The following is a 72,089-nucleotide window of genomic DNA, read 5'->3' on the forward strand; positions in this document are numbered from 1 at the left end:
CTGAATATTTTTACATTTCATCATAATACAATTGTCATGTCCACAAACTAACTATTACATACATATGACTTTTTCTCTTCTTGTCTTCTCTATCTATCCCGTACCTGCAAACCTGGGGGTTAGGGGAGAGGGGTGAGCTAGATGCCCAGTGAGTAGAACTATAAAAAGAATATTTAAAACATGCTATCATGAAATGCGCCACTGCACAAACAAATCACACCACGGATGGACTGATTCAAAAATCCCTCAACTCCATGCCCGGCCCTATTATGGGCACCACAGGACTTCGTATTGCCCGGCCCTATTATGGGCACCACAGGACTTCGTACTCGGAGTTATTGCCTGGCCCTATTATGGGCACCACAGGACTTCGTATTGCCCGGCCCTATTATGGGCACCACAGGACTTCGTATACAGAAGGCTAATGAATCATCCTAATGTCCATCCACTATCATCTATCACAACAATACAATGCGGCATAGTCGTGAATTCTAATGCAAACAACCTATAATATGATCATGATGCATGAAGCATGATAAAAGCATTTCATTTCTTAATTTAAAAAGGTTAAGTTTAGTTCCACTCACCTCTGGCTGACTCTGACAAACTCTGTAGCAGCTGGCTCACTGCTGGGGTCCTTGGTTCCTCGGGTCCGAACCTACACAGGTGGACTCCAATGAGGGACCAAACACACATAAACATAACTCTAATATATACCCCAAAAACCCCCTAAAACATCCTGAAAATATCACATAGAGATATGCATGAAGTGGCTGAACAGGGCACTTTCGGCGGCACCTTCGGCGGCCGAAAGTCTCGGACAGAGACGAAACTCAGGTAGGTTCGGCGGCACCTTCGGCGGCCGAAAGTGCCAAACAGAGACGAAAGTCTCTTTTCGGGGGCAACTTCGGCAGCCGAAAGGCCTGCCTCCCCAGCCATGTTCGGCGGCCGAAAGTGCCTTCGGCTGCCGAACCTGGTTTCTGCCAAAGGGCAGAAACTTGGCTCCTTTGTGCATTTTCGCCTCCAAACTCACCAATCATGCATATACCTCAGCTAAATCATGCATACAAGTTCCTAGGGGCCTCAAAACATCAAATACCCCAACTACAACACTTCAAGCATACTCAAACAAGCCACATTGTTCAAGAATCACATAAAACCTAACATTTGCTTAAAAACTCATACAACCCTATACATGCCATTCTACCCCATAAAATCACTTAAAACTTACTTAAAACACATAAGGAGCTTAAGATCGGCCCTTACCTCTTGAAGATCGAGAGGGAGACGACCTAAACTTGGAGATCCACGAAAATGAGCTCCTGAGTTCCCAAAGCTCCAAAACTTGGTTTAAAAGCTCAAAACTTACAATGTGAGTTTAAAACTCAAGAAAAAATGGAAGAGATTTGGAAGAAGAACACTAGATTTGCAAAGGGAAGGTCGGAAGCTTGCTGTGGTCGAAAATGGGAGAAAGCTCGCCCATTTCGGCTAAGTGCCCCTTTTATAGGTGGCTGGCCAGGCCACGTTCGGGGGCCGAATGTGCCTCCGCATCCATGCAATGTTCGGCGGCCGAACTTGACTTTCGGCGGCCGAACCTGGACTGCCCTCACTCATGCTTTCGGGGGCCTAACGTGCCTCCAAAACGCATGCATGTTCGGCGGCCGAACTTGACTTTCGGCGGCCGAACCTGGGTTTTCCTCCAAAGCTATTTTCATGCAAAAACTCATTTAGTTCATACTTTAAAACCATTAAAAGCATGAAAACATTTTTATAAAACATGATTCTACCCTTCTAGAGGTCTCCGACATCCGAGATTCCACCGGACGGTAGGAATTCCGATACCGGAGTCTAGCCGGGTATTACAGGTTCTTCTTGGTCAATCTGGTCATAGGAGCGGCAATTTTGGAGAAGTCCTGAACGAACCTCCTGTAGTAACCTGCCAAACCCAGAAAGCTCTTAATCTCTGTAACTGTAGTGGGTCTAGGCCAGTTGGCTACAGCTTCCACCTTCTTGGGGACCACTTCAATTTCCTTTTCTAACACAACATGCCCCAAGAATGAGATGCTCCTTAACCAGAACTCACACTCGGAGAACTTGGCATACAAGCCATGCTTCCTCAGGGTCTGCAAAACTATCCTCAGGTGATGGGCATGCTCCTCTGCTTTTCTGGAATACACTAAGATATCGTTAATGAAAATGATAACAAAGTGATCCAGATACTGACTGAAAACTCTGTTCATGAGATCCATGAATGCTGCAGGGGTATTGGTTAGCCCAAACGGCATGAGCTACTAGAGCCCAGTGAGCAGAATAGTGGAACATTATAATTAAAACACATGATAACATGGAATGCATCACATCACAGCTAATCACACCAAGGATGAATTTGTCACCAATAGTCCTCCACACATTCCAATAGTGCCAGGGGCGTAGAATGGGCCTCGACCTGGTCTTTCTCTTATCATAACATACATAACATACATAACATAACATTCCAATAATGCCAGGGGCGTAGAATGGGCCTCGACCTGGTCTTTCTCTTACTATAGTGCCAGGGGCGTAGAATGGGCCTCGACCTGGACTTCCATACCATGCCATATCACATCATGTCATACCATACGAGGACTAAAGGATCATTCAACATTCATCCACATCATTAACATAATATGCAATGCAACATATTCGTGAATTCTAATGCAAACATCCTATTATATCTCATGGCATTCATGATGCGTGAATCATGCTAAAACTGATTTATTTATTTTAAAGCATAAGGAGTTATTCCACTCACCTCTGGCTGAAGCTCTAATGACTCTGAAGCAGCTATCTCACTGCTGAGGTCCTCGGTTCCTCGAGTCCGAACCTACACAGGTGGACTCAAATGAGGGACCTAACATACATGAACATGACTCTAAAATACTCCCCAAAAACCCCCTAAAACACCTTAAAACAATCATGAAAATCATGCAAAGGAGGGCTGAACAGGGCACTTTCGGCGGCAGGTTCGGCGGCTGAAAGGCCCTCCAGAGACGAAACTCATGCATGTTCGGCGGCACCTTCGGCGGCCGAAACTCCCTTCCAGAGCCGAAAGTCCACTTTCGGGGGCAGGGTTCGGCAGCCGATACATGCTACCACAGGCAGGTTCGGCGGCCGAAAGAGCCTTCGGCTGCCGAACCTGATTTCTCCCAAAGGGCAGAAACTCGGTTTCAACATGCACAAACGCCTCCCAACTCATTCAAACATGCATTTTCCTATTCTACAACATGCATACTCAAGCATACAAGCTCCTAGGGGCTTCAAACTATCTTAAACCCCATCTACAACATACCAAACATGCATAACCAACATACATTGTTCATAAACGCACAGTAAACCTATAAACTTCACATAAACCTACACATGCATTTCTTCCCCATAAAACCTCATAAAACTTACTTAAAACATGTAAGAAACTATGGATCTACTCTTACCTCTTGTAGAACGAGAGGAGAGACAATCCAACTCGGAGATGGGAGAGATCCGCTCTTTGGTCTCCAAGTTTCCAAAACTTGCTCTTTTTACTCAAATCTCTTCAAATCAACATAAAGCTTGTTAAAAAATGAAAGATCGGAGGAAAAACATCAAAAACGAACCATAGGAGAGCATGAACTCACCGTGGCCGAAAATGGGGAGAAAACTCGCCCGTTTCGGCCATGGAGCTCTTATATAGGGCTGGCATACCACCTTTCGGCAGCCGAACGTGCCCCCACATCTCATGCAAGTTCGGCAGCCGAACATGAGGTTCGGCGGCCGAACCTTTGAGACTTGCGGAAGCCTAACTTGCCCCCCTAAACCATCCAATGTTCGGCGGCCGAACTTGAGGTTCGGCGACCGAACCTGGAAATGCCTCCTAGGTCCTTTTTCATTCAAAACTCAGTTCCTTTCTTACTTAAAATCATTAAATACATAAAAACATTTTATGAAAACATGGTTTTTCCCTTCTAGAGGTCTCCGACATCCGAGATTCCACCGGACGGTAGGAATTTCGATACTGGAGTCTAGCCGGGTATTACACTATTAGCCCACTTTTTACTGCCTGAAGCTGCTGCACTCAAGGAAGAAGGGTCTAACTTTCCCCCACCTGGGGTCTTGGAACCAAAAGGCTGTGCCACTGACTGCTTAACTTTTCCTTCGATTATTGCACTAGCCTCCATCCTCCGGGCCATATCCACTATGGCATGGAAGCTCTCCCTTTCTGCTGATTGGATCAAGGAGGAATACCTGGAATGAAGCCTCATGATATACCTCCTAGCCTTCTTCTGGTTTATGTCAAGAGTTTGCCCTGCAAATGGCAACAGCTCCAAGAACTTATCTGTGTACTCATCTACACTCATCTCCTCTGACTGCCTCAACTATTCAAACTCGATCATCTTCAACTCCCTTGAGCTATCAGGGAAAGCCCATCCTGCAAACTCATTAGCAAATTCCTCCCAGGATAGACTATCCAACCTTGGGTTTACATAGTTTTTAAACCACTCTCGGGCCTTCTTGCACTTCAGTGTGAACCCAGCCATCTGAATGGTTCTACTGTCATCTGCCCCTAACTCATCAGTTATCATCTTGACTTTCCTGAGATACTCAAACGGATCATCACTTGTTTCATACTTAGGAGCATCCAGCTTCAAGTAATCAGTCATCTTGACCTTACTCCCTCCAGATGAGCTAGGTTTAGGTGCTTGGACTTCTGGGATTACAGGTTCAGCTGGTGGTGGAGGAGGTGCAACATCCCCTGGGTTAGGGTTTGCTGTACCTGGATAGAAAGATGGGGGTGGGTACATAGGGTACTGTGGGTATGGTGGGTAGAAAGGTGGGTATGGCATGTAAGAAGGGTAAGGGTTAAAATTGGGGTAATCCGATGTACCTCCCATCGAATACCCGGGATTCTGTGAAAAGGGTGGGTATTGGGGTGGTTGAACAAACCCTGAGACCTGAGTGCCCCCTTAAGACTCTCCCATGCCCTCTTCAGACATGCTCACATCAAGACTGCCATCCTCTGATCCACATCTATATCATCCCCCACATCTTCTGACACTCCTCCCTGAATTGTTCCTCTTCTGCTCATATCAAAATACCTTCTAGGGTCTCTTGACACTCTCTCCCTACTAGACCTGCATGACATTGCCCTAGGCAATGCAGGAGGACGGGCATCCGTGCCCTCATCTTGAGGTGGTACTCCAGTCAATCGTGCAGATCGACGAGTTCCTCTTATCCTGTTTTCTGAAAAACAGCACACATCACATAAACATCAGCATCAAATAGTTCATGTGGAAACACATGAACCCGCATCACATACATCACATACATAACATATCATCAATGCTCATGCATAAAATCATGACATTTCACATCATTATTCAAGACAGGACTCTACATCCTATCCTAGTGGACATGATTTTTTCTATTGTGCTTGCCCTTCTATAACATCTATAAGCCTGACACTCTCTAAGTCCGACCATATGAACCTAGGGCTCTGATACCAATCTGTAACGATTTGAAAACCAGACTGCTACTAGCGCTAGGATCCAGATCGGCGTAAAGCCGCCGGGACCCGTAGCAAGCCTAACATACCTCCTGTATACCTGTTAAATCCCATACATGATCATACATATACATAAAAACTGTAAACTTTTTCTTTCATTCACCAAGCTTAATCTGTACATGCACAAACTCATAATCATAAAACCTCACACTGGAGCCCTCATCAAATGCTCCAATGGGGTAACATATCGTACATTAAGCTTAGTTTACATAAACATCATAAAACATTACATAGATCATGTACAAAAGGGATTAACCATACATACTAGGGTCAAACACAACTCTAAACCTCAATATACATCATTACATTACATGGCTGCTCAAAGCTTCACATTACATTATTGTCATGTCCACATCTAGTTATTACATAAAACATGACTTTACTCTGGCGGACCTCCTGGTCTATCCCGTACCTGCAAACCTGGGGGGTTAAGGGAATGGGGTGAGCTACTAGAGCCCAGTGAGCAGAATAGTAAAACATTATATTAAAATTTATGCTTTCATGAAATGCATCACATCACAAACAAATCACATTAAGGATGAACTTGTCACCAATAGCCCTCTACATATCCAATAATGCCAGAACGTAGAATGGGTCCTGGTCTTTCCCTTACATAACATATCATAACATTCCAATGTGCCAGGGACGTAGAATGGGTCTTCCTAGACTTTCTCTTACATAGTGCCAGGGACGTAAAATGGGTCTTCCTGGACTTCCGTACCGTATCATCATCATATCATATCATACCATTTCATACGTGGACTAATGGATTATTCAATGTTCATCCACATCAACAACATAATATGCAATACAACATATTCGTGAATTCTAATGCAAACAACCTAATATATCTCATGGCATTCATGATGCGTGAATCATGCTAAAACTTTCATTATTTGCTTTGAAACATAAAGAGTCATTCTACTCACCTCAGGCTAGCTCTGAAAAAACACTGAAGCAGCTATCTCATTGCTGGGGTCCCCGGTTCCTCGGGTCCGAACCTACACGGGTGGACTCAAATGAGGGACCAAACATACATGAACATGACTCTAAACTACTGCCCAAAAACCCCCTAAAACACTTTAAAACAATCATAGAAATCATGCAAAGGAAGGCTGAACAGGGCACTTTCGGCGGCAGGTTCAGCGGCCAAAAGTCCCTCCAGAGCCGAAACTCAGCCACTTTCGACGGCCGAAAGTTCCTTCCAGAGATGAAACTCATGTATGTTCGGCGGCACCTTCGGCGGCCGAAACTCCCCTTCAGAGCCGAAAGTCCAACTTTCGAGAGCAGGGTTCGGCAGCCAAAGCATGCCACCACAGGCAGGTTCGGCGGCCGAAAGTCCTTCGGCTGCCGAACTTGACCTCTTCCAAAGTGGCAGAACTCAGCCTCCTCATGCACATTTTGTCTCCCAAACCTTTCAAACATGCATTTAGCTATTCTACAACATACAAACAAACTATCCTAAACCCCAACAACAACACAAAGCATAATCACATTACACATATTTTCAACAAAACTCACATTAACCCTAACATTATGCATTTACTCTAAAACATGCATCAACCCTCTTAAAACCCCTCAAAACTTTTATAAAACATACAAGGAAAGTAGGATCTAAGCTTACCTCTTGAACATCGAGAGGAGATGCGATCCTTAACTTAGAGATGGGAGAAATCTAGCTCTTTGGGTCTCCAAACTCCAAAACTTGATCTTTAGCTCAAAAACTTCAAAAACCAAGTTAAAACTTGTTAAAACTTGAAAGATTTGAAGAAAATCATCAAAACTAACCATAGGAGGGCATGGACTCAGGACCGAAAATAGAAAAGAAAACTCGCCCATTTTTGGACATGGGGTCTTTTATAAGTGGCTGACCAGACCACCTTCGGAAGCCAAAGGTGACTCCAAAACTCTACCATATTCGGCGGCCGAACCTGGATTTCTTCCCTTGGTCTTTTTCATTCAAAACTCATTTTCTTTCTTACTTAAAACCATAAAATACATGAAAACATTTTATAAAAACATGGTTTTACCCTTCTAGAGGTTTCCGACATCCGAGATTCTACCGGACGGTAGGAATTCCGATACCGGAGTCTAGTCGGGTATTATAGGTGAGCTACTAAAGCCCAATGAGCAAAACAATAAAATAATTTACTAAACAAATGCTTTTATGAAATGCATCACAACACAAACAATTCACATCACGGATGGATTTGTCACCAATAATCCCCTTTCCTCTTAATCATAACAAAATGCCAGGACGCGTGGTATGGGCAGCCCTAGACTTTCTTACATGGTGCCAGGACGCGTGGCATGGGCAGCCCTGGACTTTCTTAACATACCATACCGAGGGCTAATGGGTCATCCAATATCCATCCACATCAACAATCATATTATACAATACATCATATTCGTGGATTCTAATGCAAAACAACTTAATACATATCATGGTATTCGTGATGCATGGATCATGCTAAAAAAAATTTCATTGCTTTGAAAATAAAAGAAGTTATGTTCTACTCACCTCTGGCAGATACTGGACTGACTCTGAAGCAGCTATCTCACTGCTGGCCTCCTCGGTTCCTCGGGTCCGATCCTACACAGGTGGACTTAAATGAGGGACCAAACAAACTCTAACATGACTCTTAGCAACTCCCTAAAAACCCCCTAAAACATCATAAAACATTCATAGAAAACATGCAAAGGAAGGCTGGACAGGGCACTTTCGGCGGTAGGTTCGGCGGTCGAAAGTCCCTCCAGAGCCGAAAGTCAGGCACTTTCGGGGGCAGGGTTCGGTAGCCGAAAGTCCTTCCAGAGCCGAAAGTCACCCACTTTCGGGGGCAGGTTCGGCGGCCAAAACTCCCCTCCAGAGCCGAAAGTCCAAACTTTCGGAGGCGAGTTTAGGCGGCCTAAACTCCCTTCCCTGGCAGGTTCGGCTGCCGAACCTTGCTTCGGCGGTCGAACCTGGATCCTTCTGAGTGGCAGAATCCAATTCTGCCATCCCACATTCAGCCATCCCAACTTCTCAACATGCATTCAACTATTCTAAAACATGCATAAACACTTATTCAAGCATATAGGGGCATAAAACTAGCCTATACCCCAACAAACATCACATTTAGCATACATTTCACATTAACTCTAACATTTAACCCCTAGCCTAAACATGCACCAAAACCCTTAACCCCTTCTTAAAACTTACTTAAAACATCATAAAAGGCATGGATCGACACATACCTCTTGAAGATCGAAAGGAGAGTGATCCAAACTTGGAGGTTGGGAGAAATCGAGCTCCGGGGGGTCTCCAAGCTTCAAAAACTTGATCTTAGCTTAAAAAATCTTCAAAACAAAGTAAAAACTCATCAAAACTTGAAGGGATTGAAGAAAAACAACAAATCGACCATGGAAGGGCAAAATCTCACCTATGCCCGAAAATAGAGAGAGAAAACTCGCCCATTTTCGGACAAAAGGCCTTTTATAGGTGGCTGGCCAGACCACCTTCAGGGGCCAAAGGTGCCTCCGCAAGAGGCCAATGTTCGGCGGCCGAACATGAGGTTCGGCTGCCGAACCTGGCTTTTTCCTTCCTTAGTCTTTTCTTTCAAAACTCAATTTCTTTCTTTATTAAAACTATAAAAACACCTAAAAACACTTTAGAAAAATATATTTTACCCTTCTAGAGGGTTCCGACATCCGAGATTCCACCGGAAAGTGAGAATTCTGATGTATGAGTTTAGCCGGGTATTACACTGCCTTTCTTACTAAACTAGGTTGGCATCTCCTTTATAATGATAATAGTCTATGGAGTCTCATTTTATACGGTAAGTATGGTGTAACCCGTTGGTGCCTTGATACATTCTCCCCAAAGACCAATTTCTCTATTGTTTGGCAAAGTCTTGTTCAAAGTGTTCCCTTACTACGTAAGAGGTTGTCCTCTTCTACTTATGATGGTGTATTGACTAATCTTTGAAATGATTATTGGTTAGTACTTATCTTTTAATATCTTTGACCGTTAATACTATCCCTGCAATTCGATCTTACATGATTGCTCAAATATGGACAATGGAGAGATGAAATTTGGATTTAATAAGATCTTTTATTAATGAGGATGTTTGCCTGTTATTAAAATCTGTCACTCTTATGTAGGATATAGATGATTGTGATGTGGTTGCTTGGAGATACCCACTTTCTAGTTTGTTTTCTGTTAAATTTGCCTATTTGGAATATTAAAGTACCACAATAATATTGTATGTTTTACTGGCTAGTTGTCCATGGTAAGATAATGACTAATGTGGAAAGGTTTAGATGTAATTTTACTGATAATCCAGTCTGTAGTATTTGTGGGTCCTGTGAGGAATCTGTTAGCCATGTGTTGCGAGATTGTCCTGTTGCCCGTCATATTTGGAAGCAAGTTTGGTACCCTAGTACGTGCATTTCCTTTCTCGCTCTTCATGTGTCTGATTGGTTGCGCTTTGGTGCTAGTTTTGATTCTTGTTTGTCAATTAGTTGCCACCCTAGAGATATTATGTATTACCGTGAGGTGGATTTGGCATTGGCGAAATGTCATAGTTTTTTAACAAGCTCTTGAGAGTGTTTGGCTTATTGAAAAATTACGTTCTCTGGTATATTATCTTCAGTGTAATAAGGATGCTTGGCTGAAGGGGTCAAATACAATTTGTAAGCATGGACAGATTGTTATCTTTATTTTTTGGCAGACTCTAGCTGGTGATCGAGTCAAACTTAACATGATGGTGCGAGTAAAGGGAATCCTTGGCATAGCGATGGTGGTGGCGGTGTGATTCATAATCACTTCGGGAGCTAGTTTGTTGGCTTTTATGTTTATTTGAGAGTATGTAGTGTAATAGTAGCTAAATTATAGGGGCTAATTCATAGGTTGACATATGCATGGAAGCATGGTTTTTGATAGATAAAGGTGAATTGAGACTCTCGCTTGGTATTATATCTGCTGGATCAAGGGATGACATCGAATTATCAATTATGGGATTTAATTTTGCAGTATCAAGCCTTAATGAGGAGGGCTTGGAGTTTTAGGCTGGTTCATTGTTTTCAAAAAGCCAATAGTGCTATCTTATTAATTTTGCTATTTATGTGTTTGATAGTTGTCATTTACTTGACTCTCCGCCTAGAGAGGTTCTTTAACTTCTTTCTTAACTTCTTATACCGGGACGGAGAAGGCGTAGGATGATGGTCCCTTTATTTAGTTAATTTGATTGTTACTTCTGAAAATTTTCACCCTCCACTATAAAAAAAATTTATTGGCAACATGTGAATTAAAAAAATTAATTGAAACTTATGGATAAAGTTGAGGCGAGGGAAAGAATTGACTTTTGTTTTTTCAAGACCATAATCAAACCCTTGGATGCTTTTATGAGAAAAGCATTTCTCTCTCAACACAGCTCGTCCCTCCCACCCTTGGCCCTCTCCGCCTCTCCTTGGTACAGCCGCGCGCCTCCCGCCTATTGTTCCTCTGCTCTTCACGCTGTCAACGTCGTTGCTGCGTCTTGTGCTCGTTGCTGTGTCCGCTCGTCCTGGTTGCTACTTCGCTCTCCTCCGCCGCTTCCTCTAGTCCTCGTTGCTGTGTCCACTGGTCCAGTCCTTCTGCCGTCCGGTGCTGCTCCTCGCCGCTGGTCCTCGTCCTCAATCACTCCGCCGCTGGTCCTCGTCCTCAATCACTCCGCCTCTGTTCCTCGCCGCGTCCTCAGTCACTGCAGGTTTGAATGGGTTTTGAGAGTGTGGTTTGAGACGTGTGCTTTCTAAGATTTTTGATATTTTGATGCGGGTTTCTGAAATTTGTGGAAATGTTAAGATTTATTGAATGTGCTTGGGGCTGTAATTGTGAGATTTATTGAAACTTCTTTGAAATAAAGACTATTGTGAATGGATTGAGAGTTTTTTTAGTGAGATTATTGAAATGGATTTCTGAACTTTATTGAAATGGATTTCTGAATTTTATTGAAATGTTAATATGAGATTTCTGAAATTATTGTGAATGCCAAGACTTATGTAAATGTGCTGAGGGTTATAATTGTGAGATTTACTGAAATTTGTTGAAATAAACACTATTGTGAATGAATTCAAAGTTATTTTTGTGAGATTATAATGGATTTCTGAATTTTATTGAAATGCTAATGTGAGATTTTGTGTCGTTTCTTTTTTTTTTTTTTTTTTTTTTGGATTATGAGTTAATCGGGTTCGTATAGTTTCGGGTAGTAAATGGGTAATTGGTAAAAGGGTTTGGGACAGATAGGAGTAGAGAAATCCAATTTTTAAACGGGTTTGGATAGTGTATCTGTAATCAGGTATACCCTACCTGGTACCATCCCTAAATAATGATTGAACCCTTAAGAGTTTCAAGATAATTTCAATTCATTGAGCTATTTGTTGTAGTTTGTGATAATATTGCTTTAAAATGTCTTTGTGATTCTCTTTAATGGAACTTTTTTCTATGTTCTGTACTTATTATTGTGTTGATGAATTTAGATGGAATAGATTGATAAATGCGGATGAATTGTGTTGATGAACTTGGATGGCTTATGTAATGAATTTAGGTGGATTGTGCTGGTGAATAATTTAAATAGCTTGTGTTTCATTTATGATTTATTAATGTTAATTGTTTTGATTTTATCAAAATTTGTATTTTTATAATTCATTTTCTACATATTTGTAGTCATATTTATTGCTCTGTGGGTTCAGGTCAGATATTTGACCCAAGTGGGCTATTTTTTGTGTTAGCATATCAGCAAAATCACTTACATTTAGTCGGGTTCGGTTGGGTTTGGGTATTATGTGGATAATTTTAAATGGGTTTGGGATCAACATGGGTAGTGAATCCTTTAAACGAGTTTGGGTATTATAATTATAAGTGGGTTTGGATTTGGGTACCCATAATTTTGCAGTACCCTACCCGGATTCCAATTCTTAGTATTTCTTCTCCTTACATCTATTTCCCCCCTTTGATTTTATGTTGACTGTTGGGTGAATGAGTTCTCCCAATTTGGTGATTCTGATAGGTTCCTGCAGTGTTTTGGGACGCATGATCTGAGTCGCCGAATACAGGGGAGTTGGACGAAATGTGAGCTAAATTCTTATGTTTAGCTCCTATGAAAAATCACCTGGGAAAATGGAGAATTCTAATGGGAATCCCTCTAACTGTCTACAAATTGTTAGTGTAGAAGCTATATAAAAACGCTTGCTTCCTTGTAGAATGATCTATATGTACCTATACAGTTGAATGGTCAGGAAACATATATCTTGTTTATTTTAAAATTTTAATTTACTTTGGAATGAAATCAAATTGAATGATGAAATTAATGGAGAATGTTGTGTTTCTGGTTAAGCTATTTTTGTGTTTAACTTTGATATTAGGAAGTGGGGGAAGCTTTTGATTCTAACTATGGCGGCTCAAGCTTCAGGATCTAAGTCCTTGAAAGAGTATTTGAAACGCTATGAAACTAACACTGAAGAAGAGCAGAAGAAGAAAAGGAAGAAGAAGAAAGTTAAACCTGATGGACCAGGTGTTTTGGTTCTGGATGAAGATCCTGTCTGGCAGAAGCCAGTAAAACTTGAGGAAGAAGAAGAAAATGATTCTGCTGGTAAAATAAGTCACTACCCAAAATTTGATGCATTTTTTCTTGGATAAAGCTCTCTTTTTGTTTTTGTAACAGGTTTATGTTGTCGTGTCCTGCAGATGAAAAACCTCAGGTTGATGAAGACATAGAAGTTAAGCGGATGAGGAGGCTGGAGCAACTTAGATCCAGGCGCCCTTATAATACAATTGCTGAGGATGGAAGTGGATGGGTTTCACTCACTTCTAAAGCCAATGCCACTGAACAAAATTCTGATATGTCTCCACCCCGTAGAAAGAGGTACAACACACCCTCACCTGAGCCTTTAGATAGGCCATCGGATGCTGGTAGAGCAGGAGCAGATTTCTCACCTCCACGGCGGCAGACCCACCACCATTCTCCATTGCCTGAACCTCATACAAGGTCTCAACACTTTACTGACCTGAATTCTGATTTGTCCCCTTCTCGGAAGCATAGAGCTCGAAATGATACTCCTTCACCAGACCCATCCTTGAAGCCGCACTTGAGAGAATCTGACTTGTCACCTGTGCGGCGGCGAAAGCATCATTATTCCCCTTCTCCTGGACCTGATACAAAACTCAAGTATTCTGGCATTGCACATGCTGATTTATCACCACCCAGAAGGCAAAGAGAAACGAACTACACATCTTCACTACCTGCTGGAAGGAAAGAAGATGATGATTTTTCTCCTCCACGACAACAGCGTAGGCGTCATTATACTCCATCTCCTGAACCTCTTCAAAATTCTGATATGTCTCCTCCTCGCCGATCTCATGCTCGGACTTCTGAAAGGAGGAAATCTGAAGTGCCCGAGTCAAGAGTATCTCATCCAAGGCGAGCTGATCATAGGTCTTCTCATGGTGATGCACGTACTTCCCTGGGGTCAGATCTTTCACCCCCAAGGAAAAGAAGAATGAGTGTTGAGAAATCAGGATCACCAGATTTTTCTTATCAGCATTTGTCTAGGCATTCAAGCACGCCTGTGAATGGTGGTTCACATGCACCTCTGGACCAAGACGTTTCACTAAGAAGGAAAAACCAGGAGTCATCTGATCCTGTTTCCTCAAAGGGGCGGGCAAAAACTGGTTTGATTACTGGCCATGATATTATGGAAGAGATATCTAAAACTAAGAAGGATGATTTATTGAGGTAAAACACTCATAATCATATGCATTACATGGTTTCTACACTAGTTTATTCTGTTGATTTGGTCACATTGCCGATAAGTGAAGCATTTTATGTTCTTAACCATTACCCAATTTGCTTAGATGCTTATGTCAACGATGCGTTCATCAAAATGCGCACCAAATTGGCATTTGTTTAGCAAATATTTTGTTTCTTTTTGTCCTTATATGATTTTATTCATCTGCAATAGTATGAAATTTGTTGGTTAAATGTGAAGGAAAGAGAACTGGCTTTATGCCTTGCTTTAGCGGAAGTTTCATTTTTTTTTTTTTGTAATTTAGCATTTATGTATTTTTGCAGGTTTGAACAGATGGATCCTTCTTTGAGCGGTCGGGGTGCTGAACCTGTATTTCGTGATAAGAAAGGTTAGTTGATTGCAAAACAAATCCATACTCTTTAAGTGATGTTGATGCCAAAGTAAAACAGAGAACAGCAATTTGGAATGCAAAATAAAAGAAAAATATGACTATGAAAGAAAAAGCTGCTAGTATTCCAATTCATGGAACACGACAACCTAATTTCTATTTGAAAAGGAGCTTTTTAGCTTTTCAGAGTCACCATGATGTGAAATAGTAAAGTTGATTAAATAAAATCCCAATGATCTGGAAAGTAAAATAAACCTGGAGGATAATTTACCAAAGTAACTGCAACTTTGAATATGATGTCCTAATGACTTCTTTCATAATCCTCTGATGTTCTTCCATCAATACAAGCTTAACAGGAACGTCTAATTTGGAAATCTAGTATGTCCAATCTACATGAGATGTCTAAGTTTTAATGTATGCTTATATATGCTTTGGAAATTTTTTTACTTATCAAAACTGCAGGCCAAAGAATATCAAAGGAGGAGTATATGAAATCAAAACAAAAAGTTGAGGAAAAGCCTAAGGTACTTCCTGAATGGAGCTAGTGTCAGATCACTAAAATTTGTCTTGTTTTTGTTATTATGATGGTTTACAAACTTATGGATGTGGTTATTTTCTTGTGTTATATTTTATATATATGATGCTTTGAGATAAGTGAGTTCCTATGATGGTTAGATAGAGGTACTGTTGAGGGTTGTAGACTGTTGTTCAGGCATTGAATTTCTGCAGTAGTTGAAGATTTAGGCTTTGGAATTGTAAAATTTCAAATTTGAAAGAAGCAAAAAGAATGCTACAAGTTTCTATTTTTATAAATAATTATTATAGAAAACACATGCCATTGTAGCTCAGGCCATTGGGCGCCTCAAGAAATTTTTTTAAAAAAAAGGAGGAAAGAAAGATGTGCAGAAACTAAGTCAATAATGTTAGTAAGAGGTGCTAGATAGTTCTTATTTCTTTATCAATCAATGGAAAGAAACCTTTCTACATAAGTCATACTAATGGTGAGAACTCATCGTTATTTGTAGAGATATTAGATTCTGGTTCCAGTACATTTCTAGCCAATAGAGGTGTGCTGTTTCTGTTCGTGGTCTATTTATGATCTGGAACAGAAACAATTTTGTCATAGTTCCGGTTTGATTTTTTGTTATTTTGATTCCAGTTCAGTTTGGTTCTTGGTTCTTTGGTTTCTGTCTGGTTCGGTACAGTTCTGGTTTGCTTCTTGGTTCTTGAAACAAATTTATGCAATTTTTTTTTTTTAAATAAAGTCATACATGAATTACTATTTAAGTTTTAAAGTTGGGTATTAATACAAATTAAGCATAAAAATAGTAATAGAAGTATATCATTTGATATACATTTCAAGTACCTTTTTTTTATTTTATAATCGTCAATTATAAGGTACATATATAACAAATGATTATATATAGTAAATATAGTAATACGCTTTTAATTAAAAATGATAAAGTGATTTACTATCTTTATTTACCAAGTTATTAAAAAAAGTATATGAATAAAGGTTAATAATAAAATATAAATTATCCATACTTAATATATAATATAACAAATATGATATGCACATATTATAATATTAGTTCATATAAATATTTGTAGTTATATTCAAAGTATATAATATACCTAAAATTTTGGAAAAATATGTATAAAATCAGTTCATGGTTTGGCTCCAATTCATAATGGGTCCAGTATGGTTCCAATTCTCTTCCTAGTGAAGAGCATAATCAGACCAAGGCCGTAAAATAAGTTCAGTTTGGACGATACTTAACAATTCAGTACAGTTTGGTTCCTTTCCATTCCACCAGTAACCATGCACACCCCTATTAGCCAATAACCTAAACAAGGACTGGGGCAAACCTTTGGTGTTTTGACTTTTAGGAACTAGACTTGGAACCATGTTTAGGTTCTAGTTCCAGTTTAGTTCTAGACAACTTTGATATAGTTTTACTTCTTGTTTCGGTTATATTTTGACTTCAAATTTAGTTCCAATTTAAATTTAAATCATGATTTTACTCATAATTACAATATTCTTTTGTTCATTTTAAAATAATAAACAATTTTAAATTTCTAACATCAAAACAGTAATAAAAAAAATACTAACAGTAAATAATATTTCTGATATCAAGAATATATTATGTATGATGCTTAGTAATAATATTATATTATCTTTTGTAAATTTCTTATAGTTTTTAATGAAAAGATACATGTGTAATTAATTTCTAATAGTATAGTATATAACTAATTCATGATCCAGTCATAAATGCATTAAGTTACCTTATAGTTGCATTTATGACTGGAATTATTTTAAAATGTGTGAAAATATAAGATAATATTAATTTGTACATATGATTAATAATGTTTTATAAAATATATCTAAAACATATGTATAAACCTAGTTTTTTGGCTGAAACTGATGGACATGACTTCAATTTTGCAAGCAATCACTACTTAGCTTAGCAAAGTTTAGTATGCAAAATGACTATATCAATATTATGTTTTTTTTATGGTATTTATTCGTTAAATTTCAGAAGCTCCCAAGGATGCTTGGTGTAGGAATAAAAATTCTATCATAGAGCTTCTCAGAATTTCTGAACCAGGAAGGTTTTAACAAAAAATGGAATATGAGAAGTTGCTAAGACCAGGGAAGTGATTAGCCTTCTTAGGACAAGAAGTTAGCATCTGGTTTGATAGAGCCAGAGAGTTCATGGCAATTTATGTTCATCGTAGTCTGAGCTACAAGTTATTTTGTATGGTTTGGCAACTGTTTTGTTCTTTTCCCTCAATTCATTTGAATGCTTGTTATTTATTTTATTCTTCAAGCTTGTGGGGCATTTTATTTTTATTACTGTTTTGGTTATTTAAGCATGTAACTTATGCTCGTTTATTGTTTTAATTCATCAGGAGAAGAAGTTAGAGTGGGGTAAGGGATTGGCTCAAAAGCGGGAAGCTGAGACAAGGCTGTTGGAATTAGAACAGGAGAAGGACAAACCATTTGCAAGAACCAGGTAGGACCAAAGATGCTAAACAATGCATGAGTTGTAGTCATTGCTTGGAATGTTATGATGGTTGGATAGCTTGAAAGTTTTTTTTTCCAATGATGCTACCATTTGATGCACCAGAATCTTTATGTGATTTCTTTGTTATACTATTTTGTTACCCCATATATCAAACTGCTTAGTTTTTTTATTATTATTCCATGGTGATTTGATCAATCAAAAATTGAAATTTCATTGCAAACTAAATTACCTGTGAAGTTAACAAGCAAGTCATTTGTTATTGCCTTTGATGGACTTCCAGGCATTGGATGAAAATGTATAAACAGGGAGGATTGGTTATTTATCAGCTCTATTGGCTTCTTTGTTGCAGACTGGGCGTTCGTTTTGGGACTGAAAAGTCATTTAATTATCTCTAAATTTTCCTGTTCAATAAATGAAATACTTGATGTAAATGTATAGTTGTTTCTTCACTTTCCCTTTTCTAAATCTTGAAAAACATATCGCTTTATATGTATGTGTTAAAACTGACCAGAATTTTCCTTGATGCGTATGATGTTGTCTCAATTGAAGAATCTCATGATTATGGAAAATCATGATATTGATTGGCAAATTCCTTAGGAGAGTTTGATGATTTATTGATAGTGTTCCTGTTAAGCACCAATCTTCCATTATAAATGTGGACTTCTATGTATTATGCGGAAGACAGAAGTGAATAAAATTTTACCCTCTCGAGGCTTTGTGTCTCTTGGGGTAAGCTCTCTATAGTCAAACCATGTAAATCCTTATAAAATTATTTTTCCTCTAATGTTTTTTCGTCTGCTACTATAATTCTAAATTTTTAGCATGGTTTCTTAGCCTAGGATAAAGTTGCTATTGTTCTCCATTTGAGCCAAGGGTTAAAGTCCTTGCTCTTTTCTTTTCTTCCTCTCAGCCTAGGGTTTGAGTCCCAAGCTCTCTGCCCCTTTCTTCTCTGTTTGTCAAATATGTTCCAACTGTCATTGCTTAAACTAGATAGGAGCGCCAGCCGCCAGATGCTCCACTTCCAGAAGCTTGTGGAGAAGGCGTGTGGGTTATTTCTTCGCGCTGCCTCCACTCACACACAGATGGCATATTCTCCAGCCAGATTTGCAAAGAACCACTACACCTCAGTTGCCTGAGTTCAGGGATTCCTCCCAGCTGGTCACTTCCACTAAAACCCTGAGAGTAGGGAATCCCTTTCTTTGAATTCACGACAAGTTTATTAAAAAAAGGATAGAGAACGAAAAAAAAGATCACATTGAAAAAAGGAAAGAGGATAGGTAAAAGAGAGCTTGATGATGAATCCCTGACTTCAGCAAAAAATCTGATGAAGGGGAGTGTCGATATTGATAGATTTTTCCGCAATGCATGGGATGTGTCTCAATCGAAGGATCTCATGAGTATGAGACAATCATGAGATTGACCAGCAAAATCTTAGGAATCGTTTGTGATTTGTTAATAGATTCCATGTATATCACCTAGGTTTATTATAAATGTGGGATTCTATGTATGATGTAAAAGACATGAAAATGAGTAAAATGTAGCCCTTTTGAGGTTCTATGTTTATGTATATAGGCAAAAGTAACCTCTTTTGTTCTTTTTTCCTATCTTTTCTGCTTCTATTATTCTAAATTTAAACAGTATGCATTGTGTTATTTTTCTTCTAAATATTGTTTTTTCATGAGAAATAATACTAAAAGAAAAGTGGTTGGAAGAAGAAAGCGATGAAGTTGTGAGCTGCTTTGTGTGTGTGTGTGTGTGTGTGTGTGTTTGTGTATCTACCTTCTTAATACCATAAAAATAAGGGAGAGAAATTATGTCATCTGATTAAGAGAACCACAATGTAGCATGTTCATGCATGTGAAAATTGATTGCCTTGTGCTCTACTTTGCAGAGATGATCCTGAACTCGACAAAATGATGAAGGAGAGAGTAAGATGGGGTGATCCTATGGCACATTTGGTGAAGGTAATTGACTTGCTTGTTAATTTACTTGAGAAGTTGACATAATAGATGACATGGTGTTGAGTATGATGTGGTTTACAATCATTGTGCATTGAGTTTGGACACATGGAACTCAAATTGTAGTTGCCTTTATGATACCACATGCAACATTCTTTTAACTTTTCTAAAATATCGCAGAAAAAGCATTCTGGACCTGTTCTTGCGGATCTAGGAGATAGTGAGAAGATGAAGGAATCAGGGTTTATAGTTCCTCAGGAGATTCCCAGTCATAGCTGGATAAAAAGAGGATTAGATGCTGCACCGAATCGATATGGTATAAAGCCAGGAAGACACTGGGATGGGGTTGATCGAAGTAATGGTATGTTCATTCCTCGGTATACTTTATTTGCTTACTTTTCTCCTGTTGTTTTTTATCAAGAAAGACATCGGGGATGGACCTGGGCACCTGGCTATAGGGTATCATCCCAGTTTGATATGGTAATCACAGTCCTGGTTGCTGATCAAATGAGGGTTCTTCTTCCTGGGAGCATTGAAGAATTCCAATATATGATGATAAAAGTGTGTAGTTATTTAAACTGATATTTTTTGTTGTTTGTCTTGTAGGATTTGAGAAAAAAATGTTCCAAAGGCTAAATGAAAAACGAGCTACAGAAAGGGAAGCTTATCTGTGGTCTGTCTCAGATATGTGACTTGAAAGAGTTGTGGACTTGAAAGGATATCTACCATGTTGTCTTTTGAGGAAGGTAAAGAAGATGTTACTCTAGCTAGCTGGCAAAATATTCTTCCAGACCAGCCATGTTAGCCTGGGGACAGTGTGCTTGATTGAGCTTCATTGCTTGGTGACTTTTTGGCTTTCATTTGGTGGGCTGAAATGGATTCATGAAAATTGATCGTAAACTTGAAACTGAAACTGCAGAATTCGTCCAATAACTATCCAGGTAACTGCAGCTTCATTAACGAGTTCCTCTGCCATTTGCATCAGCTGTGAATATATGAACTATCTTTTTTCTTCAAAAAAAAAAAAAAAGGTTTTCTGACACCAAATTTGACAATTTTAACCTTATATTCTCTACAACTCACCACCCCCTCCTTCCCTCGCTCATGATGCTCATTTGGAGTTTCAGACGCAAGTTACATGACTAGTTTGATAATTTTACTCGGGGAAAGTTCTTTTCATTGCTTTTATTTATTTGTTTCAGTTCATTACATAGAACAATCTAAAACATTTCTCATATTAACAATCTACTATATAGTCAGGCTAATGGTTGTGGAACCATATAGATGAAAGAAAGTTTTGTTGTTTTATCACTGTGTAGAGATTCATCTTTAATGCTACCACTTCTGCAAATTTAGGCTGTCTGGAAAATCTCTCTAGAAAAATATTCTTTGTCAAAAGATAAAGACTCGGTCATCTTTCGAGTTCTGATTGTCTCATTATCACTTTAAATTATCTGCGTATAAATTTATTAACTTTTAGTTTTCATCAATAATTTAAAAAAAAAAAAAAACCTTTTATGTAGAAGATATTTTTTTACATTATAGGCTATACGCTGCAAGATAAATGGAAAGGATTTGTGTTGTGAACGAAATGAATAATTTCTCCATTACTTGGTGAATTATGCTAATAGTCATTGGATAAACTTATTATTTTGTCCATTTTTTTGTCTTAAAATTTTTGTCCATTTTTTTATACTATAATAATATATAAATTGACTATTATAATTTTATTTCATTGTTAAGAAACTTTTTAAAATATTTTTTGATATTTAATAAAATTTAATATTTTTAAAATGTTTATTAGCACTCTAACATCAAGCATCATTTTATAGCATAAAGATGTTAAAATTTAAGTTATTGGCTATGCTTTTTTCTTTGGATTCTTTTAGGTTTTCTTGGGTATTTATAGCTTGATGGAGAAGATCCCTTCTAGTTCATCGCCTCTATGGCTCGATAAATGGCTGTTGTTGGGTTTGGGTTTGGATTTTGATTTGTTAGAAGATAAGGCGCTTTTTTTTTTTAATTCTCTGCTGGTCTGCGAGTCTCGAAAGCCATGGATGCGATTGTGAGATTTTCTCTTTGTTCCCTCTCCTCGAAGAAGCATATATTGCCTGATTGATGGTTTGTGTGAACTTATTGTCCATGATTAATTTTTATATTTTCAAAATTTTATTAAGTTTTAATTTCGTTAAACACTTTATTTTAAAAAGGTATCAAAATTATAAAAGAAGAATGCTTTAATATATTTTTTAAATATAAATGAATGAAAATGTTAATAACGTTATTCACTAATGACTTGCTATGTGCATGAGGTTATGTCGTTTTATTTTTTTTTAAAAAAATCAAATACAAATTTGGACCAGCCAAACTGAGTAAATCGATTTTTACCAGTTTAAACGACTGAGTCGGTTTGGTTTAGATTTCATAACTATTATACTACTAGAATAGTTCATCCTAAACTATTAATGACATTTTCATTTAAAATTATATTAATAATTAATGTCTTTGAAAATTGAATAAAAAAAGTTGTAATTATATACTAAAACTTTCACACCACAAACCTTGCATGAGTTGCTAAAAAATTCTTTTATGTTAATATTTAAAATAATATGTTTGAATATAAGATCATATGAAAACTTGTTGATTATCTTTAAAAATGCAAAATAAAACACTATATATTGTGAAAAATAAGATTATTTGGAATAAAAAAATAACTTTAAATACAATATTTTATACCTTATTTTACATCATCTTCCCCTTCGAGTTGATGGGGTTGATTATATCAGCATTAATGCACCGAATTCCATCATAATTTTGAAGTTAAATGTTCTTAATGGAGAATAGTATTATTGATGAGATAAAATAAAAAAAAAAAAAAAGAGAGAAGTATTGGTAAGTATGGAGGGTGATATTTTAATGAAAGATATAAATCTGTATTCTTTATTTGGCATAATTTATTTTGCTAAAATTACGTAAATTTTTAATTTTTTAAATAATTTTTTTTAAGTTAAAAGAATTAAAATCTTTCGGTGAATAGTTAAAAAATAAATCGATTAAATTAAATTTTTATGAAGTTTTGATTTCAAAGGGAAGATATACGTTGGATAAAGAGATCATCATAATGTTTATAACATAATTTTTTTCAATTAAAGAATAATTTACTAAATATTTTAAAGTTAATTAAAAGCACTCACGGGTTTGTCCGGCAATAAGTGCTAATATTAATATTAGGAGGTTTTAGGTTTAATTTCCAAACTTCATCCCCTTGTTAAAAAAAAAAAAAATTAATTAGAGAAATTCAATAGATTTTTTAAAAAATAATTTGATAATATAGGTTTATATTTTTTGAAAAGTATTACTTTCTTATTTTATTTTATAAAAAATATTTTTTATGAAAATAATTTTTATATTTTTTAATATTTGAAATATTTAATAAAATTAATTAAAAGTAGGAAAATTAAAGGTTTTAAAAAAATAACTTTCATTTTTTAAAAAATATAAATTCATTTTCTAAACTTTTTAGAATTCTGTTAACACCATTATATATAAATTTTTTTATTTTGTAATGTATAAATAAATTATAGAAAATAAATTATTTTCTTAAAAAATATTTGCCATCAAAATATTTTCAACAGAAAATATTTTTTAAAATCACAAATACAAATTATTTTTTAATTTTCTAAAATTACAAATACATTATTTTAGGTAAGAATGGAGTTTCAATGTTTATTAAAGAAAAATAACTTATATATAAAAAGAATTGTCTGTAATTATAGAAAATGTTTTTTAAATAAAAATTTTTTTAGAAAATAATTTATTTTTACATTCCTTGATTATACTTAAAAAATAAAACAAATTTTATATAATAGTGTTATAAGTTTATCAAAGTAAAAAAAAATAACTTGCTATTTTAAAAAAATTATTTTTTAAAATAACTCAATTTTCTCTTTAATTAAAAAATTATTTTTAATTGATATTTTTTCTAAATATTCTAAATATTAAAAACTAATATATATTTTTTGTAAAATAAATAAAATATAAAAATTTAATTATTATATATTAAAATTATAATTAATTGATGGGATAGTAATGGGATAAGAATACAAATAATCTTTAAATACTTAACTAGGTTCGATGTATAAACACACCAAACCTTTTATTTCCAATTAGGCTCATAGTCATACCCTAAATTTCCTTGAAAATTCAAAAAGTATAGCAGCCAACGCCATCCAGTTTGCACCTTTTTCTTTTCTCTTTTTTTTTTTTTCATTTAATTAAAGAATCAACATTTCTTAAAAAAAAAAAAATCAATATTCTAATTCCGTCCAATAATAATCTTTTATTTCCAATTATATCCCAATATTTTTGTTTATTTTATTAGTGATCTTTAGTTTATCTAATACAATAATTAACCACTTGTTTATTTAATGCATTCATTAGTTGGAAAATTCTTTTTTTATTATCAAACTCTTTTTTTTTATTTTATGAATAGAATCCTATTTAATTTAATTTAATTTTTTAAAAAATCTCTTAAAATATTTATTAATATTTAATAAAATTTAATATATTTAAAATAAAAAATTAATAAAAAAATTATATTTATTAATATACATAAAAAAATTAAAATAAACAAAAGTTATGAGACAGAGTATTCATCGAGAAGATTTTCAATTCAGTTATACCATTCAATTTTAAAAATAAAGACTTATCTGTCAATTTTGATATATATTAAGGACTAGAAAGTAATTTTTTTCTTCCGGAAAAGTTGGGCTCTTTTTCGTCCTTTTGCCACGTGCAAGAACGATACACACGATGATGCAAGTATTTGGCAAGCGAGCAACTCGCATTTTACTCCTCTGGTTTTTGATTCTGTGTGAGATTCTCTCTGGCTCTTTTCCTTTCCTATATCAACCATCCGTTTATTTCTGGATCTCTCCTTCAGTACCCGTCTCAAGAACAATATCACATTTCAGAAAAAAAAAAAAAGAAAGAAGAAGAAAGGAATCATTCTGGTTTTGCACTAGAAATCGCAAGATGACAGTTTCTTCTGCCGATAATTCTGTTGATAGGTGAGTTTATTATCTCTTTTTTTTTTATATAATTTTATATGATCTTTGTTCCATTCAAGAGCATCTATGATAGGGTTTTCTTTATTTCTTCAGTATATTCAATTATCAATAAACATCTTATGAGCTTTCTTGCAATGTGACCTCTGTTCAATGACTACGGAATTTTGCAGTTTATTCTGTTATTTCGTGTTATTTTGGGATGTTATGGATGCCCATTATTAGATTTTCTTTGATAATTTCTTGTGCATGCATTTTTCTTTCTTTCTCTTTTTCTGGAAGGTGTTGAGCTTCCCTCCCTTGTTATTTTATTTTTTTTACATGGTATTTTTCTGATTCATGTTCCCAGTTTCGTAGGCTGTGAATTGGGTGAAGAATACATTAAAATTTCCTTTATAGCGTTGTAGTTGTGCCATCTATCTGATAATCTCGTTTGAGATGGGCATTGTGTTTTCTGAAAGTGGGGCTTGGCAGGTCATCTAACCACTACCAATATTCTTGATAACAATTGCAGCAATGGAGAGCAAGGGAAGAAGGTGAAAAATATGAAAAAAATTGAGGAAGAAGACTTCTCCATTGATCTGATATTGTCCTACCTTTTTTACAAGGCTTTTACAAGTCAAAAAAGTGTCTATTAAGACATCTAACCATTTTAATATTAAAAAGACATAATCCCACAAAATCTAGAATTCTTATTTCAGGAACATACAGCAGGTACAACATCAAAAACCAAAGTATAATAATCAAAGGTTAAAGGCTTAACTAAAATACAAAATATTTCTAACTAGTTTCCGACTACAATCTCAACTAGACTAACAATTCTAATTAGGGGATTTTTTTTTAAGCTTCTTCTAGGGTTCATTCCACTAGCTGCAAGTATAAATTTACTGATCTTCCTCATGATAGAAATATATTAGTCCTACTGCCAATCTAGAATAATTGTATGGGGTTTTCTTTTTCTTGTGAAAATCAGAAGTTTTTCCACTATAACCTTTTGAGAAATGAGTATTAGCAATCTTACATGCAGGCGTTTTGATTTTTCTTTTTTTTTTTTTGGATGTGTGGGTTGGGGAGGGTGGGAAATAGAGAAAATGGGTTTCTACAACAATTATCCTCTCATCATGTCAAAGCAAATCTCAAATTATCACTACCTTCAGACAAAGTTAAATTCATTTTTGCTTTAGTGTAGAGTTTAATCTCTTTGGAGGCTGGATTGGATTCTCTAATTAGCATAAATTATGATATGGAAAAACCACTTGACCCGCACAAATTTAGTCATCTAGTGTATAAAGAAAATTCTGGAACATGAAATGTTGCCAAAATTCTCATGATAACACAAATTTGTTTGTTTTGTTTTTGTATTCCTGATCATGCTGAACACACTTCTATGTTATTGTCTTCAATTCCTGGGTGCAGTAAAAGTGATCTTTCTGAACTTGCTCCATTAGAAGCGGTATTATTTGATGTTGATGGAACTCTATGTGATACAGACCCCCTTCACCATTATGCGTTTCGTGAGATGCTTCAAGAGGTGATGCACTCTTGCTTTCTTCTTGTATTTTCACTCTGTCTTTACTTCTATCTATGATCATTCCTCATGAGAAACTTTAACTCTCTGTTTGGTGTGTTTATTTTACAAGAAAAGAATTCAAATGAATTTTTGTAAAATCATGCATGATTTCATTTTCTTTTAAGAATGAAAATGTTGTAAATTAAAGAAATGTATTTTTCCATTTCAAATAAGAAAATTGATAAAAAAGGATAGAATTGAATTTTGGTGAAGTCTTTGATTCCAAATAGGGGGTAAGGGCATATTCATTCTTTTAACAAAGTAAAGACTTTTCTATAACCAAAGGTTGCATTTATTGTTGATCGATATCTATAGCTCCTTAGCCTGATTATGACCTTAGTGAGCTATGAGTTTTTAACAATTTATTTGGGGTTAACTGCATCATGTGATCCAACAGATAAATTTCAACGGTGGAGTCCCGATAACAGAGGAATTCTTTATCCAAAATATAGCTGGCAAGCATAACGAGGACATTGCTAGGGTCCTCTTTCCCGATGATATTCCTCGAGGCTTAAAATTCACGGATGACAAGGAAGCCATGTTTCGGAAGTAAAATTCCAACTCAACTTCTCTGCAAATCATGTTTTTTTTTTTTTTTTTTGTCTTAGTTTCAACCATATAACTTGTTTTGTGGGAAAAACAGGTTGGCCTCTGAACAACTGAAAGCCATAAACGGACTATATAAATTGAAAAAGTGGATTGAAGATCGTGGATTGAAACGGGCTGCAGTTACTAATGCTCCAAGGGCTAATGCTGAACTCATGATTTCACTTCTTGGGCTATCTGAGTTCTTTGATGCTGTAATCTTAGGAGATGACTGTGAACACGCCAAGCCACATCCAGAACCCTACTTGAAGGCCCTTGAAGTACTCAAGGTCTCGAAGGATCACACCTTTATATGCGAGGTCTGCTTGTCCCAGGCTTTCTTGAATTCACATTTGCTTAACCAGCTCTGAGTTTCTGATATTCACGATCTGTTTTTTGCCTTCTTTTGTTTATCTTGGATAGGATTCTGTTTCTGGGATAAAAGCTGGCGTAGCTGCCGGGATGCCTGTTGTTGGTTTAACTACTAGAAACCCAGAACATTTACTGATGGAAGCTAAGCCAGCATTTCTAATAAAGGATTACGAGGATCCGAAATTATGGGCAGCTCTGGAAGAGCTTGATAAAAAGAAAAGTGCAGAAAATCCTACTGCTTGAATAAATTCATTCACAACTTAAGCAATCTCAATAATTCTGTTGCAGAAGAGCATCTGCTTCTCTTTAAGGCTACTGGTGTTCCAGACTAGAGTTGGTATCATATGAATTGACAGGTCAAGGATGTTATCAAGCCTGTTTTGGCCTTTGATGCGTGACTTTAGATTTTATTGAAACTTGAATATGTATTAGTGAAATATTTTTGCTAAGTACTTCAAAATTAGGGGTGTAGTCCTTTTATATAGGATAATCACATGTTCCCACTGGATGGTCGTTAAATTGCTGTGAATTCTGATATCTTTGCAAAAGCATACCTCAATTTGAGCTTCTGAGAGAAAATGGAGCTAGTTATTGTTATGGCAATATTGATGGTGAAAGCAGGCTCATGTGAAAACAAAAATGTATAATTTAAAAAGACAATGAAAGGATTTTGTAAACTTTTAAAAAAAAAATTATTAAATGTGAGTAAAAGAGTTTCTATTTTTTTTAGAAGCTTATTCTCCATGTTTCTATCATGTAGATTGTTAATTGCAAGCCATGCACAAGGAGTAATCACTTCACGATGGACTGAATAATTAATGGTTACACAATTAGAAGTAGCTCTCTCTCTCTTTCTCTCACATAAAAGTAAATAATCTCAGTATGGAAGGAAATGCTAAAACTTGAGAGTGGGGATAGAAATGCTCGAACTTGAGTTTCCCCGTTATCTTTGATTAATCCTATTGAATGATTATTATATTACAAATTAAATGGCCATATCGTAATTTATATAAGAAAGGATAAAATAAAGCCTTGATAATATAATATCAGTCTACAAATATGGAAACAAAGTTTATATGGCAAAAAGTCCTTTCTTTTCTTAAGAATCAATGTCCATATACATGTTTCCATGCTGTCGTCACAATTGAGACTACAGAAAATGATCCAGCATGCAACATATATATTATGCATTACACATGAGATGATGACTTATCTTGGTCATTTTCAGCATCAGAGCTCCCATAAACAACATCAAAATAGTAGCTTAAAGTTCTCAATGTCAGGCCTGGAAACCTGTGACCACTGCCAGGACATGGATCAATCTTAATAAAAGGCCATTGCATGGCCTGTGCTGCTTCACACTCTTCCCATCCATCCCCAATCACACAAAAATGGACATTTGGACTGTTAAAACGTTCGTTGATCCACTGAAAACATTGAAGTTTCCCCACTTCCCATGAGCTGTAGACTGAGGAAACAACAGCGTCGTCAGGCTTATTTAACTAATACGCAAGGCCAAAAATGGGATGTGCAATTTCAAGCCCAATAATGTAAGGTCAAAAGAAGTACTAAAATGTGATTGTATTCCTGATATCAATTATTTTTTAAGTCTTCTACTACATGAATGCATCAAATAGCAGAGATCTTATATGATTACACTATTGCATGCTGATTCGTCAGTGCGCACTGGATTTTATTATCTTACACAAACCTAATAAGAGATTTCCGCAATAAAGAGCATTACTATTGCATTAAGTCAATTACAAGTCAAAAATTATGGCATCAACTTTATATTAGTCTAGTCCTAGTAGAATATAAAAGGAATCCAACTTAGTATGCCATGGTGGCAAATTCCATTTTTTTGCTGAAAGAAGTATTCAAATGATGCATATGGTCATCAATTTCAGTCCTAAAACATTAAATTGCAAGATAAACATTAAATTGCAAGATACCCACATATCAGTTTTATGTTCTAGAACATTTAACATTAGCGAGTTATGGCAGGAAACATTCATCAGTGACATGTTTATTTGGTTTTAGAAAAAGCAAAGTGTAGTTGGGTGTTATTGCTACTGGGCCTTGGGCCCCAATTTCAACTCTAGGCAAAGAGCAGTCCAAATAACCATGATGCATGTCCTATTTCTAACTTAATAGTACAAGAAGAATGTTTGGGTGCTTTAGTAAAATCAATTAAGGTTGCATTTCTATCATAGGATTCAAATTATAAATAGAAAAGAAGAGAAAGGAAGGAGCACGGGTAATATTCATACCCTTAATATCACATGATACCCCAACATTATCAGTGTAATGGATATTTCTAGAAATAATTGGAAGAAATGATAAAAGTTTATTATTCTCATTAGTTAGGATGTTCATCACCTTGTTCCTAATGTGAGGTTACAAAGTAAAATTCAAGAAATACAACATTAACATTAAATTACTATATTGAAATAAAAAAATGCTGCAACTATGTTCAAGTGATAACTTTGGCATCATCTAAGATAGGAAGTACAATTCTTATGGAAAAAAGAAACTAATTCTGAGCATTCAAATGCAGTACAATTGGACAATAATGCAATGCAAGCAAAGACAGACAGATCACCGAAATAAAGCTCGCTAAATTGGACTTCAGTAAATATAGATGAGATAAAAGGCGACGACTGACCATTTCCATGCGTTATCAAATTGTCAAGTCGAAAGAGTAAACACTTTACAAGGCTAGGTATCAATGATCCAGAAGTCACCAACACATTTACGTGTTCAAATTTGTTGTCAGTGTGGCTGACCATTCCACCACCAGAGGCAAGACAGGGCACTGGATCTTCCTTCCTTCCAGAACATAGCTCCAAGAACTCCCGTGCTGAACTTGTGACAGAGATAAAACTGTGAGCAAAACTAGGGGGGAAAGAGAGAGAGAAGAAGACCACAATACACTTCATATTAAAAATCAAAACATGAGAAAGACCAGTTGGGAACCATTGAAGTACATATTCAAGTTTCTGTCAGAAAGGAGAAGTGATGCATAAAGAAATTTGTCGATAATTGGGGGGGGGGGGGAGCATCAAGGGGAAAATAAAGAACACAAATAAACTGCTCACCATACAATTAAAATGTTGGTAGGATTTAGATAATAAATTATTAGATAAAAGTGAAAATAAGAATAATGAAATAATATCCATGTCCACATGCAATAGATGAGAAATTAAAGTAAAAAAATTTGAATTTGACATTATGTTGGTATTCTATGATTTTTCAGCCAAAACATAAATACAAATCCACCTTCAATGCATGTCTACCCAAATTTGACTCATAATAATTTGTGAGACAACAAAATTCAAATATCCTTAAGATATAAGTTTCATGAGTAGAGCAAACACAACACCTCCTCCTTGTTTTGCCTTTCATTTTCTGACCAACTTATGCTCTTTTCATGTTTATTCTTTCTACATTTTATTATTTTCAGTTTAGTCTACCTTGCCATCAAAGATGAGAATAATTATGCCGAAGTTTAAACAATGAATTTGACCTTTTCTTTACTTATTTGTAAAATAATTAGTTCATAACAATCAGAATTATATTGGGACACACAACAAAATTTTTAATAGCTTTGACAAACTTAATAAATTAAAAACAAAATTTAGTGATAGCATTATATCAAACATATTGCCATATTCTATAAAATTACTGAACCTTTTTTTTTTATCTGAATATAAAATTACTGAACTGACTTGAAAGAGCTATAACTTTTTAAGATTTCATTGGAGGCACATGGCCCACCCTCATGCCCCACTGAGCTATACTCTCCCTTTGGGAGGCAAATAGCCTACCAATAAGCAGAAGTTCATGCAAACCCTATCAAAACCTCTGACATGGGAATCTGTTGGTAATAGAAACAAATTAATGATCTCCGTTAAACTAGCATCAGTCCAAATTAGTAGGTCCAAGAAATACATATTTGTTTGCTGTGCTTTTCTTGAGGCAAAACTTGCAGCACCACAAAACGAAAGTTTGGTGCTGGGCACCAACAACCTACTACAACAGGTTTAATACCATATTAGAGTATTCAACTCACGAGCTCAAGACATAGATAGTCAGGTGTCCTGAACACAATATATGACTTGACCAAGCATCATAAGTCATGACCCATGGGGAATTCTTCTACAATATAGTTGGACACATTTCTTTCTCCAATATCTAGATGTTAAGTAGTTAATAAGCAATCACTAAATTCCCTGCTTCTCAGGCTTGAAAAAGTAATGCTTTTAAAATTCTTGCACCAAAAGAGTCTCCATCAAGTAAGTTCTACTGATATTCTTAGAGTGGACAATTTAAAAGGTCTAATCAGAAAGGGATCAGGATCTTCAAATTCAGACAAACACCTCCAACCTAACTTGGAGCAGACTAAATAAATATCTGGAAGACAGTTTTCTTGATGAAAGATAGAATTAATTTTGAAAAAATCATAGAGTTTTCTTATGTTTCCATGACAGGAACATTTGCCATTATAATTTTAATTTACAGAAGCATGTCTTCAGAAAGCTATGGCATTAATTACTTAAGTTAATCAGATATGATTAATTCCTTTATTTATTTCTTCATATATCAGAAAGTAATTCGACATCCAAGTCTAATCGCAAATGAGCTCTCTTGATAATGTTGACAATCCTAAGTACAGAAAGGAGCCTTCTCTAGCTATACCTTTAGTTGGCAAAAAATAGGGAGTTTCTTAAGAGGGTCTGTAGTTTCTGTTACAAGTGCATATCTAATGTATAACGGGCTGAGAATGCATGCTTCAGCTCAACATGAAAAAACCACATCAATTGTCATGGAAAATTGCTGACCTAATCTCGCCTCATGTTCCTTGCATCATTTATGTTCCCAGACTAAAGATTTTTGTATCAGATTCTTGTATTGGAATTTGAAATATGACTTTAACTTGTCTGCTCCCTCTCTTAAATTATTTCCTTTTACCCTCAAGCTTTCACCTTAGACATCACGGTCACATACAATTACGAATTATCTTTAATGACTTGACCTCAGAAAACACTCAAGACACTGAAGGTGTTGATTGATCATCAGTCAATTGTTAATGCATCCCTACAGATTAAAGGCTTCTCAAAGGCCTTGCTCTTTTTATTTTCTTTTTGAATTGTGCTGCATCAACCCTATTTTTAAATAAGATTAGCATCATCACCTTCTTACTCTAGTTCACACCAGAATTGTATTTGCTAAGGAGATTAATTTGTTGATATTACCACTGAGACAAATACAAGGTGAATTCCTCTTAACTTCCACGTGGATAGATTAATGATAATATCAACCACCATGTTCTTTTGTGTAGAAGGTTGATCTTCCAACTTTGACAATACAAAAGTTTTTTCTCTTGTTGGAAATTTTTCTCTTTTTTTTTTTGCCCATTGGCTTCAATTTTCAACTTTCTATGTATATATATATGAAGTTGGGGTACTCCTAAACCGAGCTTGACACATAATAAGGATTTGAACCATGTTCCCAGTATTTTAACTTTTTACAGAATGCATCTTCTTTCTTTTAAAGAAAAAAAAATCACAAATTCATTTTGCAAATGAATTCTGCACTTTGAATTCAGTGGCTCCAAACACAGAGTCAGAGTAAGATAGTAAGTGCGTGTTCATGGCATCAAAGTAGGAAAACCTCATATTATACGAGAACATGGGGAAAAAACTATTTACTGACTTAAAATACTTTGTACAAAGGGAAGGAAAAACAGCCTGACTCACACAAATAGAAGTCATAAATGTACTGCACATACAGCATATGTGAAAGAGGCCACAAATGAGGGCAGTGACAGAGACAATAAAGCATACATTTGTCCATCAGCTTTAACTTATAGGACCAACTATAGCTTCACAACGCTCATGACATTCTAGATCTCAATAAAACAATAACCCTCAGAATATAGTTAGCATGTTTATATCTTGACATCCCAAAAGCATCAGTAAGCAGCTAAGCCCAACTCTTAATCAAAAAATTGACACACTATAAGCAAATGATTAAATTGGTATGCAGGTGCATTAAGAGGACATTCAGCCTACCTGAAGAGAGCCATCTATCTGTGTAATCATCAGTCAAGTCATACAATTCATCCCATACTTTCATCATCTCTTGATCAAAAACATCAGGCAAACCCTGGATTTTAAGAGAAAGTGGAGCATACATTGTCATCCCGTAATGTTTCAATTTCTAAAGCACATAGAACAGCTTGCTTATCATAGACAGATCTTCTTAGAAAGAATAGAAAAGAAGCAAATCTACAGAAAAGGTCAAATGAGGTTGCAAATCACTAAACAGAGCAATATATTCAAGGGTCATATATGAACTCCCAATGATGTTACTAGATCTTGTTAACGAGTGCACGATATGTATAATTACCTTGGGGCAGGTAACACTGGTTTAAATGAGAAAAGACCATAGACATTCAATCATTCATTTCAAGCCATTCTTGAGTACTGGATGAGAGGGAGACAAAATCTCCCTCTTTTAACTAAAAAGCCTAAAATTTTGTCTTTGAAAGGTCCTTTTTTAAACATTAACGATAACATCCTCTCCCTCCATCTCATTTTACTGTTCAGTAAACATATCATGCTTGTGTTCTTTAGTTTTTAATAAAAGTAGCATTCAGGTTGATAATATATTATAGTGATGATACAATACCATGCAATTATGACCCACCAGCATGAACAACCACCTACATTTCCATGTTATGATTCCACTCATTAATCATGCAAACGACATGTGCTGCCAATTATCTCCTACAAAAACCAAGTAGATAAGTCTACAAGTAAATCAATCTTAAGTCCTAGAATAAGAGAATTTCAATAAGGATTCCTAGAATAACAGGATTTGATATCAATTATTGCTAATTTATAAATATATCTGGTTAATTTAGTATAATTAAATAATATGGCGGATGTCAGACTAGCCTCAAGACATTGAAGAAAACAATCTCATATGACAGAAGCAAAAGATAAAGTTTCAAGGGTTTTTGAACAATATTTGAGAACTTTTTTAGTGCTTTTGAAGTTAAAATAATAACTTCATTTGCATTTCTTTAAACTTTTAAAAAGAACTATTAGTAAACTTTCACATTCAGCTTACTAACATAGACAAAAACTTAATTAAGTCATTCATGTATCACATCCATGCTCCATCATTCCCTTAGATTCAAAGCTATTTGCATAAAAATATATCCAAATTTGTCTTGTTGTCTCTAGTGATCAATAAACTATTGTAACCCCATTCTCAGGCATCTTTACATGAAATTGTGAGACCATCACTCATGGCATAGAAGAATAAACTGGCAGAATGATAACATTCTTGATAGTTTATCTTTCAGCAATACCTGTTTGTACTTATTGGCTATGACTCTGTGTCTGTATGCTAGTTTTCTTTTGTTCGCTTCGTCAGAAGGAGAACTAAACCCGTCTTGGTTGAAATCGTAGTCAGAAAGATCTCGCCCATCATCATATCGGCTCAAGGCATCAAGAAATGGCATATTGTAGTTTTCAATCTGCATTTCCAAACTTCAAAAATAGTTAGCAGACATAAAAAAAAAAATTCATCCAGACTTATAACAGGAACCCAAATATAGTTCAACAATGTTCAAATCAAGAGAGAAAGAAAGACAAACTTGTTCATAAAAGAATAAGTCATCACATAGTCGAAGAATGTGATCCTCCCATAGCTTCCCAATTTTTACACCCTTAGCCACATCCTTTAAGCCCTTGAAAGCCTCCGCATAAGTCCCATACAACAAAGACTTGAGCAGTATAAGGGTTTCATCCATGTCCCAAATATATACATTTGTGACGTGACCCATAGATTTCACCAAAGAGGTTTCTACATTTTGATCAGGAACAGCTGAATCTCCATCCATCTTTATCCTATCCTTGTGTTGTCAACAGTATAAACAAGTAAGCAACTCATAAGCAACCAGTAAAGCAGCAAATGTAAAGAATCCAAACTAATTAACACTCATTTGACAACAAAAAAAATGGACAAGAATAGCTTGTAGCACATCTTCAAGCACAGCCTACTTGAAGAAATTAATTGTGGTTTCAGATTTAAGAAGTATGCATGAAGCAAAGAAGATTCTAAGAGTAACCACAATTTTTTTTTTTTTTTTTAAATGAGGAATTGATCCTAAATATAGATAGTACACACCGATTGCACATACTACTCAACAAGCCACCCATCAAAAACAGAATCGATATTTTCGAATTCTTCCTAAATTAAAAAGAAAAATCACAAATTCAGAATGAATATGTCCGATTAAGCAGCAAAAGAGAGATGTTATATCATGATCTGATACATTATAAAAAATCCTTGGAAAGAATCGATTCCAGTAGAATAAACAAGCAGAATCCCACAAGAGAGAAAAGCAATAAAGGATTCTGACCTTTTCGGAGACGGTGGGAATGGCGGAGAGGAGAGGCTATTGGGCGTTTGCATGTTTCACCGGGCTAATATGGCGACTCGACAGGTTAGTCGATTCTCTGTTTACGGGTGTTTCCTTTTTAACAGAAGTAAAACTTCACATAATCTTGCTAATATAAATATATTAAATTAACAAATAATATCTACTTTTTCTTTTTAACTTATGTATACATAGATATTCTAATTAATTATATTAAATTATTTATTTTCAATTAATAAAAATAAAATATTATTATATTCAACGAATTTGACTAGGGATGACAAGAGATCGAGTATTTTCGGATACTCGATCTGACCGAATCCTAATAGAACATATTTGAGTAGTTATAATCAGATTTAGGATGAGTTCGAATTTTAAAAATAATATTCGGATCAGATTCGGATTTTATGTACAGAGTACTTACTACTCGAATCCGTTTATATAAATAATTAATTTAATATAAAAAAAATATTTTACAATAATATTTATAATTTTTTTATATATTTTTATTTAAAAATTTAAATTTAAATATTCTTTAGAAATATTAAATTTTTTAAATGAAAATTATTAATGAAAAATATTTTTTATATAAATTATTAATTAAAATATATAAAATTAAATGGGTTCGTGTTTTATTTGGATAATGATAATCGAGTTTGTGACGAATTCGGATAATTTAAATTAATTTTTAATCGAGTTCGAATATTACTAATATAAATCGAGTTCGGATAGTTTAATTTTCGCGGATATTCTATCCGTCTACCTCCCTAATTTTGACTTCTGAAAAATTTCGTATTTTATTACACAATTTTCGATTCTCATTTAAAAAAATAAAATAAAATAAAATAAAATATTATTACTAATTTAAAATATATTATTTAAAAATATCACATGCTTATATTTTTATGAAGTATCATTATATTTTATTAATTAATAAATTTTCTGTAAAATAATTATTTTATAAAAATATATATCACTTTACACAATTTATTAAATTAATTATATAAAATTTTAAGTTTTCCAATGTGTTTCAGACGAATTATCACAATAATAGCAAAATAAAGTTAAAACAAAATTAGCCATCACTATTTTTTGACAAGATTAATGAAAAGGTTAAATTTTGTTTAATTATTATAAATTTTGTAAATTTAGATTTTCAATAAATTATAATTATTTAATTCGTTGATTTCAAATAGCATAAATGTAAGTTTGTACTTTGTCAAACCACCCTAGGAAGGATCATAATACACCAAGACATTAAATTATTACTAGGACATTAGAAAAAATGAATAATTTGGTTGATAACTATCCGTTTCAGCAAAACTTTACTTAACGAAGATTAGGACTCATACCATTATGATTGAGGGGCACCAAATAATTTCCTAGAATTATCATTATGCTGATTGCAAATATGTAAGTTCGAGCAATAATATCAATTGAAAATTTGAAAAATTATAATATTACCTCAACAATAAAAACAACCAATTCACACGTTTAAGAAACACAAATTTCTTACACTTCACCTCCTCAATCAGACCAAAAACATTTGATTTTGAAGGATGATGTTATGAATAATAAATAGACTAAATCAGAACAAACAGATAAATAAACACAAACTTCTTACACTTCACTTTCTCAATCAGACCAAGAACATTTTATTTTGAAAGATAGATGTTATGAATAATAAATAAACTAAATTCATAACAGATTTTATTTATCTAATTTTGTTTTTTAATTTTTATTATCTTATCATATTTTTTATTATTTTAATCCTTAATCGAATAGTTGATTGTATTAAACTTATATTTTAACTAGAAATATTAAAACAGCCCCTATAAAAATGTTTATTTTATTCAATAAAACAAATAAATTTATTAAATTGTAAAATTGAGACTCTTTCCTTTCAGAGCCTTTGAGATGTTAAAAGCACCTTCTACTGAGCTCCTTCCTTCCGTAATCTGGAACCTTAACAGATAACTGCAGAGTCTGATAAATTCTTGGATAAAGCAACTAATCAGAGATAAGCTTCAAACCCATTTCACCTTTCTACTGACTGCCGGCACCAATCGTACCCACCCGGGCACCGGGACGTTGCTTGCTCATTTTCCATTTAAGAACCACTCTCCCTCCTAGCTTTTATCTTAGAATGTGGAGAAAGCATCGCCGACCTATACCAAAAATACCATGTGGCAAGATCTTATTGCATTCTTCATCAGAAGTTCTCCAATCAGAAAGGCAATATTACAAAGCATACTAAACCAAATCCTATCGCATCCACTGAGAGGTGCCACTTGTATATGTGCAGGAGGAAGCAGATGGTAGTGCTAGGGCATGTCCATGAGTAAAATGTCGAATGTTATTGATAAGATTTTCAGTTGTAGCCAATATCTTAAGCACGAATAAAATGCACCTTCAAAACCTTTCAAACGGAGTCTGTTCTGGTCAACAACAGAACGCAAGGCAGATATTTCCAAACCAAAAGATTCTCCCAGTGGAGAAGACACAAAAGCCATGAGAGCCTATAAAAACAGCAGGTAAAATTGAAATAAGCTAACTGGATAAAACTGTAACAATCACACAATTAGAGGTCAAATCAGTAAAAGCATTCCAATTGCAATTCACTTGAACATATATATATATATATATATACACACACACATAAGCGAGTGTATGTGCACTGTCGGCTCTGAATATTTCTCATTTGCCCTTGCAATGTAAAAAGTCCCGGAAGACACACCACCACTAAAAAAGGCATCCTCCAAAAGCAGCAATCGCTGCAAGTTCAAGCCAGTAATTACATAAATTTCTCATCTCCAGGCCCTCCCAAGTCCCACCATATTTTTCAATTCTTTTTTGCCCTATTTATACAGTCCAGGCATAAAGAACTTCGTCCATGAAATATCATACCTCATTCAACTAATTTAATATCAAAACTTATTCTAAATTCCTTCTAACATATTCACGAATCAAAATTAAACCCAGCAACACAAACACGCAAGTGTGCACATCCAACTAACATCCACTCATCCTCACACATTGAAACTTCTATCACCATCAGAAATTTTAACTTGACAAGAACAAAACAAAAACCGGCCAAAAATTACTTGTCTGATTAATTCAATATGTTTTTGATAATTATATTGTCAGCTCAAGGTATGTAAAATATCTCTCTCTCTCTCCCTCTCCGGCCCCATGATAATCGAGATCTTGTCTATCAGCAACAGATCTACAAAATCTCAATTCTATCCACGCATTTTTTTTTACAGGTAACATGAAAACAGATATATAAAAAGAACACTGAATCTGGAGAGTGAACAAAACAGGCTCAGAGCAGAGCAAAGTTGCAGAAAAAGGGCTCTTGAATGGTGTCATTTAGGACAAAGGACATGGGAGAGTGGGTGAAGTGGATAAAGGGAAAAAGTGAAGGGAAAATTTAATTAACATATGAAGCCCAGATAGATAAAACAAAAGCAATGGACTATCCTAAAAGAAGGGAAAAAATCCTTTTAATACAAATACACAAACAGTAAAAGATAAATTTGCAGTTGGAGCTTCTCAAATCCATTTCAAAGGTACAGTTCAATTGAAAACTGTGCTTTAATGTATTCATATAGATATCTTAATTTCTCACCAATGAGTATGAAGACAAGTAAGTGAGCTTCCCAAAAGAAGAGAACAAAAATTCAGAAATTTTTTCAAGGTCCCAAACATTTGAAAGAACTTCCGATCACTCGGGATTTATGAAGGGATACATCTGCTGATAACCACAAAATAAAAGTAAATTCATAGAGACCTATCTTGGAAGATCCTGAAACATATTTACCCTGATAAGGAATCAGAAAATAGGAAACCAAATAGCAGAAAGTTTACATTTAGTGGACTGTACATTATGGATAACCTTAAAAATACTTGAACTGGGAATTGGAAAAAAAAAATCCTTAGTTGTGACTGATATAGTTCACAAGTACTAAAACTGAAGAAAACGGATAAAGTATACAGTTACCTGTTGTACTTAGCAGCTTATAAACACAAGACTTCATAACTCCAAGGCTGGTTAGAATATAGTAATAAGATTCACACCAGTCAAAGTAGATACATGATGCCTGATGGTAAAGAACTTGTCTACCAAGTAAAAGCCAATTTAACTGAATCTGCTGAACTTGTAATTGAATAAACACATCTGAATTTATACAATAAAGTCTGTAGTTCTTCAATCTGACACAGTGCACTTACAAAAATTCTATCTTTCAATCACAGAACTACTTATCCTTACAGTTGCACTGCATAAAACCCATCTTCATGCTCTTCACCTTCTTTGCTTTTCTGATCATCATTCTCATGCTTATTGCTCAGCAGCAACTGTTTATCTTTTTCTGTGTAATTGCCACTGCTATGGGAAGTCCGATCTATTACAATAGCATTTCTTTTGTAGTTCCAAACAAGCATTGAAATGTAGTCCTGAGGTGAAACCAGACCTTGTTCCCTAATGCAACACCGTTGCTCCTCAAGAGTTTTTGTATCATCTAACCTTATATATTCAAAAAGTGCTTTCTCATGATTTGGTCTCCAATTACTTGGAAAAGGAGTGTAATCAGTCTCAGGTACAAGAGACATCCTGGTATACTGAAGGCCATCAACTGACTCAACGAGGCCCATTCTTAGCAAATTGTGGTACTCAGGTGATGATCCCTTCTTTTCCTTCAAAGGCCGACTCAAATTCCGAGAACCAATTTTATACACCTTTGCACGTGATCGAAGCTTGTATTTTGCAGCATAAAGCTTAGCAAGTGAACCCCTTATTATGTAAGAACAGAAGTTCACAACTTTCTTCCGATTATCAGCATACCTATACCACTCAACTATTGTTGACAAAAACTTGTTCATTTGTGCATTAGTGTGAGCTTGAGTAGCATGGAACATTCTAAAGCAAGGTTGTGGATCTGGATCCCTGTCTCCCTTTATAAAGTTCAACTTCCTAAATTGCTTAATGCTTTGTTTTAAGCTTGCCGTGACTGACAAAAGAGTGCCAACACCCTTTTCACTAATGATCTTCCCACCAGTAGCAGTGTACCGAAGAGTTGGATACACAACCCTTCGGCACAAAACATGGTCAAGAAACATTATACCCTTAGTTATATGTTCAATAGGGAGACTCTCATTATCAAGCTTGAGCATGTATCTCTGATCAACAAACTCAATAAGTTGTTTTCTCAATGTAGCTGCATCTGCTCGTGGTCCACGAACACCAATCAAAATGTGACCCCCATATCTTATATAATCCATTTTTCGAGTCTTATCTGGACCACTTGTTGGCACAAATTCTGGCCAAGATGTATTTCCTTGTTCTGCTTCCCCTTCTGGACTATTCCATATAACATCACTTTTTGAAGGATGATAGAACTCCTTAACCTTACCTTCCATCCACCGGTCCAGTTCATCAAGGCATATGTTAGCCAAAAGGGGACTAAGAATCCCACAATGGCCCCAAGAAGGAACCTTCTCTGCCTCCTCGGGTGCAAACCCAAAAAAGGTCTCTAACCAATATGGATCTGGCTTTGGCTCATCCTCTGCCAAAACCCTCTTCTTTTGATACTTTCTTTTTTTCTTCTTCTTTGGTTCTTCAACACTACTTGTAATCACAGGCGTAGTCAATGCTGCCTTCACCATATCAATCACTTTCTTATCCCTCACATCCCTCATCAAAGCACTTATCACTAACCCCACCTTCATGCCATCCAAAAGTGTACTAAAATCCCCTTTGATATACCACAGGTACCCAGCAAAACTCCTTCTAATCACCCTCAATGCTGTATGCGCATTCCTACCAGGCCTAAATGCAAATGACTTTTGTGAAAATCGTGCTTCATATATAGGCTCCAAGATCATTAACAGCACCTCTTGAACAATCTTATCCTGAAATGGAGCAGGTTGTGTGGTCGTCAAAATTGCCTTGATCTTTCTCTTTGACAAAGATTCATAATCCGTCTTATCCTTTGGAGACTTGATAAAAAACTGCAGCCTAGCACCCCACTTAAATCTATCATCCAGAACTGCATTTCTAAGAGCTAATAAATCCTCTAATGCAGACCTTTGTATTGCACTACGGGGCATATATGCTCCCATTTCATCAGTACACACCTTTTGATATGCCAATACCCACAATTCAAATCGTCGAAGATAAGATGTCAAATTGTTCGCTACCCTATCGGGTTCACGGAAGTTCTCAATCCACATCCGGGAGCAAACTGAGACACCATCTTCCTTCATCAAGGTGGATGGATCATCAGGATCCGGAGCCCGTCGTTGCATTGGGGCAAAAGACAGTAAGCGAAACAGAGCAAAACCATTAGCCCTGGGGTTTAAGGTATTGGACTGAGAGCATAAAATTGTGGTGACGGTGGTGGTAATACGATTGGAATTAGTTAGAATCTTCTGGGTGAATATGGCAATGGAACGATGCATTTGGAGATAGCTAAATCAAATACAAGGTTTTCAGGTCATTATAAATTGTACCGCGAAGTTCCTGTAATGAACATCGAAACACCTCTCTTGGGGCTGAGCTGTGCAGGAGAGACAGGGTTGCTGCAGTGAAGCTCCGAGTAGTGAACCGATTCAGTGCAGAAGAAAAGTAACAAAGTTTTACAAATAATCAGTTTCACGAAAGACACGGAGAATAGAAATTTTGGTCATTAAATAACAAAATTTGCTAATTTTTGAATCAATCTAGAGGGAAAAAAAAAACGCAGGTGAGAAAATGGCATCTCTCATCTCCTTAAACAGCTACAAACCCGTCCATGCCAGGGCGATCGTACCTCAATCTCAGATAGCTGGTTTAAATTTTCTGAAATCTCCTTAACTGTTAATCAAACCTGAATCTTTTCCATTTCCATTCAAACCCCAAGAGCAAGGCGTTACCTCTCTATCATCAATAAAACGGGCACAGACTCTCTTTGGTACCAAAATTGCGATTGTACCATATATAGGTTTGATTAGGGTATGCGTTATGGATGCACAGCAAGCTCTGGTTTTTTGGGGTGAGATTTGGGATTTTAGGGTTTCTCTTTTTTAGGACGCAGGGTTTTTGGGGTTTCGTTGCCGCTCAAAGAAAACAGCCACATTTTATTTTTTCAAGTTTATTTCACTACCCTTTTTTCTTTTTTGGAAATAAGTTTAAATTTACTCTTATACCCTTTTATAGCCAAATAAACCAATTTTAGTTTTAGGTCGAACGGAGATTCAATTTTAAATAAGTAGGGGAAATATTTGGTGTTGGATTTGATTTAAAATTAAATTAATTTTAATTAAAAATTAAATTAAATTGAAATGATATAATTTAATTTAATTTAATTTGATTTGATGGATTTAAATTTTTAATAAATTTTTTATTTTGGATTTCTTAGAATTCTTTTGATGATTCCTGGTAGTATATATAAGGAGTTAGGTGTGTATCTAGAAGGAAGTTTCCTTTGCTATAGCAAATTAATAATGCTCATTTTTTAAATTTCCTTATCGAATATCCATTAATTATTTTTAAATTATTTGGAGTAATTTAGAAACTCTTATAGGCGTACAATGAGACCTCTATTTTTAAGTTAAATGGTATGTAATATTTTTTTTTTTATAATACAGTAAATTATTTTTATATTTTATATTCATAAATTTAGTCTGATAGTAAATGTGTCTCAATAAATCTACTCTCTTAATTTTTAATTTTCATTTTCTATATCAATTTATATATAAGTATATGGTTGGAAAAAATTTATTTAAATTTAATTTATTATAAATTTAATATATAAATAAATAAATTTCATTTAATTTTTATATAAATAATTTATTTATTTATAGTTTAAATTTATAATAACTCGAGTTTAAATAAGTAAATAAATATGTGATGGGCATTAGGGAGATTTCAAATACGATCAACCTTCCAAGATTGGGACCGGACATGCGTGTTATTGAAAGAGAAAAAAGAAATTATTTTAGTTGTGATGGAATATTAGTATTCTTTTTCTCTTTAACAAAAAATAATAAGAATATTAGTATTCTTTTTCATACAATTGACAGCTCCTTATTCTATTAAAGTTAAAATTTTATTTCAAAGTAAATTTTATGTGGTCTATTTAAAAACATAAAGTAATAATTAAAAGACAATGTATTTTACATGAAATAAAAAAATTAAATACACTCAGATTATTTTAAATATATTATAATTAGTCCTTAATAATTAAAGATATAAATGAATCGAAATGTATCAAAGAAAAGTCAAAATATTATTTGATTTGAGGTTAACTTAATTTTATAATACAAAACTCATGATCGATTAAACTCAATTGAGTTTCATTTATTGAATTAGAAATTTGATGTATTAAACACTTAGTCTCAATTAAGTTTCATTTATTAAATTAGAAATTTAATGTGCTAAACACTTAGTCGTGGTTTAAAATTAAAAATTTTATAATAATTTAATTCAACTCAATTTGAAAAAAATTAAAAAAATACGTAAAGAAATTTAATGTACTAAACACTTAGTGGTAGTTTAAAATTAAAAATTTTATAATAATTTAATTCAATTCAATTTAATTCAATTTAAAAAAAAATGAAAAAATACATGAAGGGGCAACAATTATCGGCCGTACCCTCTATTACAGTCATTGACTTTATACAAAATTCCATTCAATTTGCACTTTAAAGTTTTAAAGTGACTAAAAATATTAAACTTATCTTTGAATTATATGGTATAAGTAAAAAATATAAAATTTAAGAATTTAAGAATGTGATTTATATTCTATTCAGTCAATTAGATTTATTTTGCCTTTTAATGATAATTTAGAAGTAAATTTAAATTTAAAAATAATTTTTTTTTGACTCTGATGTGAATTCAGAGCAAATTGTAGCTATTATTTAGGTTCATATCATGACACCATCATTGAGATATATATATCTATATTCCCTTTCTTCTCACACAATTCCACTAGATTTTTATCACCATAAAGGGAGAAACCAAAACTCATTTCTTGGCTTCTTGGAGTCATGCTACTCAGTGGTTTTCCTATCAACTTTTGGGTTTTTTCAATTATATTGGATTGATTTTAGCTAAAATTTTCAGTTGTATTAGATTGAACTCTTTTCAAGCCAAGTCAGCTAAACTCTCTACGCGTTCACCTGGATAAAGGAACGTAAAGGTTAGGACCTCCTGCCCCATTCTCGTAAAAACGGGGAATACCACAGTTATCATATGAAAATATCATGATCGGATAATTATAGCAACACAAGCACATCAACAAGCAACTAAGCACAGATATTTATTGAATAGGCTACTTATTTTATTTCAGGGGCAAAATAGTCATTACACAGTCATGTTAACGATCCATTCCCAACTTGCAGACAGGGGGAACGCCTGCAAGAAGAGAAGGCACAATCCAGGGACTCAACAAGCCTACGGTGGCCAGTCGGGCCCAGTCCTCCCCTTAGCGGGGGAGAGAAGAATATACAAAGGAAAATTATGTCGAAGAATTGTAATTGAAAGAGTCATCTAGTAAGCATTGTCTAGCTAAAGTATGTATTGTCATGTTCCTTCTCCTATTGACATAAAGAAATGACATATTACAAGAAGAAACTAAAAGAAAAATATCATTAATCACTCCTCTAATAAGTAGGAAGGAGGAGTGTCCTTTGATTACATTGATCACATGTGGATTGCCCCCTTCCACCAAAGCAGCTTGAAAACTTCAAAAGGAAGCAAGCAAGGTTGCCTCTCTACAAGCTAAGGGTTCAAGAATAAGATGGTCCACAATACTTGGGATTCTTTTACAAGACCAATCCACAATTTGTCCCTGATAGTCTCTTACTACAATTGCTATAGAATCACAATTATTATTTTTATCTACTACCCTATCAAAGTTAAGTTTAAGTGTTACTTATGCAGGGGGAATCCATTCTACTAAAAGTGAGTCGTCTTCCAAAGGTACTTGAGGAGCAATCAACCACACATAAGAATTGACATCCTAAAAATATTGTAACATTGCTGATAGAATATGTTGGTGTTCCATCACGTAATTTTAAAAATGCAAATAATTTCTTCCTTTCCATAACTACCACATGATGAAGATCATCAATGAAAGATTGTTAAAGTAATCCCCTGTATCCTTTAGAAATGAAGCAATCTTCATCCAGTAGTCCAAAGGAGATGAAGCCGAAAAAAGAGAAGAACGTAACATCAGAGGAGAGTACAACCAAATTGGCATTGATCTTGGACAGTGAAAAAAAAATATGACAAGCTATTTTAGGTTTCACACAAGCTTTAAATTCCCGAGCAGCAAATGAAATAACTTTTTGTAACCTATCATTTGTTAGAAGACTATCCTAGAAAAGCTTCCACAAAAAAAATAGATAATTTGGACGGAAGCTGCAAATTCCATACCTCTTTCCAAAGATTTAAAAAAGTTAATTCTAATGAAGGACCCGGCCCTACTTAATTCTTAGATTGCAAAAGATGCTTTTGTTTGCAAGCTAACCGATAATCAGATTTAACCGAGTATTTACCCGAACAAGAGAAATGCTACACAAATATGGAATGGACAAAATATTTTGGACTTCCTTCTCATGGAAAACTGCTATTAATTTAGTTATTTTCCATATGTAGTCTCTTCCATCCATAAGTTGAGATGTCCAAAAGATAGATGAGTCAGTATCAACTCTAACTTGAGGTGGTCTTAGAAAGGAAGTCGAGATCCAATTATCAACCTTACACAGAATCGAGTTACCATCATTAATATGCCATCGAATTCCTCTATTAAGAAGCTGGCAACCCCAAAAAGTGCTTTGCTATGCCCATGATGAGTTAGGACCTTCTCTAGCTTGTAAAAAAGAGCCATAAGGAAAATATTTTTCTTTTAACACTTTGGCCATAAGAGTATTTGGTTCTAATAAAATTCGCTATCATTGTTTTGCTAAGTGAGTTTAATTAAATAATTCCAAGTTCTTGAAGCCTAAGCCTGCCTGCAACTTTGGGTAGCATAATTTTTCCCATGCAATTATGGATTTGTTTATCTTTGTCTTTTTGTCCCCACCAAAAGATAGACATCAGGCTATTAATAGAATGGCACAAGGTTGCAGGCATTCTAAAGCAGCTAAAAGTAAAAACAAGAATTGCAGTGGCTACTGCCTTTAGGAAAACTTCTTTGCCACCTTAAGATGATAAGCTCTCTTTCCATCCTGCAATTTTGTTAGTAATTTTTGCCTTAATGAATTCAACAGTGTGAGATTTAGACCTGGAAACAACCGCTGGTAAGCTTAGAAATTTGTTCTGACCACCGATATTCTCCACCTGAAGCCATGAGGAAATATTATCTTTAATAGCCCTTAGGGTATTAGGACTGAAGAAAAGAGAGGACTTAGAAAGATTAACCACTTGTCCACTAGCAGAAGCATAATTGTGAAAAATATTTCGGATCAACTGAGCTTTTGGAAGGGTTGCCTTAGAGAAGATAATAGAATCATCAACGAAAAAAAGGTGTTTCACTACCGACCCCTATCTAGAATAGAGATGTCACTCAGAGCTGAATTTATGAGGTGATAGGATAAACCCTTTGTGCAAAAGAGATAAAGGTAAGGAGAGAGTGGATCTTCCTGTCTCAATTCTCTAAAGGGTTTAATGAATCCAGTTTTATGCCCATTGATCTGCAAAGAGTATGAAACAATGGTGACACACTCCATTATCCAACCAATCCACTTCTATTGGAAACCCATACAAGTGAGCATGTGACAGAGATAGGTCCATTCAACACATTAATAAGCTTTATTTATATCCAATTTCAGGGCCATCTCATAGTTCTTGTTTTTCTTTCTCAACTTGAGATGATGCATAACTTCATGCCTAATGATGATATTATTCAAAATCAATCTTCCTTTAGTAAATGCATTTTGCTCCTCACTAACTAGACAATGCATAAAAGGCTGAAGTCTATGTGTAAGCACCTTAGAAACAATATTGTAAAGCACGTTACATAGACTAATCGGTCTATAGTGTTTCATAATGCTCACCTGCTTGACCTTAGGAATGATAGAAATGACTCTGTGGTTGATACTGCGAAGCATTCAGCCTCCATTAAAGAAATCAAACATTGCTTTAATATTATCTTTACCCATTATATGCCAATAATGTTGATAAAAGTGAACAGTCATTCCATCCTCTCAACATTATATTTTAGCGTGCCTTGCATAGGAGGATCCCAGTTCTTAGTGATTGTACCCCTATCAGCATATGCTACTGGTTCATGAGAGTGCACATTCTTTCAATAACGCAAAATTCGATTGCCCGATGATACAACCTCATATGCACTAGATATCTTATTATGCCATAGTAACTAATTCCTTCGAGACCAAATACTCCAAAGAACCGCACAAATTTTTTCCATAAGGTTTTGATCAACAGATTTTCAGAGATGGTGCAAATAAACCTTCACATTATCATACCTACATGAACAAATTGGTAACTCCAAAATATCCCAACATTTATGTGCATAAGGGCAAATAAGAAAAATATGCACTAAACTCTCATTTTCTGAACAATAAAGGCAAGAGGCAGAGATATCAACAGATTTCTATTGTAATTTGAGCTTTGTAGATAGGATATCTCTAAGGAGTCTCCACATGAAAATTTTAAATTTTGGAGGTATGTGTAACTTCCAAAACTTACTCCAATCCCTAGGTATGCCATGGCAAGCAATCGAGTTATCAGAATGTACAGCAACATGATAACCAGACTTAACACTATATTTTCCAGAACTTGTAAAGTGCCAAATTAATCTATCATGATAAGTAAAGACACTTAACAGATTCTTACCAATTTGGTCAACATCACTAAGGACGAAAAGTTCTTTTATAAGGTCAAAATTCTATTTTCTCCTATCCTCCATAATCAAACCAGACACTATGAGATCCTCTATACCTTCAATATATGGAGTTTCTAATAAAAGTGTTGACCGTCAATCAACCATGGATCTTTCCAAACTCTTATGTCATGACCGTTCTCTACTCTCCATCTTAACCCTTTACTCAGTAAATCCTAGGTCTGCAATAAGCTTTTCCAAAAAAAATTAGGATTAGTCCTTATTTTGCATGCAGAAAGTCCCCCATTGGAAAATATTTAGTTTTGAAAATTCTACTAAGAAAAGCATGTGGATCGGAGATAAGTCTCCAACCCTGCTGGCCAAGTAATGCAAGATTAAAGTGGTGAAGATTTCGAAAACCCATCCCTCCATATTCTTTGCTAAGACCCATAGATCCCCATGATAACCACTGTATGCACCTTTTGTTAACTTCCTTTGTCAGCTTCCTTTGTCCCCCACTAAAAGGAATTCATCATTCTTTGAAGCTCGTCACAAATCGAAACAGGGATGGAAAATACATTCATACAGTATGAAGGAATAGCTTGTGAAACTGATTTAAAAAGAATCTCTTTACTTACATTAGAGAGAAACCTATATTGCCAATTATTTAATTATCTCCAAAGCCTTTCATTAAGAAAAGAAAAAACCTATTTTTTGTTCCATCCTATAAGAGATGGAAGCCCCAAATATCTGCCATGATTGAGAGGAAAGGTGACCTCTAACTCATCTTGAATCACAACTTTGACCTCGCTAGTGATGTTGGAGCTAAAGAAGATTCCAGATTTATGGAAATTGATGGCTTGACAGGACGCATGCACATAAATATGCAAAATACTTTTGATAGCCCTACTCTCAATAAGATCAACTTTGAAAAAGAAAAAACTATCATTGGCAAAAAGTAAGTGAGAAACACTCGAAGCTTGCCTACAATTTTTTGCTCCATGCACATTACCTCTCAACTCAGCCTATCAAAAAAGAGGATCACCCTGCCTTAGGCCCCTATTAGGCATAATGGGACCAGAAATCGCTCCATTCGAAGAAGTAGAGTATTGAACAGTGGTAATACACATCATGATGATATCCACAAATTTATCAGCGAAGCCAATTTTTAACAAAAGAAGACACAAAAAGGTCCAATCCACATGATTAGAAGCTTTATTGATATCCATTTTCATAGCAACTTCACCTTTTTTACCATGAGTTTTCCATTTCATGTGATGAATAATCTCGAAAGCCACCATGACATTATCAATGATGAGATAATCTGGGACAAAAGCTTATTAAGCAGGTGAGATAATAGAATCTAGCAAGGGTTTAAGCCGATTAGCTATAACCTTTGCCATGATTTTATAAATCACATTACAAAGAGATATAGGTCGAAGATCCCAAAAATTTAAAGGCTTATCATTCTTGGGAATGAGAACAATGGTAGTATCAATAAGATTGGTAGGGAAGACATTGTTTTGGAACCATTATTGACAACTAGCCATGATTGACTTTCCAATAGTACCCCAAAATTTTTTTTATAAAAAGTCAGATTCATTCCATCAAGTCCTGGAGTTTTGTCCGGATGCATTTGAAATACTACTCGTCGAACCTCATCTGCACTAACAGGTGCCAACAATTTCTCATTATCTAAGGAAGAAATTCTGGCTTGAATCATATTAATAACTAGATCATAAGAACCAGGAGACAAAGAAAATAACTCAGTAAAATAATAAATACACATCAAGCCCAACCAGTCTGTATCACTAACCCATTCTCCATCTGAATTTTAAAGAGCAACTATAAAATTTGACCATTTCCGTGTAGAAGCATGAGCATGAAAAAATTGAGAGTTAGAATCTCTTTCCTTAAGCCAGAATAACTTGGCACGTTGTTTCCAATAAGTCTCCTCTTCTTCTAAAAGTCTGTTCATGTCTACCTTAAACCCATTAGCAACATAAACAGAAACATCATCATCTTTATCTTGCAACAAAGCTAATTCCTTGCGAATCTTTGCAATTTGCTTTTTAAAATTGATTATGAGAGAATTACTCCAATGTTGCAAATCCGAGCCGCAGAGTCTAATTCTAGCTAACAGAGGTTGATCCCCAGAAGAATCCCACGAATGTCTAACAACATAAAAAATATCAGGATAGAAAAGCCAAAAAATTTCAAACCTAAATCACTGGACAGTTGACCCCGTCGAGTTCCCTCCAACTCGACAAGAATGGGTAAATGATCTGCCATTGAAGCAGAAATACTTGAAAACCTACAATCAGGAAATAAATCCAACCAGGATTGCGACACAAAAGCTTGATCAAGTCATTCTTTAACCCATCTATCTGTTCCTCTCCCTCGCTTCCATGTAAACTGATAACCTTTTAGTGGCAAATTAATCAACTGACATTTAGTTATTGTCTCACGAAATCCATTCAGCAAATGCCCTAAATACTAACGCCGTCCTTGCTTGTCTTGGACACTCAGCATGTCATTAAAATCCCCCATATAAACCCAGGGAAGAGACAACATACCAGCTAAACTTTTAAGCATGCCCCAAGACTCATGTGGTCTGTTACGCTCCGGGTACCCATAAAAGCCTATAATCGCCAAGTCAAAGAGCCAACCATCAGAGATACATCAACAAAGTTAGGAGAAAAACTTATAATGTCAAATTGAGCAACATTTTTCCAAAGAATAGCAAGGCCACCCCCACGACCCAAATGGTCCACACAAAAACAACAAGCAAATATTTTATTTCTTCGATTTTAATCTGATGGACGAGAGTTTCATAGAGAAAAATAAGATTTGCTTTTTTAGCAATTATAATATCCTTCAAAGCACAAACTGTTCGAGGATTGCCCATACCTTGACAATTCCAACTTAGGCATATCATGGCTCTCGGCAAGCCTGCCCTTACAGACCCATCGCTAAATTAGAATTTCCTATAAAACTAGAAACAGGATAAAATAGCTTGCTTGAGGAGTCCTGTTCATCCACTGCGTGCTCTACTTGAGTAGTACGTGGCCTTTTATGTGTAGGATCCCTAGGGAGTATAAGGCCTTCAGTTTTTGCCCAATATACTTCTTCAACGTCCATTTTTGTGTGCACATGGTCTCCCACATAACTACCCAGGGCAGACTGATGAAGATAAGAATTTTGTGAGCCATTTGTAGGAGCAAAGGCAATAGTACCATGCATTACCAATCCATCTTTATCCCACAGATACGGATTTTGATTGTCGGTTGATTGTCTGGTGTCTACACGCAACCACACCCCCCAACCTCAATCAACATTGTGCACAAGAAGATCAAATCTGGTAGGACAAAATTTATCCTTATGTCCAAGACTCCCACAAAGAAAACAAAAAACAGAAAACTAGTAGCTGCTCATAGCCAAATTGAACAATGAACACTACACCAGATTGAGTTGGGATTTTTTTTTTGAACACTTAAGAGGCTTTCTAATGTCAATAGCCACTCTAATTCGCATGTAAGATCTCCACCTTCTAGCAATAACAGTTTCATCATAAGAAAAGAAAGAACCAAGAAAATCTCCCAACTGTTTGGCGACCATAAGACTAGCAAAACCTGTAGGTATATTGTGTAACTGGACCCAAAAATCCACTGTATGCAGTGGAACCTAAAGCAGATCATCTCCTGATGATAAACGATGAAGCACAAGAAGACTATTATTAAAGTTCCAAGGACCACCGTCGATCACCTGTGTAATACCCGGCTAATCTTTGGCGTCGAAATTCTCACTTTCCGACGGAATCTCCATCGAAATCCGAAATCTCGAAGCTGAAATCTTTAGAAGGGTAAAATAAGGTTTTCATAAAAATGAATTTTTGTTTTATTGTTTGGAATCGTGCTAAAAAAAAAGAGAAAAGAGTTTTGAGGAATCCCAAGGTTCGGCCGCTGAACGTGGCTTCCTCAACCACCTATAAAAGGCCATCCACTCGAAAATGTGAAGGTTTCTTTCCTCATTTTCGGGCAAAGGTGAGCTCATGCATCCTCTATAGAATTTTTGCTGTTTTTCTCCAAATCCCTCAAAGTTTCCACATCTTCTGGCTGTTATTTTTGAAGTTTAAGCTGTGTTGCGGAGTTTTAGCTTTTGGAGCCCTCGGAACTCATCTCGCCATCTCCAAAACCCTCCCCCTAGCTTGCTGCCACCTTAGTGTTCTTCAAGAGGTGAGTTTGGTCTTCACCCTTCTTGGTTTACATCAAGGTTTCAACAAGTTATTAGGTGTTCCCTAGAAGTTTTGTTAATGCATGCATGTTGAATATGCCTAAGATGAAAAGTTGTATTAGTTTTGTTGAAGGATGTGTTCTCTTAGGTTTTTTATGATGCATGTGAGGTTTAGACTAGATTTGGTTGTCCTTTATGCATGTTAAGTGCGTGCATTTTGTTCTGAAGTGTTGCATGTGAGAAAGGAAGTTTTTGGTGGCTGTGAGTATAGGGCAGAATGGGATTCTGCCTTACTGAAGAACCTAGGTTTGGCTGCCGAACCTGCTTGTGGAGGCAGCCTTTTGGCCACCTAACCTGCCTCCGAAGGTTCCAACCTTCGAATTTGTGTGGGGATTTAGGCCGCCGAACCTGCCCTCGAAGGTTTGGTTTTCGGATCTGTGACAGTCCTTCGGCCGCCGAACCCACCTCCGAAATTTCTGACTTTTGGATCTGTGAGGGACCTTCGACCGCCGAAAGTCCCCTGCCCAGCCTTTTTTTGCTTGTTTTCTATGCATGTTCTGGTATGGTTTTAGGGGTTCTTGGGGAGTTGTTTAAAGTTTTGTAAAAGTTATATTTGGTCCCTCATTTGAGTCCATCTGTGTAGGATCGGACTTGGGAGACCATAGAGGCTTGCAGTGAGATAGCTACGTCAGTTTTAGGCGAACGTCAATCAAAGGTGAGTAGAACTGAACTGATTTATTATTTTTAAAGGAATCAAACTTTTTTTAAGCATGCTCATACATCACGAATGCCATGTATATGTATTAGGTTGTTTGTATTAGAATTTACGAATATGATGCATTGCATAGTTTACTGTTGTTATGGATGGATGTTGGATGACCCACTAGCCTTCGAGTATGATATGTTATGACGGATATGGAAAGACCAGGGTTGCCCATTCTACGCCCTTGGCACTATATAAGGGAAAGACTAGGGCTGCCCATTCTACACCCCTGACATTATGGATATGTTATGATATGTTTAAGAGGAAGTCCTGGGGAGCACCCGTCGTGGGCCGGGCACTATTGGAATTTGTAGAGGGTTACTAGTGACAAAATCCATCTTGGTGTGAATTGTTTGCATTGTGACGCATTTCATTCGATCATATGTTTATTGAACTGTTTTTATATTCTGCTTACTAGGCTCTTGTAGCTTATCTCTTCCCCCTAACCCCAAGTTTGCAGGATCAGAGTTAGTTCGGGAAAGTCGGCTGAGTTGCTGGTATAGTCTTTTGTAATAGTGTAGATGTGGACATGTATTGTTTTATGATTTAGAATTGTACCTTGCCCTAGTTTTTGTCTTTGTAATCCCTGTTTACATGATCCTTATGTAAAAGTTTTAAGTATGAGTTTATGTTTGAACTAACCTTGAGGCATGTGATGTTTACCATACTGGAGCATTTGATGAGGGCTCTAGTATGGGTTTTATGATTTCAGTTTTATTACATGCACAGGGCGATTCTTGGTTTATGAAATGTTTAAGTTTTTGTTATATCGTGTGATCATATATGGGATTTTATCAGGTGTAACAGGATGTATAGTAGGCTTGCTATGGGCTCCGGCGACCTTAAGTCGATCTGAACCCTAGCGCCGGTAGCGGTCTAGTTCCCTGGTCGTTACAACCTGTTGCACATCCAGCTCATGAAAGAATTGAAAAAGAATCTTGTGATGAGCCAGTTCTGGTACATGCACACTTCGTCTATGTCTCCACAATTGGGCCATCAAGTTCCTCATCATGCCAAAATTAATCTGCCTATCTATAAGAAAACAACTGACCAAAAAGAATTTATTGAATTCAACAAAGGGAACAATTGTTGAGCCGTCAACGAGTAGCACCGTCTCCTCCTCTTCTGTAACGACCCAGAAACCGGATCGCTACCGGCGCTAGGATCCAGATCGACTTAAGGTCACCGGGACCCGTAGCAAGCCTAACATACATCCTGTATACCTGTTAAATCCCATACATGATCATACATGTATATAAAACTTTAAACTTTTTCTTTCATTTACCAAGCTTAACCTGTGCATGCACAAAGTCATAAACATAAAACCCCACACTGGAGCCCTCATCAAATGCTCCAATGGGGTAACATATCATACAATAAGCTTGGTTTACATAAAACATCAATAAAACATTTTACAGATCATGTGCAAAAGGGATTAACCAACATACTAGGGTCAAGCACAACTCTAAGCCTCAATAAACATCATTACATTACATTACTGTACTATACTTTACATTACATTATTTTCATGTCCACATCTAGCTATTACATAAAACATGACTTCTTTACTCTTGATGACTTCCTGATCTATCCCGTACCTGCAAACCTGGGGGTTAAGGGAATGGGGTGAGCTACTAGAGCCCAGTGAGCAGAATAATAAAACATTATATTTAAATCATATGCTTTTATGGAATGCATCACATCACAAATAATTCACATCAAGGATGGACTTGTCACCAATAGCCCTCTACACATTCCAATCGTGCCAGGGCATAGAATGGGCCTCACTGGTCTTTCTCTTAATATAGCATAACATAACATAACATTCCAATGTGCCAGGGGCGTAGAATGGGCTTCAATGGTCTTTCTCTTACATCGTGCCAGGGGCGTAGAATGGGCCTCACTGGTCTTACATACCATACCATACCATACCATATCATATCATGTCATCATACGAGGGCTAATGGATCATTCAACACCCATCCACATCAACATTATATTATGCAATGCAACATATTTGTGAATTCTAATGCAAACAACCTAATATATCACATGGCATTCGTGATGCATGAACATGCTCAAATTTTATTTATTTACTTTGAAACATAAAGAGTCATTCTACTCACTTCAGGCTAGCTCTGAAAAGACACTGAAGCAGCTAACTCACTGCTGGGGTCCTCGGTTCCTCGGGTTTGAACCTACACAGGTGGACTCAAATGAGGGACCAAACATACATGAACATGACTCTAAACAACTCCCCAAAAACCCCCTAAAACACCTTAAAACAATCATAGAAAACATGCAAAGGAAGGCTGAACAGGGCACTTTCGGCGGCAGGTTCGGCGGCCGAAAGTCCCTCCAGAGCCGAAACTCAGCCACTTTCGGCGGCACCTTCGGCAGCCGAAATTCCCTTTCAGAGACGAAACTCATGCATGTTCGGCGGCACCTTCGGCGACCGAAACTCCCCTCCAGAGCCGAAAGTCCAACTTTCGGGGGCAGGGTTCGGCAGCCAAAGGCGTGCCTCCACAGGCAGGTTCGGTGGCCGAAAGTCCTTCGGCTGCCGAACCTGAGTTCTTCCAAGGTGGCAGAACTCAGCCTCCTCATGCACATTTTGCCTCCCAAACCATTCAAACATGCATTTAGCTATTCTACAACATGCATACACACATACATAAGCATATATGGGTCTCAAACTAACCTAAACCCCAACACAAACACATATAACGACTCATACAACACACATTATCCATGAACTCAACATTAACCCTAACAAAAATCAACTAACCTAAACATGCATTTCTACCCCATAACCCCTCAAAACTTGTTTAAAACATACAAGAAAGGTAGGATCTAAGCTTACCTCTTGAAGATCGAGAGGAGAGACGATCCTGACTTGGAGATGGGAGAAATCTAGCTCCTTAGGTCTCCAAACTCCAAAACTTGATCTTAGCTTCAAAAATCTTCAAAACCAAGTTAAAACTTATTAAAACTTAAAAGATATGAGAAAAATCATCAAAACCAACCATGGGAGGGCATGGACTCACCGTTGACCGAAAATAGGGGAGAAAACTCGTCCATTTTCAGCCATGGGACCTTTTATAGGTGGCTGGCCAGACCACCTTCGGAAGCCAAAGGTGACTCCAAAACTCCACCATGTTCGGCGGTCGAACATGAGGTTCGGCGGCCGAACTTGGATTTTCCGCAATGGTCATTTTCATTCAAAACTCAATTTCTTTCTTACTTAAAACCATAAAATACATGAAAACATTTTATAAAAACATGATTTTACCCTTCTAGAGGTTTCCGACGTCCGAGATTCCTCCGAGCAGTAGGAATTCCGATACCGGAGTCTAGCCGGGTATTACATTCTCCCCCCCTTAAGAACATTCATCCCCGAATGTTTACCAAACAATCATGCATAGCATAAAACATAAACATACATACAAAACACATAACACTAACCTTAGAAGAGATGAGGATATTGCTGGAGCATAGACTCCCGTGTCTCCCAGGTACACTCTTCGATGTTGTTGTGATTTCAAAGGACTTTCACCATCGGGATTTCCTTGTTTCTTAGCTTTCTGATCTGGGTGTATAGGATCTGTACTGGCTGCTCAACATAGGTGAGATCTCCAAGGATCTCCACATCAGGCTCACTAAGAACCTTACCCAGATCTGACACGAACTTTCGTAACATGGAAACATGGAAAACCGGATGGATTCTTTCCATAGAAGCAGGTAGGTCCAGCTTGTACGATACATTCCCAATCTTTTGCAAGATTTCAAAGGGTCCAATGTACCGTGGAGCTAGCTTAACTTTCTTCCCAAAACGAATCACCCCTTTCATAGGAGACACTTTGAGCAACACCAAATCCCCCTCCTGAAACTCTACTTGCCTTCTGCAGATATCTGCATAACTCTTTTGCCTGCTCACAGCAGTCTTGATCCTTTCTCTGATGATGGGCACTACTCCGCTGGTGATCTCTACTAACTCAGGCCCTGCTAAGGACCTCTCTCCAACTTCCTTCCAGCAGACAGGTGACCTGCACTTCCTTCCATACAAAGCTTCATATGGAGCCATCCTTATGCTAGCATGATAGCTGTTACTGTAGGCAAACTCCACCGAAGGTAGATGTTGCCTCCAAGAACCGCCAAAATCTAGCACACACTATCTGAGCATATCTTCTATTGTCTGGATGGTCCTTTCTGATTGTCCGTCCGTCTGAGGATGGAAGGCAGTGCTGAAGTCTAGCCTGGTACCCATAGCACTCTGCAGACTCCGCCAAAATCTGGAGGTAAACTGGGGTCCTCTATCAGACACTATTGAAACAGGAGCCCCATGCAGCCTGACCACTTCATCAACAAATACCTGCGCCAATTTGTCCAAAGAATAGCCACTCCTAACAGGGATGAAGTGAGCAGATTTGGTCAGTCTGTCCACAATCACCCATATGGAGTCCAATCTGTTGGACGTTGCCGGTAACCCCACCACGAAATCCATAGCTATATTCTCCCATTTCTACTCTGGAATCGGCAGTGGGTTAAGCATTCCAGCCGGCTTTTGATGTTCCAGGTTCACCCTTTGACATACTTCGCAGGCTGACACGAACTGTGCCACTTTTCTTTTCATAGCTAGCCACCAATAAACTCTTTTCAGATCCTGATACATTTTGGTGGCTCCAGGGTGAACACTGTACCTGGCATTATGAGCTTCCCTCATAATGTCTCCCTTCAGAGCCACATCATCTGGTACACACAATCTATTCCCATAGCGGAGGATCCCTTTGCTGTCAAATCTGAACTCTTCGTTCTTGCCTGACTGAACAGTCCTGGCAATCTTCACTAACTCTGGGTTCTCGTGCTGTTTCTAAGCCACCTGCTCCAGAAACACAGGTGTCACTCTCATCTGGGCTATCAAAACACCTATACCAAACAACTCTAACTGTAGACCTTCATTAATGAGCTTATAGAACTCTCTCACCACCGGTCTCCTCTCTGCTGTGATATGGGACAAACTGCCAAATGATTTCCGGCTTAGGGCGTCTGCCACAACATTCGTCTTACCCGGATGGTACTGAATCTTGCAATCATAGTCACTAAGCAATTCTACCCATCTTCTTTGTCTCAGGTTCAATTCTCTCTGACTCAGGATGTACTGCAGGCTTTTATGATCTGTGAAGATCTCACATTTAACTCCATAAAGGTAATGCCTCCACATCTGAGTGCAAAGATCAAAGATGCCATCTCTAGGTCATGCGTGGTGTAATTCATCTCGTGCTTCTTCAGCTGTCTAGAAGCATAAGCAATCACCCTTTCATTCTGCATTAACACACAACCCAGTCCCACACGGGACGCATCACAATACACTGTGAAATCCTCATTACTGTTAGGTAGAGCTAACACCAGTGTTGACGTTAACCTCTTCTTTAGCTCTTCAAAGCTCTCTTCACACTGGTCAGTCCACATAAACTTCTGATTCTTCCTGGTCAATCTGGTCATAGGAGCTACAATTCTAGAGAAGTCCTGAACGAACCTCCTGTAGTAACCTGCCAAGCCCAAGAAACTCTTGATCTCTGTCACTATAGTGGGTCTAGGCCAGTTAGCTACAACTTCCACCTTCTTGGGGTCCACTTCTATTCCATTTTCTGATACAACATGCCCCAAGAATGAAATGCTCCTCAACCAGAATTCACACTTAGAGAACTTGGCATACAAGCCGTGTTCTCTCAACGTTTGCAAAACTGTCCTCAGATGATGGGCATGCTCCTCTGCATTCCTGGAATACACTAAGATATCATATATGAAGACAATAATGAAGTGATCCAGATACTGACTGAAAACTCTGTTCATGAGGTCCATGAATGCTGCAGAGGCATTGGTTAACCCGAACGGCATTACAAGGAACCCATAGTGCCCATATCTGGTCCTGAATGCCGTCTTCGGCACATCTTCTTCTCTTATTCTCAGCTGATGGTACCCGGATCTCATATCTATCTTGGAGAAACAACCTACTCCTGTTAGCTGGTCAAATAGATCGTCAATCCTAGGTAACGGATACTTGTTCTTGGTAGTGACTTTGTTCAACTGCCTGTAGTTGATACAAAGTCTAAGGGTTCCATCCTTCTTTTTCACAAACAGTATTGGAGCACCCCAAGGTGAGGTACTCGGTCGGATGAAACCCTTGTCTACCAGCTCTTGCAACTGTTCTTTTAACTCTTTTAACTCAGCTGGTGCCATCCTGTAGGGAGGGATAGAGATCGGTCTGGTTCTAGGCATCAATTCGATTTCAAACTCTATCTCCCTAGCAGGTGGTAAACCTGACAGCTCATCTGGGAAGACATCTAAAAACTCTCTGACCACGGGCACTGAGGCGGTCTCTCTAACATGACTATCCAGCTCTCTCACATGAGCTAGAAAACCCTGACAACCCCTCCTGAGCAACCTACGAGCCTGTAGGGCTGATATCAAACCTCTAGGTGTACCCCTCCTGTCTCCTCTGAAGACGACCTCTGACCCATCCTGACCTCTGAACCTGACTACCTTGTCTCTACAGTCCAAGGTACCACTATGGGTAGGTAGCCAATCCATCCCTAGAATGACATCAAAATTCGTCAGATCTAGAACCACAAGGTCGGCTGGAAGGCATCTTCCCTCAACAAAAACTGGACTAAACCGGCAGACTGACTCCGCCACTGATGGATCACACTTGGGTCCACTGACCCAAAGGGGACACTCTAACCCAGAGACCATCAAACCCAATCTCTCAACGGCTCTCGGAGCAACAAAAGAATGAGATGCACCATGGTCCATTAAGGCATAAACATCTGAACAACCAATGATGAGATTACCTGACACCACGGTGTTTGATGCATTTACCTCCTGCTGTGTCATAATGAAGATCCGCGCTAGAGCTGATGGACCTTCACCCCTGAAACCCGCTGAAGAAGAGGTTGCCCCTCTCCCTCTGCCTCTGCCACTGGCCTAAGTTGCGGCTGGAGCTACTGGCTGAGCCATACTACTAAAAGCTGTCTGCTGGGACTGTGCCATATAAGCTGCTCTAGGACACTCCCGTGCCATGTGTCCCTCCTGCCCACATCTGAAGCAGGCTGTTGTCCCAAACCGACATACTCCCTTGTGCGGCTTCCCAAACTTCATACACACTGCACTATCTGCACCTGAGCTCGAGCCACCTCCTAATCCCAAACCTGACTTTAACCTGTTCCAGAACTTATTCTTCTTTGACTTTTTGGTGGTACTGCTCCACCTCTTACTGCCTGAAGTTGCTGCACTCAAAGAAGGAGGGTCTAACTTTCCCCCACCTGGGGTCTTAGAACCAGAAGACTGTGCCACTGATTGTTTAACTTTTCCTTCGATTATTGCACTAGCCTCCATCCTCCGGGCCATATCCACTATGGCATGGAAGCTCTCCCTTTCTGCTGATTGGATCAAGGAGGAATACCTGAAATGAAGCCTCATAATATACCTCCTAGCCTTCTTCTGGTCTGTGTCAAGATTTTGCCCTGCAAACGGCAACAGTTCTAAGAACTTATCTGTGTACTCATCTACACTCATCTCCTCCGTCTGTCTCAACTGCACAAACTCAATCATCTTCAATTCCCTTGAACTATCAGGGAAAGCCCATCCTGCAAACTCATTAGCAAACTCCTCCCATGATAGACTATCCAACCTCGGGTTCACGTAATTTTTAAACCACTATCGGGCTTTCTTGTACTTCAGTGTGAACCCAGCCATCTGAATGGCTCTACTGTCATCTGCCCCTAACTCATCTGTTATCATCTTGACCGTCCTGAGGTACTCAAACGGATCATCACCTGTTTCGTACTTAAGAGCATCCAACTTCAAGTAGTCAGTCATCTTGACCTTGCTCCCTCCAGATGAGTCAGGTTTAGGTACTTGGGTTTCTGGGACCATAGGTTCTGCTGGTGGTGGAGGAGGTGCAACACCCCCTGGGTTAGGGTTCGTTGTACTTGGATAAAAGGATGGGGGTGGGTACATAGGGTACTGTGAGTATGGTGGGTAGAAAGGTGGGTATGGCATATAAGAACGGTAAGGGTTAAAACTGGGATAATCCGATGTACCTCCCATCGAATACCCGGGGTTCTGTGAAAAGGGTGGGTATTGGGGTGGTTGAACAAACCCCGAGGCCCGAGTGCCTCCTTGAGACTCTCCCAGGCCCTCTTTAGACATGCTAACACCAAGACTGCCATCCCTCCTCTAATCCACATCCATATCATCCCCCACATCTTCTGACACTCCACCTTGAACTGTTCCTCTTTTGCTCATATCGAAAGACCTTCTAGGGTCCCTTGATGTCCTCTCCCTACTAGACCTGCAGGACATTGCCCTAGGCAATGCAGGAGGACGGGCATCCGTGCCCTCACTTTTCGGTGGAACTCTAGTCAATCGTGCAGATCGACGAGTTCCTCTCATCTCGCTTACTGAAAAACATCACACATCACACAAAACATTAGCATCATATGGTTCATGTGGAAACACATGAACCCGCATCACATACATCACATACATAGCATATCATCATGGCATTTCACATCATCATTCAAGACATGACTCTACATCCTATCCTAGTGGATATGATTTTCCTATTATGCTTGCTCTTCTAGAACATCTATGAGCCCGGCACTCTCTAGGTCTGATCATATGAACCTAGGGCTCTGATGCCAATATGTAACGACCCGGAAACCGGACCGCTACTGGCGCTAGGATCCAGATCGATTTAAGGTCGCCGGGACCCGTAGCAAACCTAACATACATCCTGTATACCTGTTAAATCCCATATATGATCATACATATACATAAAACTTTAAACTTTTTCTTTCATTTACCAAGCTTAACCTGTGCATGCACAAAGTCATAAACATAAAACCCCACACTGGAGCCCTCATCAAATGCTCCAATGGGGTAACATATCATACAATAAGCTTGGTTTACATAAAACATCAATAAAACATTTTACAGATCATGTGCAAAAGGGATTAACCAACATACTAGGGTCAAGCACAACTCTAAGCCTCAATAAACATCATTATATTACATTACTGTACTATACTTTACATTACATTATTTTCATGTCCACATCTAGCTATTACATAAAACACGACTTCTTTACACTTGCTGTAATACCCGGCTAGATTCCGGCATCGGAATCCCTACCTTCCGGCGGAATCTCCGTTGGAATCTAGAATTCTGAAGATGCCAGAGGCTTCTAGAGGGGTAAAATGTGTTTTCTAAAATGTTTTTACTGATTTTATGGTTTTAAGTGAAAAAGAATTGAGTTTTGAAAAGAAAAGACCAATGAGGCATTTGCCAGGTTCGGCCGCCGAAAGTGAAGTTCGGCCGCTGAACATGGGAAGGCTTCAGGAGCGCCTTTGGCCTCCGAAAGTCTTGTTTCAACGAGCCAAGGTTCGGCCGCCGAACCTCAAGTTCGGCCGCCGAACATGCATGAGTTTAGGGGGCACATTAGGCTGCCGAAGGTCTTTGACCAGGCCACCTATAAAGAGCCCTCAGATCGGAAATGGGCGAGTTTTCTCCCCATTCTCGAGCTCAGGTGAGTTTTTATCCTCCCTTGGCCGTTTTCATGTTTTTCTTCATCTCCTTCATGTTTTTATGAGTTCCATGGTTGTTTTGAAGAGTTTTCAAGCTTAGATCAAGTTTTGGGAACTTGGAGACCCAAGCAGTTAGTTTCTCCCATCTCCAAGTTAGAGCTCGCACAAACCCTCGATCTTCAAGAGATAAGTGTGGATCTATGCTTTTCTTTACGTTTCATGAAGTTTTAAGTGAGTTTTAAAAGGTTTTGATGGTTGAGTATGGGTAGATATGCATGTTAGGGTCTATGTGGGTTTTATGCCCATTGTATGTTATGTGATGATATGTTGGAAGTTTATGCTCCTCTATGCATGTGGGAGTGAGTATGCATGATGGGGAGAGAGAGCATATGAGAATTTTGGTTGTTTTTGGTTTATGTTGCCCTTTATGTAAATGTGTGTTTTTACATGATAAATGTAATGTTGTTGGGGTTTAGGATAGTTTGAGATCCCTATGTGCTTGGTTGCATGTTGTAGAATAGTTAATGCATGTTTTAGGAGGTTGGGTTCTTGGTTTGGGGTGTTTGGAAGGTTTGGGAGGCTTGTATGCATGAGAGGCTGAGTTCTGGATGAACTCAGGCTCGGCCGCCGAACCTACCCTTGGGTGCATGGATTGGCTGCCTAACCTTGCCCCCGAAAGTTGAGTTTTGGCTTGAAAGCAGACTTTCGGCCGCCGAAGGAAGGTTCGGCCACCGAAAGTGCCTGACTTTCGTCTCTGGAGAAGGACTTTCGGCCGCCGAAGGTGCCCGAGTTTCGTCTCTGGAGAGAGGGTTCGGCCGCCGAAGGTGCCGCCGAAAGTACCCTGTCCAGCCTTTCCATGGTTGTTTTCTATGCATGTTTAAGTGATGTTTTAAGGGGTTTTTAGGTAGTTGTTTATGAGTGGTTAGAATGTGTTTGGCACCTCATTCGAGTCTACCTGTGTAGGACCGGACCCGAGGGACCGAGGAGGCCATCAGTGTTAGCAATTCCAGAGTCAGTCCAGCGTCTGCCAGAGGTGAGTAGAACTAAACTTAATCTTTATTTTACGAAATCAAATGCCTAAAGCATGTTCATGCATCATGATGATTATAGTAGGTTGATTGCATTAGTTTCACGAATATGGTGCATTGCATATTATGATGAATATGATGATGTGGATGGACCAAGGCGACCCCACTAGCCCTAGAGATGTTGTAAGACCTGGCCGGGCCAGGCATACACATACAGTTGTTGTAAGACCTGGTCGGGCCAGGCATACGAAGGTTGTAAGACCCGGCCGGGCCGGGCATACTGAGACTGGAAGGAATGTTGGTGGTCGGGTCCAATCCGTGATGTGAATTGTTTGTGCTATGACGCATTTCATGAAAGCATGTAATTAATGAACTGTTTTCTTTGTTTCTACTCACTGGGCTTTTTAGCTCACCCCTCTCCCCTAACCCAAGTTTTGCAGGTCAGAGGTAGGCCAGGAAGACGTCAAGGGTAAAAGTCTTGTAATAGTAATAGCTTAGTACTTTTAGTGTGGACATGTAATGTAATTTGAGATAATGGATTGTAAGAGAATGTAATGTAAGGTAAAGTAGAGTTATGTTTATGTATTAGTGTTGTGCTTGACCCTAAGACTTGGTCAGTCCCTGTTTAATACATGATGTATGTTATGTTTAGTGTTGAGTTGAGTTTGAACCAAACTGGTGGCATGTATTGTTTACCACTTTAGAGTTTGATGAGGACCCTAGTGGAGGTCTTATGTTGTGGTTTGATGCATGCACAGGTTAGGTTCTAGTTCTGTGGATGTGATCCCAGCCTGATGTATGTTTTGTTGACCCAGCTAGAGTTTTGATGAGGGCTCTAGTAGGGGGTTTCTTTATGTTTTTAGTTATGTCACATACAGGTCAGGCTCGGAATTTACATCAGATGTTTAAGTTTTTATGTTATGTTTTGATCTTGTATGGGATTTGACCAGGTGATATATGGTATGTTTGGCTTGCTACGGGTCCCGGCGGCCTTAAGCCGATCTGGATCCTAGCGCCGGTGGCGGTTCAGGCCGTTATGGTAGGGTATCGGTTTCCGGGTCGTTACAGATTTGGTATCAGAGCTTTGGGCCTCAAGAGTACGGTGTGTTGCACATCGGAAAGAGGTTGGTTTAGAGGTCATAGAAGGGCAAGCACAATAGGAGAATCATGTCCACTAGGATAGGATGTTGAGTCTTGTCTTGTATGAATGATGATGTGATATGCCATGATGTTATGCTATGTATGTATGTATGCATGTATGTGTAGGTTCATGTGTTTTCATATGAACCGTATGATGCTAATGATTGTTTGTATGCTTGTGTGTTGTTCTTTAGAGGAGCCAGAATGCGAGGTGCTCGTCGATCTGTGGAATCGACTGGGGTTCCATCTGAGAGGGAAGGTTTGGACACCTTTCCCCCTGTTCTGCCGAGAGCGCAGTCATGGGGAGTCAGCAGATGGGGAACGTCAAGGGACCCTAGAAGGTCTTTTGATGTGAGCAGAGAAGGAATGGCTCCAAGAAGGATGTCAGCTAGTATGAGGGAAGTGGAGTTGGATGTTCAGAGAAGAGATATCAGTTTGGGAATCAGAGTGCCAGAGGAAGGCATGGGAGATTCTCAGGAGGATGCTCAGACTCAGGATTCCAGGATCTCAGGTTCGGGGGGGATTGATCCCTCCACTCTGAGTACAGCTGCCTCAAGAGATAAAAGGTGGGGAAACACCACTAAGAAGTGGGGCAGAGGCCTCAAAAGGTCGAAGAAGAAGTTTTGGCAGAATCTGAAGTCTAGTCTGGGATTTGGTGGTGGCTCCAGCTCTGGCTCAGGCAGTTCAAGCTGCATGAGGTATGGAAGGCCACACAAGGGAGTCTGCCGTTATGGGACTAATCTATGTTACAGGTGCGGACAGGAGGGGCATATAGCACGTGAGTGTCCTACTGCGCCCTGGTTGGCTTAGTCCCAGCGGACAGATGCAGGTAGAGCGGCTCAGCCGGCAGCTTCAGCCATGTTTCAGGTTAGTGGTCGAGGCAGAGGAAGAGGGTCAGCCTTTTCTTCTGAGGGTTTCCGTGGAGAAGGTCCGTCAGCTCCAGCTCGGATCTTCACCCAAGCTCAGCAGGAGGCAGACACATCGAACACAGTGGTGCCGTGTATGCTCACTTTTGGATGTTCTGATGTGCATGTTTTGTGAACCCTAGTGCTTTTCTTTCTTTAGTTGCTCTAGGAGCCGTTGAGAGGTTGAGTTGATAACTTCTAGGCTCAAGTATTCTCTTTGGGTCTGTAATACCCGGCTAGACTCCGGTATCGGAATTCCTACCGTCCGGTGGAATCTCGGATGTCGGAGACCTCTAGAAGGGTAAAACCATGTTTTCATAAAATGTTTTAATGTGTTTTATGGTTTAGAGCAAGATGGAAATGAGTTTTTGCATGAAAACAACCTTGGAGGAAAACTCAGGTTCGGCCGCCGAACCTCAAGTTCGGCCGCCGAACATGCAGGCATTTCGGGTGTGCCTTAGGCCCCCAAAGGCTTGAGCGAGGGAAGTCCAGGTTCGGCCGCCGAACCTCAAGTTCGGCCGCCGAACATGGCATGCATGCGGAGGCACGTTCGGCCCCCGAACGTGGCCTGGCCAGCCACTATAAAAGGGTCCCTTAGCCGAAAACGGGCGAGCTTTTTCCCCATTTTCGGCCAAGGTGAGCTCTCCGCCGTCCCTCACCAATCTTTGAGTTCTTCCTTCAAATCTTTCACGATTTTCACAAGTTTTCATCTTGTTTTGAAGATTTTCAAGTTTTGAGCAAGTTTTGAGCTTGGAGACCCAAGGAAGTTCAAAATCTCCCATCTCCAAGATTAGGTCGTCTCTCTCTCGATCTTCAAGAGGTAAGAGCCGATCTTAAGCTCATTGCATGTCTTAAGTAAGTTTTATGAAGATCTATGGGGTAGAATGCATGTTTAGCTTATGGTTAGGTTTATGAGTTTATGTTGTGTTTTTGAACAATGTGGCTTGCAAATGCATGTTTGATGTGTTGTAGATGGGGTTTTAGATAGTTTGAAGCCCCTAGGAGCTTGTATGCTTGTGTATGTGTGTTGTAGATGTTTGGATGGAATGGGAGGCGTATATGCATAGAAGAGCTGAGTTTCTGCCATTCTGGGAGAAACCAGGTTCGGCAGCCGAAGGAACTTTCGGCCGCCGAACATGCTTGTGGAGGCAGCCTTCGGCTGCCGAAGCTTGCCCCCGAAAGAGGACTTTCGCCTCTGTCTGGGAGTTTCGGCCACCGAACATGCATGAGTTTCGCCTCTGTCTGGAAGTTTCGGCCGCCGAAGGTGCCGCCGAACCTGCCTGACTTTCGGCTCTGGAGGGACTTTCGGCCGCCGAACCTGCCGCCGAAAGTGCCCTGTTCAGCCTTCCTTTGCATGTTTTTGCATGATTGTTTTGAGGTGTTTTAGGGGGTTTTTGGGGGATGTTTTTAGAGTTATGTTCTAGTTGTTTGGTCCCTCATTTGAGTCCACCTGTGTAGGTTCGGACCTGAGGAACCGAGGACCCCAGCAGTGAGTCAGCTGCTTCAGTCATTGTCAGAGCTAGCCAAGAGTTGAGTAGAATAAACCTTTACGATTTAAAGCAAATAAATTATAAAGTTTTTAGCATGTTCATGCATCATGAATGCCATGTGATGAAATAGGTTGTTTGCATTAGAATTCACGAATATGTTGCATTGCATTTATGATGTTGATGTGGATTGGTTATTGGATGACCCTTTAGTCCTCATATGATATGATGATGTTACGGCATGATATGGTATGGAAGTTCAGGTTGTACCCATTCTACGTCCCTGGCACTATGTAAGAGAAAGTCCAGGTTGTACCCATTCTACGTCCCTGGCACATTAGAATGTTATGATATGTTATGTTAAGAGAAAGACCGGTTGTACCCATTCTACGTCCCGGCACTTTGGAATGTAGAGGACTATTGGTGACAATACCATTCGAGATGTGATTTGTTGTGATGTGTTGCATTACATGATGGCATGAGATTTTAAATGTTGTTTTCCATTATTCTACTCACTGGGCTCTAGTAGCTCACCCCTTTTCCCTAATCCCCCAGGATTGCAGGTACGGGCTAGACAGAGAAGGCAAGAAGAGTAAAGTCATGTGTTTGTAATAGATAGAAAGTGGACATGATAAATTGTAAGATGATGTAAAGTTTGAATAGTCATGTTATGTATAATGATATTGAGGATTAGAAGTTGTGCTTGACCCTATGGATGGTGTTATCCCTTTTAATACATGATCTTAGATGTTTTATGATGTAGATGTAAACCAACTCAACACATGTTATGCCACCTATTGGGGGCATTGATGAGATCCCACAGAGGGGTCAAGGTTATGATTATGACTATGTTCAGTGCATGCACAGGTTGAGTTTGGTGTATGATAGAATGTATGAAAGAAAAGTTTTAATTTTTATGTATGTTGTTGATCATGTATGGGATTAAACAGGTTTACAGGTTACATGTCAGGCTTGCTACGGGTCCCGGCGGCCTTAAGCCGATCTGGATCCTAGCGCCGGTAGCGGTCCGATTTTCGGGTCGTTACAGGGTCAATGGACCCGAGTGTGATCCATCTATGGCAGAGTCAGTCTGCCGGTCCAATTCAGTGTCAGTTGGGGGTAGATGCCTTTTACTCGACTTTGAGGTCCTAGACTTGACTGTCTGGACGTCAATCGAGGGATGGATTGGTTTCTGCTCGTGGTGCTATCTTGGTCTGCTGAGACAAGGTAGTCAGATTCTGAGGATAGGATGGATCAGAGGTAGTCTTCTGAGGGAACACGGTCGGGATGCCTCGAGGTTTGTTGTCAGCCTGTCAGGTTCGTAGGGTGCGTAGGAGGGGTTGTCAAAGGGTTCGAGCTCTTGTTGAGAGTTTAGCAATCGGGTCAGGGAACCAGCCCCAGTGCCAGTTGTTAGAGAGAGTTTTAGATGTTTTCCCAGGTGAGCTGTCAGGTTACCACCTGCTAGAGAGATAGAGTTTAGACATAGAAGTGATGCCTAGCATCAGGTTCATCTCTATCTTTCTCTACAGGATGGTACCTGCAGAGTTGTAGGAGTTGTTAGAGCAGCTGAGAGACTTGGTAGACAAAGGTTTTATTCGACCTAGTACCTCACCCTGGATTGCTCCAGTGTTGTTGTGGGAAAAGCAGGATGGATCCTTGGGACCCTGTGTCAACTACAGGCAGTTGAACAAGGTCACTACCAAGGGCAGGTATTTCCCGTGCAGGATGGATGATCTATTGGGACAGCTAGTAGGAGCTGTTTGTTTTCCAAGATAGATCTGAAATCCGGGTACTACCTGTGAGAGTTAGAGTTAGTTTTAGGTCAGAAGTGAGAAGAAGCCAGTTAGTGAAGATGAAGAGAAAAGAGTAAGGATCAGAGTAGCGCAGTGGGAGCGTGTCGAGCTTCAGGTGAAGGTTGGGTATTGCTAAGGTGTTTCTTTTGGTTGGGTGATTTCTTTTTGGAGAAAATCCATTTGGATTTCCATGTTCCTATTTTATGAAAGTTCGTGTCAGGTCCTTGTAGGGTTCTTAACGAACCAGAGGTGGAGATCGCAGGAGGTCTCACCTATGTTGAGTAGCCAATGCAGATCATTGACACACAAGTCAAGAGGCTGAGGAACAAGGAAGTCCCGATGGTGAAAGGTTTGTGGAAATCACCACTGGTTGGTAGTGAGGGCCTAGGAGACCCGGGAGTTTATACTCCAGCAGTGCCTGTGTCTCTCTTTTAGGAGAGAGGTTATTAGCTTTGCTTGCTTGTTGCTTGCTTGTTTATGTATGCTTGATGCTATGCTTGAGAATGCATGTTTGTTTGTGGAACATTCGGGGACAAATGTTCTTAAAGGGGGGAAGAATGTAATACCTGACTAGATTCCGGCATCGGAATCCCTACCTTCCGGCGGAATCTCCGTTGGAATCTGGAATTCTGAAGATGCCAGAGGCTTCTAGAGGGGTAAAATGTGTTTTCTAAAATGTTTTTACTGATTTTATGGTTTTAAGTGAAAAAGAATTGAGTTTTGAAAAGAAAAGACCAAGGAGGCATTTGCCAGGTTCGGCCGCCAAAAGTGAAGTTCGGCCGCCGAACATGGGAAGGCTTCGGGAGCGCCTTTGGCCTCCGAAAGTCTTGTTTGAACGAGCCAAGGTTCGGCCGCTGAACCTCAAGTTCGGCCGCCGAACATGCATGAGTTTAGGGGGCACGTTAGGCTGCCGAAGGTCTTTGACCAGGCCACCTATAAAGAGCCCTCAGATCGGAAATGGGCGAGTTTTCTCCCCATTCTCGAGCTCAGGTGAGTTTTTGTCCTCCCTTGGCCGTTTTCATGTTTTTCTTCATCTCCTTCATGTTTTTATGAGTTCCATGGTTGTTTTGAAGAGTTTTCAAGCTTAGATCAAGTTTTGGGAACTTGGAGACCCAAGGAGTTAGTTTCTCCCATCTCCAAGTTAGAGCTCGCACAAACCCTCGATCTTCAAGAGGTAAGTGTGATCTATGCTTTCCTTTACGTTTCATGAAGTTTTAAGTGATTTTTAAGAGGTTTTGATGGTTGAGTATGGATAGATATGCATGTTAGGGTCTATGTGGGTTTTATGCCCATTGTATGTTATGTGATAATATGTTGGAAGTTTATGCTCCTCTATGCATGTGGGAGTGAGTATGCATGATGGGGAGAGAGAGCATGTGAGAATTTTGGTTGTTTTCGGTTTATGTTGCCCTTTATGTAAATGTGTGTTTTTACATGATAAATGTAATGTTGTTGGGGTTTAGGATAGTTTGAGACCCCTATGTGCTTGGTTGCATGTTGTAGAATAGTTAATGCATGTTTTAGGAGGTTGGGTGCTTGGTTTGGGGTGTTTGGAAGGTTTGGGAGGCTTGTATGCATGAGAGGCTGAGTTCTGGATGAACTCAGGTTCAACCGCCGAAGGTGGTTTCGGCCGCCGAACCTGCCCTTGGGTGCATGGATTGGCTGCCTAACCTTGCCCCCGAAAGTTGAGTTTTGTCTTGAAAGCAGACTTTCGGCCGCCGAAGGAAGGTTCGGCCGCCGAAAGTGCCTGACTTTCGTCTCTGGAGAAGGACTTTCGGCCGCCGAAGGTGCCCGAGTTTCGTCTCTGGAGAGAGGGTTCGGCCGCCGAAGGTGCCGCCGAAAGTGCCCTGTCCAGCCTTTTCATGGTTGTTTTCTATGCATGTTTAAGTGATGTTTTAAGGGGTTTTTGGGTAGTTGTTTATGAGTGGTTAGAATGTGTTTGGTACCTCATTCGAGTCCACCTGTGTAGGACCGGACCCGAGGGACCGAGGAGGCCATCAGTGTTAGCAGTTGCAGAGTCAGTCCAGCGTCTGCCAGAGGCGAGTAGAACTAAACTTAATCTTTATTTTACGAAATCAAATGCCTAAAGCATGTTCATGCATCATGATGATTATAGTAGGTTGATTGCATTAGTTTCACGAATATGGCGCATTGCATATTATGATGAATATGATGATGTGGATGGACCAAGGCGATCCCACTAGCCCTAGAGATGTTGTAAGACCTGGCCGGGCCAGGCATACGAAGGTTGTAAGACCCGGCTGGGCCGGGCATACTGAGACTGGAAGGAATGTTGGTGGTCGGGTCCAATCCGTGATGTGAATTGTTTGTGCTATGACGCATTTCATGAAAGCATGAATTAATGAGTTGTTTTCTTTGTTTCTACTCACTGGGCTTTTTAGCTCACCCCTCTCCCCTAACCCCAGTTTTGCAGGTCATAGGTAGGCCAGGAAGACGTCAAGGGTAAAAGTCTTGTAATAGTAATAGCTTAGTACTTTTAGTGTGGACATGTAATGTAATTTGAGATAATGGATTGTAAGAGAATGTAATGTAAGGTAAAGT

General features: G+C 38.0%; 4 protein-coding genes across 8 annotated transcripts; 2 read left to right on the forward strand and 2 right to left on the reverse strand.

Moving 5' to 3' along the window:
- The first annotated feature begins 10,734 nt into the window (after positions 1-10,734).
- Positions 10,735-21,911, forward strand: LOC110601607 (BUD13 homolog). Of its 3 annotated transcripts, XR_002485849.2 has the most exons (10): positions 10,740-11,304; positions 12,959-13,185; positions 13,281-14,328; positions 14,665-14,729; positions 15,192-15,253; positions 17,643-17,746; positions 19,650-19,722; positions 19,897-20,077; positions 20,323-20,657; positions 21,606-21,911. XR_002485849.2 is itself a non-coding variant. In XM_021738801.2 (9 exons), the coding sequence occupies exons 1-9, from the start codon at positions 10,886-10,888 to the stop codon at positions 20,406-20,408; spliced, it is 2,265 nt and encodes a 754-aa protein (XP_021594493.1). In that variant the 5' UTR covers positions 10,740-10,885; the 3' UTR covers positions 20,409-21,024. The 3 variants fall into 3 exon arrangements, 1 of the variants encoding a protein (XP_021594493.1); XM_021738801.2 differs by lacking the exon at positions 21,606-21,911 and having other exon boundaries at positions 20,323-21,024; XR_002485850.2 differs by lacking the exons at positions 19,897-20,077; positions 20,323-20,657; positions 21,606-21,911 and adding an exon at positions 17,270-17,488 and having other exon boundaries at positions 10,735-11,304.
- Positions 21,912-24,474: 2,563 nt separating this feature from the next.
- On the forward strand, positions 24,475-27,906 carry LOC110600987 (haloacid dehalogenase-like hydrolase domain-containing protein Sgpp). 2 transcript variants are annotated; one of them, XM_043951287.1, is made up of 6 exons: positions 24,581-24,785; positions 25,297-25,318; positions 26,199-26,313; positions 26,750-26,901; positions 26,996-27,257; positions 27,361-27,906. In XM_043951287.1, the coding sequence occupies exons 2-6, from the start codon at positions 25,299-25,301 to the stop codon at positions 27,550-27,552; spliced, it is 741 nt and encodes a 246-aa protein (XP_043807222.1). In that variant the 5' UTR covers positions 24,581-24,785; positions 25,297-25,298; the 3' UTR covers positions 27,553-27,906. The 2 variants fall into 2 exon arrangements, with proteins under 2 accessions (XP_021593640.2, XP_043807222.1); XM_021737948.2 differs by lacking the exon at positions 25,297-25,318 and having other exon boundaries at positions 24,475-24,785.
- Positions 27,907-28,313: 407 nt separating this feature from the next.
- LOC110602579 (eyes absent homolog) lies at positions 28,314-35,902 on the reverse strand. Of its 2 annotated transcripts, none has more exons than XM_021740129.2 (6): positions 35,747-35,902; positions 34,979-35,231; positions 34,691-34,858; positions 33,384-33,477; positions 29,975-30,169; positions 28,314-28,777 (listed from the first exon to the last, which is right to left on the reverse strand). In XM_021740129.2, exons 1-6 carry the CDS (start codon positions 35,797-35,799, stop codon positions 28,500-28,502), a joined length of 1,041 nt encoding a protein of 346 aa, XP_021595821.1. In that variant the 5' UTR covers positions 35,800-35,902; the 3' UTR covers positions 28,314-28,499. The 2 variants fall into 2 exon arrangements, with proteins under 2 accessions (XP_021595821.1, XP_021595822.1); XM_021740130.2 differs by having other exon boundaries at positions 34,979-35,236; positions 35,747-35,873.
- Positions 35,903-39,609: 3,707 nt separating this feature from the next.
- On the reverse strand, positions 39,610-42,893 carry LOC110601737 (nuclear intron maturase 2, mitochondrial). The gene has a single exon (XM_021739000.2). The coding sequence runs from the start codon at positions 42,224-42,226 to the stop codon at positions 40,034-40,036; it is 2,193 nt and encodes a 730-aa protein (XP_021594692.1). The 5' UTR covers positions 42,227-42,893; the 3' UTR covers positions 39,610-40,033.
- Positions 42,894-72,089: the final 29,196 nt, after the last annotated feature.

The sequence above is a fragment of the Manihot esculenta genome, chromosome 15, assembly GCF_001659605.2.
Source record: "Manihot esculenta cultivar AM560-2 chromosome 15, M.esculenta_v8, whole genome shotgun sequence".
In the NCBI taxonomy this organism is placed as follows: domain Eukaryota; kingdom Viridiplantae; phylum Streptophyta; class Magnoliopsida; order Malpighiales; family Euphorbiaceae; genus Manihot; species Manihot esculenta.

Excerpts from the sequence above, each read along its gene's own strand:
- LOC110601607 (XM_021738801.2), top strand. The coding sequence starts at position 10,886 with ATGGATAAAGTTGAGGCGAGGGAAAGAATTGACTTTTGTTTTTTCAAG. Across the intron at positions 17,747-19,649 it reads AAACCATTTGCAAGAACCAG|AGATGATCCTGAACTCGACA; the intron begins GTAGGACCAAAG and ends TCTACTTTGCAG. Across the intron at positions 20,078-20,322 it reads TGGGGTTGATCGAAGTAATG|GATTTGAGAAAAAAATGTTC; the intron begins GTATGTTCATTC and ends TTTGTCTTGTAG.
- LOC110601737 (XM_021739000.2), bottom strand. The coding sequence starts at position 42,226 with ATGCATCGTTCCATTGCCATATTCACCCAGAAGATTCTAACTAATTCC.
- LOC110600987 (XM_021737948.2), top strand. The coding sequence starts at position 24,529 with ATGATGCAAGTATTTGGCAAGCGAGCAACTCGCATTTTACTCCTCTGG. Across the intron at positions 24,786-26,198 it reads GCCGATAATTCTGTTGATAG|TAAAAGTGATCTTTCTGAAC; the intron begins GTGAGTTTATTA and ends TCCTGGGTGCAG. Across the intron at positions 27,258-27,360 it reads ATCACACCTTTATATGCGAG|GATTCTGTTTCTGGGATAAA; the intron begins GTCTGCTTGTCC and ends TATCTTGGATAG.
- LOC110602579 (XM_021740129.2), bottom strand. The coding sequence starts at position 35,799 with ATGCAAACGCCCAATAGCCTCTCCTCTCCGCCATTCCCACCGTCTCCG. Across the intron at positions 34,859-34,978 it reads ACTTATTCTTTTATGAACAA|ATTGAAAACTACAATATGCC; the intron begins GTTTGTCTTTCT and ends TTGGAAATGCAG. Across the intron at positions 33,478-34,690 it reads TAGCCAATAAGTACAAACAG|GGTTTGCCTGATGTTTTTGA; the intron begins GTATTGCTGAAA and ends CTTAAAATCCAG.